General features: G+C 48.4%; 1 protein-coding gene across 1 annotated transcript; it reads left to right on the top strand.

Annotated features, from left to right (window-relative positions):
* Positions 1-8273: 8273 nt before the first annotated feature.
* Positions 8274-27151, top strand: LOC310636644 (uncharacterized protein). Its single transcript, XM_083356620.1, has 8 exons — positions 8274-8442; positions 11590-11653; positions 12907-13084; positions 13916-13996; positions 14477-14560; positions 25009-25068; positions 25918-25999; positions 27073-27151. The coding sequence occupies exons 2-8, from the start codon at positions 11604-11606 to the stop codon at positions 27102-27104; spliced, it is 567 nt and encodes a 188-aa protein (XP_083212746.1). The 5' UTR covers positions 8274-8442; positions 11590-11603; the 3' UTR covers positions 27105-27151.
* Positions 27152-64968: the final 37817 nt, after the last annotated feature.

The following is a 64968-nucleotide window of genomic DNA, read 5'->3' as shown; positions in this document are numbered from 1 at the left end:
GAGAGAGAGAGAGAGATTCCGTCGAAAAGTCGCCCCTACACCTTTAGTTCTACGCGGGGGAAAACCCGAATAACCAAAGATCCATATATATATATATATATATATATATATATATATATATATATATATATATATATATATATGTATGTATGTATGTATGTATGTATGTATGTATGTATGTATGTATGTATGTATATATATATACACACACACACACACACACACACACACACACACATATACGTGTGTGTGTGTGTGTGTGTGTGTGTGTGTGTGTGTGTGTGTGTGTGTCTTGAGTGTTTTGAGCACCTTGTCAACCCAAATATATATATGGACTGCAAGGCGATCAAACCGGTCGGTCCTAGAGGAGATCAACCCTGATTGCTCTTTAGAAGGCCAGATCCTGAAACTAAAACTCAAATACTTTGGCCACCTAATGAGAAGGAAGGACTCACTGGAGAAGAGCCTGATGCTGGGAAAGATTGAGGGCAAGAGAAGAAGGGGACGACAGAGAATGAGGTGGCTGGATGGAGTCACTGAAGCAGTAGGCGTGAGCTTAAATGGACTCCAGAAGATGGTAGAGGACAGGAAGGCCTGGAGGAACGTTGTCCATAGGGTCGCGATGGGTCGGACACGATTTCGCAACTAACAACAACATCCAGCTCGCTTTCATGCCCAAGGCGGGACTAGAACTCACCATCTCCTGGTGATTGGCCCAAAGTCACCCAGCCGGCTTTCATGCTTAAAGAGGAACTAGAACTCACAGTCTCCCATTTTCTAGAGTGGTGCCTTAACCATTAATTGCATGGTGTCACTTCTGAAATTTATGATCCTTGGACTTTGACTTTCCTCATATCCCAAAGGTGACTTCTCACGAGGCAACTGGACTTTGTTTTTCTTTGGAAATGTTTCGCTTCTCATCCCAGAAGCTTCTTCAGCTCTGACTGGAATGGTGGGGGAATGGAAAGGATTTGTACTTGTAGACAGCTGGTCATTTGCATTCTTTTAGAGAGTCATTGAGACCACTTGGAGGTTTATCTGTGTCCTCAGGGTGACCTGAGTGGCGCAAATGGGTGTGGAGCCTTCTTGGAACTGCTGAAAGGACTGTGTTGTAGAATGGAGATAGATGATGCCGTATCCCTCACCCTCTTATTGAGAGAGGGCTGTTCAGTTTTGAGATAGATGGCCTCTTGGACCCCTCTTTCAAACCAGTGGTCCTCTCTGTCCAAACCTATGACTTTCCTCATAGTTTTCCTCTGCTAATTATGGCCAAGGGCACCCAAGGAATGTTTGCTGGGGTTATCCAAATGAATGGGTCACGGAAGCAGCCACTGTCCATTGTGAAACGATGGTACCACACATCAGGTTGAAGAGCAGATTCCTGGATTAGCCAGCCTGGTGCAATGAGTTGGAAGAGAGAAAAGGAAGTGCAGGAGAACAAGGAAGGAGAGTGGAAATAACAGTCCTTGTTTCGGTAACGGCCAGACCTGGCATCAGGCTGATTTGACCCTTTGAGAAATGGCTGCCTCTTATTCTAGTATAGGTATAGATCAGGGGTAGGCAACCTTGGCTCTTTTATGACTCGTGGACTTCAACTCCCAGAATTCCTGAGCCAGCTATGCTGAGAGAAAAGGGAGAGGTTTCCAAGCTGAGCCATGCTGGCTCAGGAATTCTGGGAGTTGAAGTCCACGAGTCATAAAAGAGCCGAAGTTGCCTACCCCTGGTATAGATAATACAGGTAGTCCTCAACTTCCAGCATTTCATTGAGTGACCGTTCAAAGTAACAACAGCCACAAAAAAAACCTGACATGATCATTTTTCACACTTATGATCTTTACACAATCCATATGTTCATGTGATCAAATTCTGGACCCTTGGCAACCGGCTCGTATTTATGACGGTCGCAGTGTCCCAGGATCACTTGGTCCCCTTTTGCGACCTTCTGACAAGCAAAGTCAGTGGAAAAGCCAGATTCACTAACTTAACAATTGCAGTGATTCACTTAACAACTGTGGCAAGAAAGGTCGTAAAATGGGGCAAAAAACATTTAGCAACAGGCATTTTGGGCTGAACGGTGGTTGTAAGCTATGGACTACCTGTGCAGATCATAAAGAAACTGACTTGAAACAAGCTGGCATCCATGAAGCATTTGCTAGAAGAGAGCATGGATTGAGCAGGAACAAGCCTCGTCTTGTACCATGTTTTGATCTGAGTAGATTAAGGAAATACCCTAAATACTTCTTCATTTTCAGGTAAACATTTGACCAACCAACTCTCCCATAACATGTTGACTTCAAAGCTGGTTAAGTGTCAGCCAGATGTTCAGGCAATTAAGTGGCAGCCTAGCTAGCATGAAGATTGTAATTTAAGAACACTCAAGGATGGTTCATCATCAGACTGGAGAGAGGTATCGAGCAGGGGGGCCACGAGGAACAGCCTCTACTCTTTCTTAAGGAATAATTTTGAAAAAAGGGCCTTATCAGTGGTGATAAGGATAAGATGATAAGGTAAGATATAAGATATAAAATATAGGATAGAAGATAGAAGATAGGATAGAAGATCGAAGGTCGAAGATCGAAGATAGAAGATGAGGTGAGGTGTGATTAAAAAATGGCACATAGTAAAAAATGAAATTCTGATGTCCTCTCAGAATATACATATACATATACATATACATATACATATACATATACATATACATATACATATACATATACATATACATATACATATACATACTGTATACATATACATATACATATACATATACATATACATATACATATACATATACATATACATATACATATACATATACACAGTGTTTTGTAAAAGAAAAAGCTGCCGGAACTCACACGTCATACAACCCACCCATAAAACCTACAAGGTTCCATCCAAAAAAGGTGCCGGAACTCCGTTCTGGGCGTTCTATGACAAAAAAAGCCCAGCATAGACATAGACATAGACATAGACATAGACATAGACATAGACATAGACATAGACATAGACATAGACATAGACATAGACATAGACATAGACAAATACGAATATTAATCACTGTCCATTTTCAATACATAGTGCAAAAAAGATTCTTGAGAGTTCACAAGGTTGACACTGTATGGAACGAAGCTATTATAGAATGCAGTTGTTCTGCTTCGAATACCACGAAGCCCCCTCCTCCCAGAAGGTAACAAGGACAACTGGTCCTGGGGAGGATGTGAGGCATCCCAGATGATCCTGTGGACCCTGCTCAAGCATCGCTTACATGCCACATCCTGGATAGAAGGGAAGGAACTCCCCTTAGTCTTTTCTGCTGTCCTCACCACTCTCTTCACCACCTTCCTGTCTGAAGCAGTGATGCCACTGTTTACTGATAAGAATAGTTTGAGGGGGAGCCAATGACCCAAAGACATGGTGGTCATTTATCATTTATTAGACTTAATTACATTATTAGTAACTCAAGAACATAGATAATACAGGTAGCCCTCGACTTACAGCCGTTCATTTAGTGACCATTCAAAGTTACAACAGCACCGGAAAAAAATGAGTCATCACCATTTTCCACACGTATGACCATTGCCGCATCCCCATGGTCACGTGATCAAAATTCAGACAGTTGGCATTAAGACGGTTGCAGTATCCCAGGGTCATGTGACCACTTTTTGCAAAATTCACACAAGCAGAGTCATTGGGGAAGTGAGATTAACTTTACAACCGGGTTACTAAGTTAACAACTGCAGTGATTCACTCTGGCAACAAAGGTTGTAAAATGGGGGGAAAATTCACTTGACAAATATCTCGCTTAGCAACATAAGATTCTGGGCTCAAATTGTGGTCGTACGTTGAGGACTTCCTCCTCCTCTTTTCTCCTCTGGGGGCATTCAAGCGAGGAAGGAGACCAGACTGTTGAGGGGGATTCAATCAAAGGTCTTGGACAAGTAGCAGGTTGAGCTTGCTGGTCTCCTTCCTTGCTTTCTCTTAAGGTTTAACTCTTAAGATTCTGCGCCCCAGTTTAACCTGCTTCTCCACTCCGGACTTTATGGGAAAACTTTCTGTTCCCTGCAGTCCGCGACTGACCTGTTTATTTTCTACTCTGAAATCCGGAACCTGGGAGAGTATCTGGGGAAACCACCTGGCAGGAGGCCACTAAAGTCATGGGTGAGTAAACACTTTGGGGATTTGAGGTGGGATCAGAGGAGGTGGAGATGATGGAACAAGGGAGGAGACTTCCTGGCCGCTGGTTTTCAGCTGGTCCTCCTGGAGCCTCTTTTGTGAAGGCGAACGGAGCGGGCTACCACTGAAGGAGGCTATTTGTAGCTCGGGGTTGAAACAAACGAGGGGTCCCTGGTGCTCTCTGAGCTTGGTGGTTTTCTTGCAGACGTTTTCATTACCCAACTAGGTAACATCATCAGTGCTGATAAGGAGTGCTGTTTGCTGTCGGGTTTAAATTTCTAGAAGCCTGGCACTCTGACAAACTAGCCATCAGCAGACACATAGACATTAACAACATCTACAGACTCTGCAAAAGAGGCAATCAACCAGCCCCAAAGAGGAAACGACTCCAGCACCTCCCCACCAGGAATCAGCACTCAGATCAGCATAGATTAGCTCCAAGGTCAACTTCAGACCAGCAATCAAGTAATCAATACCCCAATCAAGAAACTGCCCAAGAGCCAACAGTAAACAGCCAAACCAAAGAATCCCTAAGACCGCCCCCACCCACACAGACAGGAAAGCCGCCAGAATATAAACCGACAGCAAACAGCACTTCTTACTAGCATTGATGATGTTACCTAGTCGGGTAATAAAATGTCTGCGAGAAAACAAGCAAGCTCAGAGAGCACCAAGGTTTCCTCGGAGAGGGCTACCTCTGAGTGCCCCATTCATGACTGTCCCTCAGCTGGCTTCTTTGAGTCAACTCAAGGCTTGGCCCCCTCAAGGCTTTCCCTTGGAACCCAGCCAGGAGTGTCCATGGGGGCTATCCAAAGAGTCAAGAGGGTGGCCAGGATGGTAGGGTCAAAGATGTTGGCCTTCATGCCCATCTGAGAGGGTAGCGCAAGTGGCCTTGAGGAGCAAAACGAAGAGCCGCTACCAAGGCAACAGTCAGATAAAAGACACCTGAGTCCGGGCAGGAATGTAATGTGAGAAAATGTCTCAGCCAAGCCCCTCGCTAGTTCTCCAGAAGATAAAGGGAAGGAGGAGCGAAGCACATTCAGACTTGCAAGATTCTGCTCTGATAGCTTTACAATAAAAGTGGCACCAACCTTTCAATGTGCCATTGAATTCCTAGCATGGTCTACCTTGAAAGGCTGACAGCACCACACCACAATGACTTTTTGGACCACACCCTGCAGATGCTTGCTTGCTCTCTGGCCTGGCCAAAGGAGAAAGACTTGCTCTGTGGATTAGTGGGCTTGTCTCGCAGCAGAAAAGAGGGAAAGAGAGAGAGACTGTCCATCTCTGGTGTCCAGGATGTAGATTTTCTGACCTCACCTATCTTAAGGGTTCTCACAGGGAAGAGGGCATTGATTTATTCCCCATAGTACCTGAGGGCAGGAACAAGAAGCGATGGGTGGAAGCTTCTCTTAGGGAGATCCAATATGGAAATAAGGAGGAATTTCCTGACAGGGAGAATGGTTAATCAGTGTTGTGGATGCTCCATCACTGGAAACTTTCAAGAAAAGATTGGACATCCATTTGTCCATGACTCCAGCCTTCGAGAGGGGATTGGATTAGAAGATCTCAAAGGTCCCTGTCAGCCCTATGATTTCTTCCTTCCTTCCTTCCTTCCTTCCTTCCTTCCTTCCTTCCTTCCTTCCTTCCTTCCTTCCTTCCTTCTTTCCTTCCTTCCTTCCTTCCTTCCTTCCTTCCCCCCTTTCCTTTCAATACTTGAGGGGACTCTCATGTGGAAGAGGAGGGTAAATTTATTCTCCAAAACACCGGAGGGTAGGACAACTAATGAGTGGAACATCATTAGATCTCCAACCTAGAATTAAGAAGAAATTTCCCCACAGTGAAAACAATCCATCAGTGGAACGCCTTGCCTCCAGACATTGTGGATGCTCCATCACTGGAGGTTCTGAAGAAGAGATTGGACAGTCATTTGTCTGGGATGGTATAAGAACTCCTGCCTTGGGCAGAGGGTTGGACTAGAAGACCTCTGAGGTCCCTTCGAGCCCTAGGATTCTGTCACTTGCATTTACACCACATCTTGGGAACGAAGCTCACTCGTTTTCTGAGTTCAGATAAATCACTGAAATGTAAAACAAAAAACAACCAGGTGAGATGTGCAAAAAACCCAAAACAACATAATAACCCCAAATCCCCTTTAATATTTCTTTGGGGTCAACTGCATGCTGGGTAATTCTTGAATGACACCTGCATGTCTCTCCTTCACTACTGTAGATCTTTCAACCCTTGATCTCAAGAGATGTTGATTGGATTCACATCTCCACTTAACTGTTCATCCATTTTTGTGGCTTTGCCCAAGCACGGATGACTAAACCTAGCAAGCCCGACATCGTTAAGTCACAAAACACTAACCAAGATTAACACCAACCAAGGTCAACGTGTCGAGGGAATGTCTCCAGTACATTTTTTTTTTACTTATTTGATGAGATCCATCAGGCACGTGCAATCACAGAGTTGTCCTATAAGTTTCCATGTATCACATTTCCAAAGCCTTTAATTCAGTGTTTCTCAATTTTGGCATGCTGGCTGGGGGATTCTGGGAGTTGAAGTCCACCCATCTTCAAGTTGCCAAGGTTGAGAAAACACCGCTACCTCCTGTCACCTTCCTTCTTTCTTCTACCTGGCTCTCCAACTCCTTGCTCAAAAGTGGAAGTGGAACAAATCCAGGAATCGCTGATGGCACCTTTGATTACCACCCAGGCCAGGAAGCAGCTGTGGACTTACTCCCAACCACAAATCAAAGCTGGAAGGCACTTTGTGAGCTGTCGTGCTCTTAAGGCAGAGTTTTAAATTGCGCAGTGCTCACAGCTGCTTGGGACGCAGCCACAAGACCATTAAAGCACCTGCTGGAGCCCACGGAGGCCTAATGGAGAAAGTCACCCACCACAGAGGCCCAGTTGAGACGGGGAGGGAAATCACGTCTTTCCTTGTAAACATCCTGAGGGTTTTATTTGAAATCGGGGCGGTGTTGAAAGCAAACCAGCTTCTCCCAGCTTCCGTTCTCGAAGTCAGCAGGAAGCCAAGGCCAAGTGCCGCAGGCTTGTAGCCCCGAGGGGCTGCATGCCACCACTTCTCCCCACTTCTATTGACTCTGGCGAGGGTGGCTAGTTTGCGCCAGTGGCAAATATCTGTAGCTCGGGTGGAGGACGAGGGTGGAGGTTTGTTCTCCAAGCTTGTGGGCTGGGTTCTGAATGTTTTGTACACCAGGTTAGGTGACGTCTTCAGCAGAGCTTAGGGGATGTCCTTGTCGGTGTTCTTCTGCTTGTAAGGACTTCAGATGGTCAGTGGGTCTTGTGAGGGGGAGGTCACGTCAGGTGAGGGTCACATCAGGTGAGGTCTTGTGGTGGGATGGATCTTCTGAGGGGTCTTCTGATGGGTCACGTGTGGGTCATCTCAGGTGAGGGTTTCGTGTTGGGTCTAGTGATGGGTCTTCTGATGGGTCAGGTGAGGGTCACACCAGGTGAGGGTCTTGGCTAGGCTAACCCAGTCCTAGCACTAACCTAACTTGGCTCAGCTGTGCCTTGGAAGCTTCCTGGGCTTTCTAGGGAAGAGGAACCACCAGGAGACTTTTTGTCCATGGCTCAAGCAATCACCACAGGATGGGCCTCACCACAACTTGAAGGGTTCCTGGTGCTGTACAGAGCCAGCTCCCCTGGTTTAATCCAGTCAAACTTTATGGGCCTTTGTGCCACCTTGGGAGCATTGGCAGAAGAGGTCATAATGGGGTCACAGCCACCACAGGAGATGCTATGGACTGAGCGAGCACCATCACCAACCTCTACTGTGATCCTGTCTGACCATAATCAAAGCAGTTGATTCCTTTCTCCCTCAAACGTCTGGTTTTCCCTCTTGGGTGGATGAAGCTGTTGTGTCTTTCTCCCCAAATATTCATGGTAGCCCTGCCTACCAAAAGGAGTGGTGGAGGGAGGATGGCATTGATGTCCCAACCTATCTGAAGATCAAGAGATGCCTTCAAGATGCCGTCCTAAGCACTGTCTTCCAGTCTCCTCTAAGTGATCCAGAAACATCTGCCAGCAACACACCTGCAAGAGCCAGGTGTCCTTTGCTTCACACCTGCCAGGTCCATGAACTCCTCCCTCCCTTGTGACCTCATTACTCAGCCTTGACATCACTGCCTAGCAACCAGGAAGTAACAGCTACTCCAAGGAAGAAGTAGCAAGCAGGACACAGGCTCAGGTGCAGCTCAGCCAGATATAGCAGTGGGCTGTCACAGGAATCAGGGTCCTTGAGGTGGGTCTGGGGGACTCCTGGGGAAGAGGCTGCTGGAGGCCTCCTGCTCATCGGGGAGGAGTTGCATTACTTCATCCATCCAGGTTTGGCCACCATATGGGTTATCTATAATGTTCACAAGCTACCTAACCCAGGTTGGAGTTCTGGTTTGGCGGTGGGGGTAGAAAGGGGAGGGGCTGAAGGCAGGATCAGAAATGGGCCATGGTTGCCCTGAGAGGTACCCTGGATGCTGGTTGGCTGATGCTGGCAACCCAAAATAAATGGAACTTCACAAATCAATAGGAAGGTGAAGGACAGCAAAGGGAAGGGGCTCTGATGAGAGGATCCTTTAATGTGAATGCCACCCACCCCCATTCCAATGCTGGTGACCACTATGGCCAAGGTTCTGGAGAAGAAGAAGAAGGAAGAAGAAGAAAGAAGGAAGGAAGGAAGGAAGGAAGGAAGGAAGGAAGGAAGGAAGGAAGGAAGGAAGGGAGGGAGGGAGGGAGGGAGGGAGGGAGGAGGAAGCTGCTTGTGGAGAAGTTGGAAAATGGCTGGTGTGGCTAAGTGGAGTTCACCCAACTTTCACAGAAGGGTGGAAGGAGGTGCCCCAATGCTTCCCAAAAGGAAAGGGGCACAACGCAGCGTCCCTCGGCCTGCTAGTCCTTGGTCCTCCTCTGAGGCCCCCCCAGATGCTTCTGGGATGTCTGTGTGGTCCAGGCCTGAGAAAAACTCTCCTGCACTGCCCCCTGCTGGTACCAGGCCAGAGGTGGTTCTTGTTCAGCTCACTCTCCCCCTCTCCGGCCTCCGCATCTTTGGAAAAGGGAATCAAAATCGTTTAGGTTTAGAGAGAGTTGAACATGCAAATCCCACGAAGTCCTCCGGGGCTGGATGACAAGCCAAGAACTCACAATTAGCAGCTGACATCACAATGCTGTCGGGAAGATTAAGGAGACACAATGTTGGCTACGGGAAGAAACGGAAAAGTGACAGGCTGCAGGTTTTTCAGAGTTAGGAGGGAAAATGATGGACGCCCTCCAAGTTGCCTCTGAATTAATAGCTTTGACCTGCCTTTAATCTCCTGCTTTTTTTTTTCTAATTGTTTGCTCTGGGGATGATTATGTTTTACTCAGGTTTTTAATTACTGTCGTTTAGTAAGCCGTCTTCAGAAGGATGGGAATAAATCACCCCCTCTAGCGGTTAGCAGAACTGGAGCCAAAACAGAAAAAAGAGGGAAGGATTCCCAAATAAAAGCATTTTTTTTACAAAAATAAAATGCTGTGCATAACACAGATATGCACGCACAGCCAGAGTGTCCAGTGGAGGTGTGTGCAGGAGCCCTGCAGTACTGACTATCAGTTGAAAATGACAAGGATCGGAGGGAGGGAGGGAGGAAGGAAGGAAGGAAGGAAGGAAGGAAGGAAGGAAGGAAGGAAGGAAGGAAGGAAGGCCAGAGGAAATAAAAGCCAAAAGGAAATTTGCCCCAGGATAAAACCTGGGTTGGTAGTCTCCCAGATTACGAGAGCCTTCAACATTAGGGATTGTAGAGAAGGGCTTATGGACACACACACCCCTTGAAGGAGCTACAGGAGCCCACCCTCCTAATGCAGGGGCAAGGGTGCAGGCCCTTCTTGAGCTCCTGAGAACCAGACGCAAACTTTCCCTTCCCCCTTCAGCCGCAGGTTCGTCCGGCTTCTTCTCCGCCCCTTCCCAGCCTTTCAGCCACCGAGGCCATGGACAGCAGAGGCTCTGGCTCCCCGAGTTTCCAAGGTAAGGGCTCCACCCTACGCTGGTACCCAGGAGGAAGGGTGGAGGGGTCCCTGGGAGCAGAAGGCAGGTGGTCTGGAGCCCAGGCACGACCGTGCAGGAGGAGACAGCTTGGCCTCCTTCAGGGCACCCGCCAAGGGATGATGGGTAAACGTGGGGGCTCAGCCTGACCTGGTCCTGGTGGAGAATAACAGGAAACAAGAGCTGTTGTGATTCAGGGTCAGCCTGTGGGTTCGGCAGTTGGGTCGGACGACTCAGAGGAGGAGGAGGGGGTGTTGAAGACCTTGCTGAGGGGGTTGAAGATCTTGCTGATGAGAGCCCTCATCCAGGCCCCTCCCACTTGGTCACCACGGAGACCCAGCTGTGTGAGCCTGACAGCGTGGATGAAGATGACCCACAGCTGGCCCTGTTCAAGGATGCCCGACGCAGGACGCAGTCAATTAGGAGTAAACAGAGGAAGGCAATGGGGCTCCTCGGAAGGAGGCAGAGAGAAGCCACGTCCTGAACTCTATATAAGGGGAATGTGTGGGAGGGCTGGTTTGCTGAAGGCAACCGCTTGGATAGCTCCTGTTTCTTGGTTTGTCTTGTTCCGTTTGTTTTTGTAGTAATAAATTTGGCAGGCGTAATTCCAGCCTCTTGCCTTCTTGTAAAAGGGGTTGTCCCTGCCTTTTCTGCAGGGCCGGTAGCAGGCTGGTACAGAACAAGAGCAGGGAGGGTTCAACTAGCCCCTTGCAAGGTGGGCAGCCATCCAAGAGAGAGAGTAGATGGCTTGTTCATCCGGAGTTTTTCTTCTGGACTCATGTTATCTGGTTCGTGAGGGATCAGGCAGCATCTACGTCTGAATTAATTACAGGTGGTCCTCAACTTACAACAGTTTATTTAGTGACCCTTCGAACGGCACCCGAGAAAGTGACCTACGCCCTGCTCTCACACTTAATGACCACTGCAGAGGATCCCCAGGGTCACATGTTCAAAATTCAGCTGCTTGCCAACTGACTCGTCTTTGCGACCATTGCTCTTTCCCGGGGTCACGCGATCTGCTTTTACGAACTTCTGGCCGGTAAAGTCAATGGGGACGCCAGAGTGTTACTAACCCAATAGGCTGCAGCGATTCACTTAACAGCTGTGGCTGGAAAGGTCATACAATGGGGCAAAATGCACTTTACACCTGTCTCGCTTGGCAACAGAAATTTTGGATTCAGTTGTGCTGGTAAGTCGAGGGCCACCTGTAATGAATCAATCAATCAGTCAAACGGGGAATCTCTTCTAATGTCAATCTCCTTCAACAGGGTAGGTGGTCTGCTCTTGGGGAGCTTCATCCCCGGCCCCCAACTCTTATCCCCCTCCCCGGCCCTCAGAGCTGCCAGTCTTCCTCTCTCCACTTCTGTTTCCCCACAACAGAGCCTCGATCTTCCATGAGTGACAACCTAAACTATGGCGAAGAGGAACTGGATGAGGAGACCATGTAAGTGTCTCCCCTCGCACGAGAGGCTCTCGACTGCCACGGACTCTCCGAGAGGGGTGATGGCAAGACCATCCCAGGGCTCAGCTAAGGTGGGATGGGCGCCCCAAGGCCAGCCAGCTGTGGGTGGATCTCAAGGCCACTGCAAAGGTGGATTCCCCATGAGATGGCCTGGAGGCAACGTCAACCTCATCTGCCCCATCTTCCTTGGGACAGCAATCATTGTCAGCAAAGTGTTTCTTCCAGGTCTCATCTATGGAGATGCTCAATCATCCAGGTCATGGTTGTCCCAGGGATGCTTTTCCAAAAGGCAACTGCTCTTTTTTAGTTGTTGCTGTTGTTTTTCGTGAAAATGTTTTGCTTCTCTTCAGAAGCTTCTTGGATGAGAAGCAATAAATTTGCAAGAAGAAAACCAAAACAGCTGTCTTTGGAAAAGCACTTGGGGGGGTCTCCTGGGTCTTCCTTCAGTTATCCTCCTCCCAACCTTGTGAGGTAGGTTAGACTGAGCCAGAGTGACTGGGCCAAGCTCCCCTGGTGAGAGTTGTGGCCAGCAAGGACCCCACCCCAACTGCCATAGAGGGCTGGCACTGCCCCGTGGGACTGGGCGTGCGTCAGGGCAGCTGGCTAGCTGGTTTGTCTTAAGTGTTCCTTTAAGGAACCACACCATCCTGCCTACTCAGAGCATATCATCTCTCTTTCTCCCACCTTAACCCCCTCCTGTAGTGCAGGTAGCATCTCGTTGGGCTTCCCTAGCCTGGAATAAAAACCGTTTCACCCAACTGTTCAGACAATACAGAATCTTATTAAGCATAATTCTAGTGGAACGCTTTGGGGAAGAAACATTAGCAATCTTTCACGTGGAGTCTAAAGTCAGAGAGCCAGTTGGTGCGGGACAAGCGGAGAGGGGCCCAGAGGGGCTTCCCCGGTCCAGCATTTTGGATCCCTCAGTGGCAAACCAGATGCATCTGGGAAGTTCACCAAGGTGGACAGGAGGGCCCTCTTCTTCTCCTGCTCAGTACGGTCGCAATCAGAAGGACTGCCATAAGTGTGCTGCCTCCATGTGACCCAGCGTAGGGGGTCTGCCCTGCAAGTGCTCAGAGCAGGCCCACTTTGTGTGAAGGGTCAGTGATGGGGACAGAAGGAGAGCTGTGCCCCAATGGCTCTGGACCTTCCCTGGGCTGCCTTCGGCACTGGCAGGAGCTGCTACTGAGTTAGGACACCCGCTACAGAACCTTCTCCTGATGTTTCGTTTGCAGGAACTTCATTTCTGCCTTGTACACCGCCTTGGGACCCCTCTTGCCCGAAGTCACCAAGCTCCAAGGCCACCAGGACCCTCCGGCCCACCTGATGGTTGACATGAAGACCAAACTGAGGGAGCTGGGCTCCAGTGTCTCTGATGCCCGGAAGCGGCTGTTGAAGTACAACATTTACCTGGTGGGTGGTGCCCTTGGGTGCAGCCCTGCAGCTCCCCCACCTCAACCGAGAGCCAGGATGGCATAGGCCAGGGGTAGGCAACCTCGGCTCTTTTAGGACTCATGGACTTCAACTCCCAGAAGTCCATGAGTCCTAAAAGAGCCGAGGCTGCCTACTCCTGGCATAGGCCAGGCCGGAAGGCTGAGGCGGCTGCGAGAATAAGGTTGGCAGGACACAGCGACTAAGAGAAGACACTGGGACAAGGACGTCGCATCCCTAGGTCTGTCCCATTTTCCAATATGGGTAGTCCTTGACTTATGGCCACAGTTAAGGCCCCAAATTTCTGTTGCTAAGTGAGACATTTGTTAAGTGAGGGTTCTTTTGCCCCGTTTTACAACCTTTCGTAAAGTGAATCACTGGCAGTTAACTTAGTCACACGGTTCTTAAGTGAATCACTGCGGTTGACTAGCTAATAACCCAGCTGTTAAGTAAATCTGGCTTCCCCGTTGACTTTGCTCTTCAGACGGTCGCAAAAGGGGACCCCGTGACACACACCCCACCCCACCCCCGGGACACTGTGACAGTCATAAATATGAGCCAGTTGCCAAGCCTCTGAATTTTGATCACGTGACTGTGGGGATGCCACGGTTGTGTGATAAAATGGTCATAAGTTACTTTTTCCAGTACTGAAAATGTCGTAAGTCAAGGACTACATGTGGTTGCTCCTCCATTACTGCCACTGGCCCAGCTTGGTTCTGAAAGGGGAGCAGGGGTCTCTTTAGTCAAGAGGGCACCCCACCACCACCACCACCACCACCGAGGTTGCTAAGCCCCTTTCTTTTCCCTCCACAGAAGAAGAGGCTGGCCAGAGCCATGCAGGAGAGGAAGGCCCTTCGTGAACAACATCTGAGGCAACAAGGAATTAGTGAGCAGGTAGAAGCCCCTGGGGGACGCGGTGGCTCAGTGGGTTAGGACGCTGAGCTTGTCAATCAGAAGGTCGGCAGTTTGGCGGGTCGAATCCCGAGTGCCGCGTAGCAGAGTGAGCGCCTGTTACGCGTCCCAGCTTCTGCCAACCTAGCAGTTCGAAAGCACGTAAAAATGCAAGTAGAAAAATAGGGACCACTGCGGTGGGAAGATAACAGCGTTCCGTGTGCCTTTGGCGTCTAGTCATGCCAGCCACATGACCATGGAGACGTCCTCGGACAAGCGCTGGCTCTTCGGCTTTGAAACGGAGATGAGCACCGGCCCCTAGAGTCGGAAACGGCTAGTACGCATTTGCGGGGAAACCTTTCCCTTTTTAGAAGCCCCTTGAGGTTGCCCCCCTCCAGGGAAGAGACCAGATCCCCCCCTCCTGCAAGGGTGGACTCCCCCCTGCCCGTTGGCCGCCCCCTCATGTCCTCCTTCCTTCTCCAGCTCAGCACATCGCACGTGCCAAGTGTACCCAGGGCTGAGGTGGCTCCGGGGAAGTCCAGGCTGGGCACTGAGAAGAACATTCTGGTAAGTGGAGGAAGCCCACGAGAGGATAGCTTGGCCTCCTTCGCCTCCCTAGGGAGAACTTCCATTTCATTTTGGTTTCTTTTCTTATTCCTCCTTGAGAGGCTCAGAGGGGGATGCCCTAAAGAGGGCAACGATTGTCAGGCACAGGAAATCAGGAGCCAAGGCTGTTCAGATGAGTACAACTTGATTCCCTGCTAATTTTAGACAAGAATCTGGACTACCGACCGTCAAGGCAAATTGGCAGTAGATAAGCGTCAATGGAATTCAAGGAGGGCTGGACTTAGATCTCTTGTGGGCATGAAGGGATGCCAAACTGATGACGTGCTTGACCCTTCCCTCCCTCCCTCCCTCGGTCTCAGCCTGGTCATCTACAACAATGTTCCATTTTGCTAAAAGAAGGGAGTTAGCTGCCATGCAGTTGGGGTCTGGATGGACAGCTGCCCTCCAAAGCAATAAGGGGGAAAGGAAACAAAGAGAATCGGCATCTCAATCAATCAGAATAGAGCTGGAAGGGACCTTGGAAGTCTTCTAGTTCAGCCCCCCGCTAGACCATGAGACCATTTCAGACAAGTGACCGTCCAATCTCTTCTTAAACCCACACCCCCACACCCACCCCAGTGATGGAGCACCCACAACTTCTGAAGGCAAGCTGTTCCTCTCGTTAAATGTCCTCACTGATAGGAAGGATCTCCTTAATTCCAGGTTGCTTCTCTCCTTGATTAGTTTCCATCCGTTGTTTCTTGTTTTGCCTTCTGGTGCTTTGGAAAATAAGTGGAAACTCCTCCTCTTTGTGGCAGCCCCTCAAATACTGGAACTATGCTATCACGTCACCCCTAGTCCTTCTTTTCTCTAGACTAGCCAAACTCAAATCCTGCCCAGGTTGCATTTAAATGGGGTGCATTAGGGGAGGGGGGCTCTTGCAGGCAGCAAGTGAGTGGGACTATCCACCCTTTGTGAACTGCAGCATCCTGAGACACAGGAATCCAAATTCCAGCATTCCAGAGAGGTGGCTGTTTAGCTGCCTCCAATAAAGAAGGGGAACATAGGCACACAGACACACACATACACACACACAGAGCGACACACAGAGAGATACACAAACCAAGTGATCGGTTCCTCTCTCCTGGGGCTCCAATTCTGGGAAAATTCAGGTGGAGTCTGACTTCTCTCATTCTGCATTCTTTTACATCCTGCCCTCTGGAAAACAAGGCAAAGCCGGTCCTGACTTTATTCCATGCAACCTCACTCTGAACAGGGTTATTGTCAGGCCTGCCCCAGTCTGATCCCTTAGGAAAAGGAAGACGCTCAACGCCATTTGGTTGAAGCCGTCGGGGGTCTTTTTGCTAAAAGATGTTGATTGCAGCAAAGTCAGGCTAGAACTAAATTTCCCATCAAAAGATACAGAAAGTTTCCCCGCATCCCAGCCCTCCCCACCATGACCAGCCCGTCTGCAGCCAATCAGAGTCCACCTAGGTGTTTTGAGAATGCTGAGATGTTTAGTGTAACCCACTGTTCTTTCTCAAGGTGCCTGGCCTTGGGTGCTGGCACAAACTGTGTTCTGTACCAGCCTGCTACCAGCCCTGCAGAAAAGGCAACCCCTTTACAAACGGCAAGAGGCTAGAATAAAGTCTGCCAAATTTATTACTACAAAAACAAACAAGACACGAACCAAGATACAGGAGCTTTGAAACACTATCCGAACGGTTGCTTTCAGCAAACCAGCCCTCCCCACACATTCCCTTTATAAAGAGTTCAGGACGTGGCCTCTCTCTGCCTCCTTCCGAGAAGCCCCACTTCCTTCCTCTGTTTACTCCTACTTGACTGCCTCCTGCGTCGGGCGTCCTTGAACAGGGCCAGCTGTGGGTCATCTTCATCCACACTGTCAGGCTCACACAGCTGGGTCTCCATGGTGACCAAGTGGGAGGGGCCTGGCTGAGGACTCTCATCAGCAAGATCTTCAACCCCCTCAGCAAAGTCTTCAACACCCCCCTCCTCCTCTGAGTTGTATGACCCAACTGCCGAACCCACAGGCTGACCCTGAATCACAACAAACTGGTCCCGAGTCTCCTGCTCTGTGTCGAGCTGTCATTCCCCCCCCCTCCCATTTCCCATCACATACACAAGCAGGTTGATTGCCCATTTGTTTCCTCACCTTATCTCCCCCCCTCCTAGCCTTTGATGGTAGGATGCCAGCAAGGCGCCAAGCCAAAGATAGCAGACCTGACAGTTATTGTACTCAGCCCCTTCGCGCGCAGCTTCGTTCCTATTCCTGATTTCCACTTCTGCCTTTCTCCGAACCTGTTCTAATTTCCCTCCTCTCCTTTATGCCCAGAAAAAGACATGGAACTCAAGGTGGGGGTCTGACCAAAGCAGAGATCAGCGGAACGATTCCTTCCCACAATTTAGATATTATATCTTTGTTTGACGCAGCCTAAAACTGCATTTGCCTTCTTTTTGCAGCCACATCACTCTGCTGGCTCTTAATCAGCTCGACAAGCACTCTTTATTGTTCTGAGAACTTTTAAAAGCTACCCAGCCTGACAGTTCCATCCCAAACTATGTATTTCATTTCTTGTGTCCTTAAGTGCCTAATTTGCATTTTGCTTCATACAATTTTATTACATTCAGCCTATTTCGCTATCAATGTGGTTTTGATTCTTTTTAAGTTAATTTCTCTCTTTTTTTTCCGGAGCACTAGTTATCTTGTTCAGTTTCGTATCCTCTGGCAAATTAATATTCATTCTTTGCACTTCATCATTCAAACCATTTAAAAAAAAAATACTGGAGTGAAGCGGCCAATCCCTGTGACACTCCCCACTTGATGGGTCTCTCCAGTTTGATTGAGGACCCGTTAACGAAGCATATATCTGTGGGCCAGCTGTGTTTTTATTTAGCTGTCATGTCATGTCATCCAGCCTAGCTTACCTAGCTTTGGAAACCAGGAGCACTTTATCAAAAACTCTACTTAGGCCAAGATACATCATAAATGCAGCATTTGCAGGACGTATGAAGAAAGTTACCCAATCAAAAACGAGACAAGATAAGCCTGCAAACTTGTTCTGAGGGTTATCCAGCAGTTGCCATATTGTCTTCAGGGGCCTCACTCAGTGACCTTTTTATGTTCTGCTCTCCAGCCTTCCCAGGATTTGATGCCAGAAATCTGTGCTGGATCTTTCTTTTTCCTTCTTTTAGAGAGAGGGGTGGTATTTATCTGGAATTTCTTGAAGTTAATCAGTAATGGTTTGACTAGTCCAGGGGTAGGTGACCTTGGCTCTTTTATGACTCGTGGACTTCAACTCCCAGAATTCCTGAGCCAGCGTGGCTCAGCTTGGAAACCTCTCCCTTTCCCCTCAGCATGGCTGGCTCAGGAATTCTGGGAGTTGAAGTCCATGAGTCATAAAGCGGCCTAGGCCTAGACCAAGGGTAGGCAACCTTGGCTCTTTTATGACTCGTGGACTTCAACTCCCAGAATTCCTGAGCCAGCGTGGCTCAGCTTGGAAACACTGTCTTTCCCCTCAGCATGGCTGGCTCAGGAATTCTGGGAGTTGAAGTCCACGAGTCATAAAAGAGCCAAGGTTGCCTACCCCTGGACTAGACTAACAGTTAGTTCCTTTAGTACTATAAGGTGCTCCATCGCTGGAGGTTTTCGAGAAGAGATTGGACAGCCATTTGTCTGAAATGGTATAAGGTCCCCTACTTGAGCAGAGGGTTCAAACAATAGAACTGGAAGGGACCTTGGAGGTCTTCTAGTCCAACCCCTGCTCAAGCAGAAGACCTATACCCGTGGTGGCGAACCTATGGCACAGGTGCTACTGGTGGCACACAGAGCCCTCTCTGTGGACACGCATGCTGTCGCCCCAGTCCTTGGCCTTCAGCTGGGTTTTATAAAACCTTTTCACTTTAGGCCTCCGCCGCCATGTGCAAAAACAACAAAAAAAGGTTCAATCAATCAATCAATTTCAACTTCTCGCGGGGGGAAAAAAGTTCTCGCAAAGTTGGAATTGATTGATTGAACTTTTTAGTCCCACCCAGTCGGCCGTTACCACTACAACCATGCCCACCCAATTGGCCACACCCATCCAAAGGGCCACACCCACCCGGCACCCGATGATACATAAGTGGGTTTGGGGTTGCAGTTTGGGCACTCGGTCTCTAAAAGGTTTGCCATCCCTGACCTATACCATTTCAGACAAGTAGCTGTCTAGTCTCTTTTTAAAAACCTCCAGTGTTAGAGCACCTACAACTTCTGAAGGCAACTTCTATTCTACTGGTTAATTGTCCTCACTGTTAGGAAGTTTCTCCTTAATTCCAGGTTGCTTCTCTCCTTGATTAGTTTCCATCCATTGTCTTGCATTCTCATGCTGGTCCTGCCAGTTTATTCCCTGTGTTGGCTTCTGTTGCTTGAGGATTCAGGGTGGTTGTCTCTGCCCCTTCCTCCTGGCCTTTGTGACTTCCTAAGGGTCCCACTGCAAAAAGTCTTTTGAATAAAGCAGGTCCTAAACCTGATAAACAATGAATGAAATAAATCAGCAAGAGCTATTTGTCTTGTTGAGGACCGAAGCGCCATTGCAGTTGGATAGCTCTGCTTTTTCTTGGATCCCAGTTAACACCTTGCAGACTTCATTCTCCAGCTCTCATTTCAATGTTCTTTTTTTCCTTTTACTTCAAACATATCTAAAGTTTGGTCTAGTGATGAAAGCATCAAGTTGATCCAGCAGGTTGGGTCATGCTGCAGCTCCTCTCAGCCAAAGAGTGTCGGCTGGCAGGGCCTTTTCTGCGGTGGCCTCCGCTCTTTGGAATATCCACCCCCTCCGAGATCAGAATGCCCCCTTTTGTAAGGCTTTAAAAACATGGTTGTGGACCCAGGCCTGGAGCTCAAAATGTTTTAAGGGTCTTGTTTCCTGGATTTAATCATCACAGCGGCTTTATGAAATTTATTTTCTGGAAGTTTTTACTGTTTTATTGTTTTTAATTGTTTTATAATTTTAGAATTGTAAGCCGCCCAGAGTCACTTGGTTGAGTTGGGTGGCTATATAGAAATTGAATGAATTAATGAATGAATATGAATGGACAAAAATGAATGAATGAATCAATCAATCAATTAATGAATCAATTATGAATCAATGAGGCTAGAAACTGGAACACCCTGAGTTCTAAACCTCCCATGAACACAAAGCCAGTTATATGAACTTGGGCCAGTCACTCTCTCCAGCCCTAGGAAGGAGACAATGGCAAACCACTTTCTGGAAAACTTGCCAAAAAAACTGCAGGCAGTCTCAGAGAATTGGACACAGCTGAAGAGAAGACCCCCCCCCCCAAAAAGAGGCACTTTGTTCTTCAGTCGCCTCAAGCTTTGGCATTTGTATCACTCTCAGAAAGAGTGCTAGCAACCAGATGACTGCAAGGAATATAAACCCTTCCACATTCTCCGCCATTCAGTCAGAACTGAAGAAGCTTCTTGGATGAGAAGTGAAATGCTTTTCAGCTACTGTAAACAAGAAAGTCCCGCTGCCTGCTTGAACACCATGACCACTGGGACAATTTGGGACATGGTTGACTTTTTGCCTTTTGGAAAACCATGACCTCTGGGACAACCATGATCTGGATGATTGAGACTCTCCGTAGACATGCCCGGCCTGAGTTTTGCTGTAAAACAGGGAAGCTTTCTTGTCTTCTCTCAAGCGAAGCCACCAGCTCAAAGGCAACCAGCTGGGTCCTCTGACTGTCTCCTTGCCCTCACCAAGGCTCCCTGTGGGGAGAGGTGGCCAGCCAGGCTGTCCTGAAGGCCCCTGTGTTGTCAGAAGCTGACCTGGACATCTGTGGGCACCAAAGTTCTTTCATCAGATCTGTGAGATACATCAAGAAGGAGAGCAAGCACAATAACAGGAATAAGCCATTATCGGCATGAGTCGGCAAAAGCAATCCTACTGTTTCCCACATATCGCTAAAAGGAAAAACAGATTTTGGTCTGCTGAGTTGCATCTCCTTTTATGACACATCAAGACCAAAAGGCCCTCTGCATCCTTCATCTTTCTTGGGCTACGTGGAGCTTTCAGAGCAGCCTCCAAGTCGAATAATATCATCTCCAGCATCAAAATTAGATTCTGTGGCTGCAGTCACACAACACTCTCCCCCAAGGTAGAGCACACCAACCTTGGTTAGTACTTCATTAACTCCTGGGAAGGTGAAGTGTGCCGTGGGAACCCATCCTAATGAGGGCATTTGCAAACCCAGGAAATAATTTAATTCAATCGACATGTCCTAAAACACAACACAAGGGTAAAGGATAGGAAGAGATGAGTGCCCTGGATCAAGAAGAATTGCTTCCTGCAATGGTCAGATCAGAGGGAAGGAAGGAAGGAAGGAAGGAAGGAAGGAAGGAAGGAAGGAAGGAAGGAAGGAAGGAAGGAAGGAAGGAAGGAAGGAGAGATCTCTTTAAAAAGAAATTGTCCAATGTTCTTTAAGAAGAGATTGGACAAGCATTTGTCTGAAATGGTGCAGAGTTTCCTGCTTGAGCAGGGGGGTGGACTAGAAGACCTCCAAGGTCCCTTCCAAGTCTGTGACTCTGGGAAGGAAGGAAGGAAGAAAGTATTGTGTAGTGGGTCTGACGCAAGGAAGAGACGCCAGCCAGAGTGTGAGTTCAGCTCTTTATTGGAGGGGATGGCCCACTGGGGAATGACATACATAACAGGAAGGAAGGAAGGAAGGAAGGAAGGAAGGAAGGAAGGAAGGAAGGAAGGAAGGAAGGAAGGAAGGAAGGAAGGAAGGAAGGGATTCCAATGTGCCCACCTGAGCCGATGGTTGGTAAAAGCTGGGTTACTTCTCCTTGGGGTGGGGAGAGACAGGAGTGCAGCTTCCAGCCTCACTTGGATTGTCGGTTCAGGGAATCCTTTGGCCCCACAACACATGTCAGATGTCTCTGAATTAAGATCAACAGCCGACCAACCAAGATTATCAACAACAATCAACAGCAGCTGGATGTTGACTCACAACCTGGAGAAGATGGACAGCTGCATTGCAGCCATTTTGGGCAGACAATGGAAGGATTTTCATTTAGTTATGAACGAGCACCAAGTCTGCAGCCTGGTCCTTCGTGTGGCAGGGCATAAAACGTGGCCAAAGCCATGTTTCCAAGCCCAGGAGACCAGGAAGACAAATGCCTTCTTGACTCATCGGCGTTTCAGCAAGGCAGACACTCCCACGAGGAGGCTGGTGCCTACAACCCTCTTCCTCTAATTAGTATTCACCCCCTGTTTTTTAGGAGTCAATTAAGCATGAAGAGCAATTATTCTTTGCAAGGAGCAAATGCAGCCGGTCTCCACATGAAGCTACATCTTCCCGTAGAGAGCAGGAGGAGAAAAAAAGTCAAGAAAATGAGCCAGAATTCACAGGCAGACATTTTGTGTGCATTTCCCTTCAGTTCCCCCACCCCCCTTTGGTTAATTAGCAAAATCCAACTAAGCTCAGCTCTCACTTTAGAGCAGGAATCTCCAACCTTGGCCCCTTGAAGACTGGTGGATTTCAATGCCCAGAATTCCCCAGCCAGCATGGCTGGCTGGGGAATTCTGGGAGTTGAAGTCCACAACTTCAAGGGGCCAAGGTTGGAGACCCCTACTTTAGAGTAGTGTTTTGCAATCTTGGCAAGTTGAAGACTGGTGGACTTCAGCTCCCAGAATTCCCCAGCCAGTAGCCACCGGAGTTCTGGGAGCTGAAGCCCACCCCTCTTAAAATCGCCAACGTCGAGAACCCCTGCCTTAGAGGAACTCATAGCCATGCAGTGAATCCACTCCAATAGTGTAGTAACACACTCACCCCACCCCTGCTAGAAATTGCCAGTCAGGATGACCCTGACCCGGAGAACGTCTCCTTGTCCACCTTGGGTGGAGATCTCAGAGCTTCAGGTCAGGCTGCCTCCTAGTTCTCCAGGTGAAGTTTCACCTGCTGCCCTAGAGCCCAGTCCTCCTTCAGGCCACAACAGCCCTGGCCCACAACAAGCCCACTCCTCTCCTTGCTGGTCTTCTCCCCCAGCATTTGGGATTCAGGGAAGGGAGCATCTGTTGGGGCTCCTGCTGTTTGGGTGCTGGGACCATCTTGGGAGGGATCCAGGTCAGGAGAGTTAATTTAGAAGGGAGTTGCATGAACTGACAGTGAGAACGATGAATCGGAAGAACAGTTTGCCTCCCAGAGTTGAATACTTCTCGCCAGAGGTTTTCAAAAAAAGATTGGACAGCCTTTTGTCCAAGATTGGAGGAGGACTCCTGCTTGGTCAGGGGGTTGGACTAGAAGACCTCCAAGGTCCCTTCCAGCCTAGGATTCTATGAGACAGATAGATAACATGCGTATGATAGACAGACAGACAAGATAGAAGATGGATGGATGGATGGATGGATGGATGGATGGATGGATGGATGGATGATGGATGATGGATGGATGGATGGATGGATGGACGGATGGACGGACGGACAGACGGACAGACAGATAGGATGGATGGACAAACAAATTAATCAATGGAACAGCTTGCCTCATAGAGTTGTCGGTGCTCCATCCCTTCAAGAAAAGATTGGGCAAGCATTTATCTGGGATGAGGACTCCTCCCTTGGGCTGGGGGTTGGACTAGAAGACCTCCAAGGTCCCTTCCAGCCCTGTGATTCTAAGTGTAGCCTTCCCGTCTTGAAATCCCTGAGCTGCATCATCAGTAGCTCTTTCAATCAGCTCTAGCTTATGCATAACCCTGGGAGGCCCACTCATACATGAAAATAACAGGTTGCTAAACAAAACACTTAAGTTGTTCAGATCATGCTTGAAATGCCATTGTTTCCCCACTTGAGCAAGAGAGACCAGGAAAAACATGTCATTATGGAAAGAAGCCACTAGCGGCCAATTTGTTCCCACGTCTTGGGGTTTCCTAATACATTAAGCCCAGCCATCATAAGGCGCCACCCCAGCCAGCAGATGGAGAAGGTCCCCTGCACTGAGGGCTCTTGTCGGTGCCATCCTGCTGAAGTCCAGGGGGTGATGCTCCGGCCTATGGACGATTATGGCCTTGGAGAGCGAGAGAGGACTTGGGGGCATCAGGCAGAGCTACATGCAGCTGCCACGGCGCTCCAGCAGGCAGGTCTGGCACAAGTGTTTCAAGTGTTTCTAGACGTTGTGGGTGGTCCATTACTGGAGGTTTTTAAGAAGATACCCTAATAGAATAGAATAGAATAGAATAGAATAGAATAGAATAGAATAGAATAGAATAGAATAGAATAGAATAGAATAGAATAGAATAGAATAGAATAGAATAGAATAGAATAGAATAGAATAGAATAGAATAGAATATATGGAGTGGAGTGGAATGGAATGGAATGGAATGGAATGGAATAGAATAGAATAGAATAGAATAGAATAGAATAGAGTAGAGTAGAGTAGAGTAGAGTAGAGTAGAGTAGAGTAGAGTAGAGTAGAGTAGAGTAGAGTAGAGTAGAGTAGAGTAGAGTAGAGTAGAATAGAATAGAATAGAATAGAATAGAACAGAACAGAACAGAACAGAACAGAACAGAATAGAATAGAATAGAATAGAATAGAATAGAATAGAATAGAATAGAACAGAACAGAATAGAATAGAATAGAATAATTCATAGGATAGGATAGGATAGGATAGGATAGGATAGGATAGGATAGGATAGGATAGGATAGGATAGGATAGGATAGGATAGGAGTTGGAAGGGACTTTGGACATCTTCTAGTGCAATCCCTGCTCTAGGAGGAGACCCTATATTATTCTGGACAAGTCCAGTCTCCTCTTTAAAAGCCTCCAGTGATGGAGGACAGGCCTTGCCTACAGCCTGTCAGGGGAACTTTGAATTTTATTCTAGAGCAGGGGTCTCCAAACCTGGCAACTTTAAGATTTGTGAACTTCAACTCCCAGAATTCCCCAACCAGCCATGCAATAACAGAGCTGGGAAGGACCTTGGAGGTCTTCTAATCCAACCCCCTGCTCAAGCAGGAGACCCTATACCAGGGTTAGGCCACCTTGGCTCTTTTATGACTCGTGGACTTCAACTCCCAGAATTCCTGAGCCAGCACAGCTCAGGTTGGAAACCTCTCCTTTTCTCCTCAGCACGGCTGGCTCAGGAATTCTGGGAGTTGAAGTCCACGAGTCATAAAAGAGCCAAGGTTGCCTACCTCTGCCCTAGACCATTCTGGACAAATGTTTGTCTCTGTTTACGTATGCGTAAGAGCTATTATTCTACCTTTCCAGCTCAGATTCCGATTTTGGAAAAGGCACACCAGGCTAAAAGCCTTGCCGTGGTTTACAGCTCTCATCTGCTTTCAGCCTTCCGGCTTGAATGTGTTTTAACAACTCAACCTAGTGTTTGGTTTTGAAAAATGAGACTGTAGATTGCAAAAGTTCCTGTCCGAGAGGACGCATGAAGTCTTCCTCCATTTGCTCTTTCTTCTAGGAGATCCCGTCTGCGGAGCTGGCCAAGTTAAAGCAACCAGACAGAATTCATCGACGGGGCGTAAGGCTGCAGCTCCCAGGACGTCCGTCGGATGGGGCTGGGGGGCTGGGGTGGGAAATTATTAAGGTGGTGGCTGAAACCACAAGGGCGTTTTTGCCTAGGTTCATGGACACCCTGGGGGAGAGGGACGGTAGCCGGGGGTCTTTTTTCTGCCTGGGGTTGCCGTGGTGCTGGCAGGGTCTCTGCCCCTGCCTGAGTACGAGAGGTCCTCGGCTTACGACCGCATCTGAGCCCAAAATTTCCACTGTTAAGCAAGACAATTGTTAAGTGAGTCGCGCCCCATTTTATGAGTTATTTGCCACCGTTGTTAGGTGAATCGCTGCAGTTGTTCAATTAGTAACACGGTTGTTAAGGAAATCTGGCTTCCCCGTTGACTTTGCTTATCAGAAGGTCACAAAAGGAGACGCTGACCTTGGGGACGCTGCAACGCCCATGAATACGAGTCAGTTGCCAAGCGCCTGGATTTTGATAGGGAGGCTGCAACTGTCGTAAAACGGTCATAAGTCGCTTTTTTTCAGTGCGGTCGTAACTTGGAACCATCACTAAGCGAGTGGTTATAAGCCGAGGATTAGCTGTAGGGCCTTGCAAGATTCTCATTAGGGATGAAAAGATCCTTTCCTGATTCCGCCTCTCTCCAAGCGGGTCAAGGCCAAAGGAAAGGGCGTTTGGAGCTCCTCAAGGGGGTGCCCAGCAGAAGCGCCCCCATTGTGCCCACCTGGAGGAATACCGTACTTTCAGCCCCCTCCCTCCTCCCTTTAATGCAGAGGGTTGGGAATTTGTTAGAGGTGGTGGGGGTCAACTTGGGGGAACTCTCCCCCCAAACTTCTCAGCCCCTTCTTTATTTTTCAGGACATGGTGGAAGAACGTGCTCGGACATGCATGACCCCCCAAGGCATCCTGCAGAGAAATATCTGCAAAGTGGAAAACGCTGGTGAGTTCTCCCTTTGGGGCCCACGAGGGTTTACACACACACACACAGGGACACTCTGACTCTAATCTACAGCATTGTTTCCCAATCTCAGCAACTTTTAGATGTGTGGACTTCAACTCCCAGAATTCCCCAGCCAGCATAGCATCTTAAAGTTGCTGAGATTGAGAAGCACTACTCTAGATCAGAGGTCCCCAACCTTTTGGGCACCAGGGACCGGTTCCATAGAGAGAGGTTTTTCCACGGAACGGAGGGGGCGTGGTTTGTGTGTTGGCTACATCCCGCAAATGGGGCTTGCTGATCACTAGTGATGTCAAAGGCCAGCCTGCCATGGGTTAGACCAGGGGTCTTCAAACTTGGCAACTTTTAAGACTTGTGGACTTCAACTCCCAGAATTCCCCAGCCTGCAACTTTAAGACTTGTGGTCTTCAACTCCCAGAATTCCTCAGCCAGGCACACTGGCTGAGGAATTCTGGGAGTTGAAGTCCACAAGTCTTAAAGTTGCCAAATTTGAAGATCCCTGGGTTAGACTTTCTGCTTAGAGTGGGATAAGAACAAGAATAAAATGGCAGTCACCACGACAGGTTTAGCATTAGAGGTAAGTTGAGGACTAATTGCATCCAGCATGTTTCTAGCCCTCAAATATAGACTTATCCCCACAACTGAGCCCCAAACCTCTTCTGCTCAGTGAGACATTTGCTAATTGAGCTTTGCCTCATTTTACGGCCTTTCTTGCCCCGGTTGTTAAGTGAATCACTGCAATTGATAAGTCAGTCACACGGTCGTTAAATGAATCTGGCTTCCTCGTTGACTTTGCTTGTCAGAAGGTCGCAAAAGGGGATCACATGACCCCGGGACGCTGCGGCCGTCATAAATATGAACCAGAGGCCAAGCTTCCAAATTTAGATGCCGGAAGTAGTCATAAGTGTGAAAGTTGGCCGTTTTTTTTCAGGGCCGTTGTAACTTCAAGTGGTCACTAAACGAACCGTTGTAAGTCAAGGACCACCTGCCAAGCCGACAAGCTTGGCGCGGTGGCTCTTTCCTTTGGAAGCTGACTGGATCTTTCTTCTCTGCAGCTTCCCGTCCTCTGGACCGGAGCTCCCTGTGATCACCAGAAGGAGAAACACGCTTCCTTCTGCTGCCTCTTCTCCTCTCCCACCCCCAGGACCTCAAGGATGTCTGTGAGACGGCCCCGAGGCTGAGCAGTGACCGCTCCTGCCCAATAAATCCACTGAGATACACCTGCTCGGCCTCTGCTCTCTGGAGTCCTAGGCCTTTGGCGGGGGGGGGGGGGGAGGAGGTATTGGCACTTTTCAGAGATTCACAGCTGAGCAGCCACTAGCCCAGGGCTTAAAAGGGGCTTCAAGAGACCACCAGGACATCCGTCACGATCCAGATGCACCCGGGAGATACAATCACTGGCTGCCGTGGTGTGCAAAGTGCAGCCGGCTGGCCTTTCGGTCAAGGGGCAGAATGAAGCCAAAGGCTGGGCCAGGAGGGCTCATCTGGGGCAGGGTCCTCTCTCTGAGGGGGGAGGGGGCAACCTGGACAAGACCCTTGCGGGTTTTTCGCACCCGGCGGGCTCCTCATGAACTTCAGAGACGTATCCACTCGTGGCAGATCACGTCGGGGTCACCAGTTGCGGGTTTTTCGCACCTGGCGGGCTCCTCATGAACTTGCCAATAAATGAGGACACGTCTCTCTGAGCGTTCTCGGGATGAGGGCCAAGACCGAAGTCCCAAGCTCTCTTTTATTGAGATACAAGCAACGCACAAGCAACAAGCAGTTATCTAATGGTTACATTTCAGCTATGCAACAAGAAGTTATCTAATGGTTACATTTCAGCTATGCAATGGTTACATTTCAGCTATAGCCCTGTATGGAATGTCTTTATTCCTGTAACTTTCTTGTATATGTTACTTTCTTGGGATTGTCCCTCTGCAGTAGCAAGGTCATCTGATTTCTGGTAAACTGCAACTTATGAACAGAAACGAAACTTGTCTCTGCCCTGAGCCAGACCTGCGCCATTTTATGTGAGCCTAAGGTGGAAATATCACAGATTTCCTACAGACCCTCTTCCTGGGCTCCCCCTGCCTCCCCTGGCTGGACAGGACCGTCCCAAGCAAGGCGGTTGCAAGCAAGGGACCCGGGCGGATGTTTTTTTCATTCCAAGTAGTCCTTAACGTGCGACCACAATTGATCTCCAAATTTCCGTTGCTAAGCGAGACAGGTGTTAAGTGAGTTTTGCCCCAGGCTACGACCTTTCTTGCCACTGTTGCTGAGTGGATCACTGCAGTTGTTAAGTTAAACCTGAGGTCTTCCAAACTTGGCCCTTTTGTGACTTGTGGACTTCAACTCCCAGAGTTCCTCAGCCAGCCACACTGGCTGAGGAATTCTGGGAGTTGAAGTCCACAAGTCATAAAAGGGCCAAGTCTGAAGACCCCTGAGTTAGACACACAATTATTAAGTAAACTCGGCTTCCCCATTGGTTTTGCTTGTCAGAAGGTCGCCAAAGGGGACCACATGATCCTCAGACACTGCGACCGTCATAAGTATGAGTCAGTTGCCAGGCATCTGAGTTTCGATCGTGTGACCACGAGGAATGGTCATAAGACTGAAAAATGGCCATAGGTCCCTTTTTTCAGCGCCGTTGTGTAACTTCACATGGTCACGAAATGAATAGCTGTAAGTCAAGGACTCCCTGGATTTGGATCCTTTTTAAAAACGAAGCCTCTTCCTCAACACACAAACACACACACACACACACAGCAAATTCTCCTCTCTCCCCAATGTTGGTCTCTGAATTTAGAAGTGACAAGTCAGGGACCTCATTGTCTCACTTCTGTGGCCAACAAGTGGACAAGCTTGCTTCCTAAGTGGCCTCAGACCCAATGAGCCTTTTTTGGCCACCTTCTCCAGTGGCCGGTGGGGTCTCTCTGGCCGGTGGGTGGGGGGTTGGCCTTTGCCTTGTGCACACAGTTAGGTTTGCAGTTCGTTGCGGGTGGGGGGGGAGTGGAGTGGGTGGTCATGAGATCAAAACTTTAAATTGGGAGGTTCCATCACATCCACCTGGACTTTTTACATAAGAAGAAATGTAAACACGGCATCGTTATTTTTAAACCCCCCTGAAAGCATTTCCTCTGACGCTTCCTCCTCCTTCAAAATGCTTACAGAAGAGCTTCACACCTCCCTCGCGCCTTCGTGGAAAAACTTCCTGCCGAGGCAGTTGTGAGGCCTCCTCCAGGGAAGACATTGTTGCTCTCCAGATCCTCCACAGTGGGGGGGGGGGGGTTCTCAGATTGCCAATCTCAGCTCCAGAAGGGGGAGGATCCTGCCCCCTGCAGGAAGGGGGCACAGCAACTGAGGGATGGGGCCTAGAGGGGCAGCCAGGTGGGGGGGGCAAGGCATTGCCTTAGGGCAGGGGTCTTCAAACGTGGCCCTTTTATGACTTGTGGACTTCAACTCCCAGAATGGCTGAGGAATTCTGGGAGTTGAAGTCCACAAGTCATAAAAGGACCAAGTTTGAAGACCTCTGCCCTAGGGTCTGGAGGCTAAAACATATGAAGAACAGTTGCTGGAATTGGGCAGTTTGGCAGGTCGAATCCCAAGTGCCGCGTAACAGAGTGAGTGCCTGTTACTCGTCCCAGCTTCTGCCAACCTAGCAGTTCGAAAGCACATAAAAATGCAAGTACAAAAATAGGGACCACTACGGTGGGAAGGTAACAGCGTTCCGTGCGCCTTTGGCGTCTAGTCATGCCGGCCACATGACCACGGAGACGTCCTCGGACAAGCGCTGGCTCTTCGGATTTGAAACGGAGATGAGCACCGGCCCCTAGAGTTGGAAACGACTAGCACGCATGTGCGGGGGAACCTTTACCTTTTACCTTTAGTTTAATGAAAAGAAGGACCAGGGGGTGACATGATAGCAGCCTTCCAATATCTCAGGGGTTGCCACAAAGAAGAGGGGGGGTCCACCTCTTCTCCAAAGCACCTGAAGGCAGGACAAGTAGCAACAGATGGAAACTAATCAAGGAGAGAAGCAACCTGGAACTAAGGAGAAATTTCCTGACAGTGAGAACAATGAACCAGTGGAACAACCTGCCACCAGAAGCTGTGAATGCTCCAACACTGGAGGTTTTTAAGAAGAGACCGGACAGCCATTTGTCCGAAATGGTATAGGGTTTCCTGCTCGAGCAGAGGGTTGGACTAGAGGACCTTCAAGATCCCTTCCAATTGTGTTATTTTGTTATTGAGCCATGGTGGTGCAGAGGTCAGAATGCAGCATTACAGGCAAACTCTGCCCACTGCCAGGAGTTCGATCCTGACCGGCTCAAGGTTGACTCAGCCCACCATCCTTCCAAGGTCTGTAAAATGAGGAGCCAGATTGTTGGAGGGGGTAAGATGCTGACTGTAAACTGCTTAGAGAAGGCTGTAAAGCATTATGAAGTGGGATCTAAGTCTGAGTGCTTTTGCTATTGCTGCCACCAATTTCAGGGGCTCCTCCGAAGTGGGGGGGGCGGCTGAACAATGGAAAGGCATGGAGATTCCCAGATATTTGGAGTGCCTGAAGTATGCAGGATGAGGAGAAGTTGGGAGAAGCTTGGAAACTCAGCCGGGGCGGCTGGAAAAGAGATTTCTTCCTCCTCTGAGAGAAGATCAACAGCCAAGGGGAGATGCAAAGGGAAGGAGAGGCGAAGAGACCCCCCCCCAGGGTAAAACCCCGCCTATCAGGAGAAGCCAGCAAGAGGCGAAATGCAACACACACGGCCATCTCAGCCTCCTTTCAAAGTGCTCATTAAGAAGTTTAATGGGTATTTTTCAAATAACACAAACTATTTACAGACCCACATCCCTCAAAAGAAAGGCCTATCCTGGATGCTCATCCTCGCTGTCTGGGGAGCTCCACAGCTCCTTTCGCCTCAACAGGATTCTTTCTTTCAGGTTGCGGAACTGCTCCCCATGGGGAAGGGGGAGTGCTGGCCTGCCTGGGGGGGCTGTGGCCTCAGAAAACCCACAGCCTCCTAGTGAGTCCTCAAGGGGAGACCCCTCCCTCCCTGCAGGTTGACATTCTCGGGGGCTCAGTCTTACAAGGTCTCTTTCCGGGGACCCCTCCCTACTTTGGGGGGACTTCCAAGCGGCGGGCTGCCTAGCTTTGTCTTCCTGGTCCGCTTGAGGGAGGGGCTGGCGGATGGTCCTCTCGGGCCTAGGGGGTTCCTCCCTTCTCCTGCACAGTCCCCCTTCTCTCATTTTGGCTGCTCCTTGAGCCCAAACGGCTGCTTGTCCTTCACTGCCAGAGGCGCCATTGCTGAGTCTCTCTTCTCTGCTGCTTGAGGAGCTCTCCTCACAGCCACTGGTGTCCGTGTCCCTCTTGACAACCGCCATCTTTCTTCTGCTGGGTCCCCACATCTTGCCACCAGCCCCCCTCTCAGCTGCTCTTTCTTGGCTTTGGGTCTTGGCATTCCTCCTCTTTCTGGCCACAGATGCCAAGGATGAGGTCTTGTGCCCAGTCCTATCCCGGGCCAAAGCTCCTTGTGGTCCCCAGTTCCTTTCTTGGATGTAGTCCTCTGAGGAGGACCTGCTCGCTTGACAATGAGTGGAGAACGAGCCCGTGGAAGTGTCGCATCGGTGGTGGAAACCTGGTCGTGCTGTTAGAAATGTCTGTGTTTGAGGAACATGGGTTTCACCTTGCCTGAGAGTTTCTCCTTTACTCGGACGTGCAGGATGGGGAACCATCCACCTCTTTGCAACATCTCCTTCTAGAGCGTGCTCAAGGTCTCCAGAGAAACCAGCCCTTCCTTCTTCAGCTTCACTGGGGACTTCATGCCTCTTCTTCTCTTTCCAGGTGGTCAACCGGCAGCCCTGGCTGTGTTGCCAAACATTCATCCCCTTTTTCAAGAATAGCTTCCTCTCCAGAACTGAGCCAATGATAGAGAAACCATTGCTCTTATCCTTCCTGGAGCTGGATGAAGCACTTCTAGCCTGGGATCTTGAGCTGGCTTCAGCCTTCAGTGAAGACCCTTCTGTGGGTCTCTCCTGAGGATCCAGATGACTGTCCTCCTCGTCCTCCATGGTGAGACTTTCACTATTCATGTCCTCGGTTGCCCAGTCCCCCACTTTGTCCCACTCACGTTCTGTACTGAACTGCGAATGGTCTTCTGAAGACATTGGGTTTTGTTGCATTGACTGCTGGTGTGGTGGGATGACCGAACTATTGCCATCCTCATACTCGCTCCCTGCTCCAGTTTCTGACTGAAGCCAATCTGATGGGGGAGCAGGCAATTCAGTACCTGCTTCCAGAGAAGATACAGCCGAGAACTTCTCGCCTGATAGGTTTGACAGTGCAGGACCCTCAATTGAAGCCTCACCAGTTATCTGGGAACCTTCATGGTCCTGCTGGTCCAGAGCAGTTGTACTCAAGTTAGGTGATGGAGGAGGTGGAGGTGGCTCCCAAAAGTCCCTGTGAGCCAAATCCTTAGGCTCTCCAGTATATACAGCTGCAGACCTCAGCGGTCTTTCACCTCCAACACCTTGTCCTTGTTCCGGTGAGGACTCCCTCTCTTTCTCAAGAACAGGCTTTTCCTCAAGTAATGGGGCACTCAACCGCTGTCGGTGGTCTCTGCCTGCCTGCCGGATGAGTCCCACCTCTACGTCATCACAGGTGGAATATGAGAAGATGACACAAGCAGGACGTATGAAGGAACCCAAGGCTTTCTGGACAACGTGGGACCTGAGCAGAGGGTTGGTTGCCACTTCAGAAGGCTTGAGAAGGTTCTCCTGCTCTGAGAGATGACCCTGCACTATGCTTCCTGCTTGATGGGTCTTCTTCTGGGTCTCGTTGTCCTCCAGAGATGCCACGGACCTGGTTCCTGCATCTCTGGCCATGGGGAAAGCTTCCTCTCGCTCCTCCCACTTCTGACCTACATCTCTTTCACAAACTGTAGTGCCACATTCATAGGGGGCGCAGGTCACTGGCTGCCTTCCTGGTTGTCTCAGTCCTGATGGAGATGCGCTGTCTCTTACCATTCCTTGCATGCTGTGTTCCAGCTGCCGTGAGAAGCTCTCTTTATCCCAAAGCAACTGCTCAATGGAACTGCTTGGCATGCATTCTGCATTGCCCTCCAGAGAGCTCAACTCTGAGGAGTCAGAAGTTTGGCTGTCTCTACGGCTGGCATTATACTTGTCATGGCTGGATTGAGGAGGAAGCGATGATGAGCTTCCATAATCTTCTGGCTCAGAAGAAGTGAGCAAGTCTTGATTTGGTGTTTCCTGCTGCAACAGGACATATGGAAGCTCTGGTTTATCACACGATGAAGATCTTCCTTTAGGGCTGGAGATTCTTGCTTTACCTTCTTCTGGTTGTATCTCACGGCTGCTTCCTCCCTCTGTTGCCTCCATGATAGGAATTGCTTTTGGAAAAGTGGAACAAGAGGGCTTCTCGGTAGACACACAGGAGCCAATTCTTCCTCCAGGCTCCAATTGGAGTTGCACTTCAGACCAGTAGGCTGGTGAGCTCTTCTGTGGGCCTGAGTGAGAGTCCGGTTCTGCCTCTGTAAGAAAATGTACTCTGGTCGATTTATGGTAGCTATGAAATCTGGACTGGGGTAGAAATTTCCTGAATGACTCTTGGGTTTGTTCGCGAGCTTGTCCTCCAAAGGGGGTTTCCATGTGGCCCGTTCCATCTTGCACCCAGGTCTTGCCACCCATCCTCTTTCTCTCTGCAGCTGGGGGGCTCTCAGCCATGGGACTCAGTCTACTTGGGACCTGGCAGCTCACACTTCCATCTTGCATTTCACCTTCTACTGGAGGTCTGTCTGCCGCAGTGACCCACTGCGGATGCAGCTCAGAATGTCCCCAGTCTTCTTCTGCTAAGAGGGGTCCTCTCTGTGTTTTTCCTTCCTCTTTGCCTGACAGACCCTCCAAAGTGGTGGCTTCTTTGGATGCAGCCTCTGAACTTCTGCCTGAGGTACTTGTTTCCTTCTCCTCCTCTGAACTTCTTCCACTGGAGATTTGCCCAAGATTGAAGCTCTTTTCTTCTTTAGCATGTGGACTTTGCACCTTCGTGTTCATGTCCGGGGATCTGCCTGAAACTGGGACCAATGAGCCACCAACCCCTAAGTTTGTTTCATCTTTGGACCAAGCAACTTTATCAGGGGTGTTTGCTTCCCCTATATCTTCTGGGATTTGTGATCCAGAGAGAGTCACCTCCAGTGGAATATATGGACTCGCACCTCCCTCCATGGTTGGAAGTGTCTGATCTGGAACATTTGCCTCCACGTTGACAGCCATGATGTTCTCAGCGGTTGATGGCCTCCTGCCATCAGCAAAGCTCATATCCTTGATGGACTGTGACTTCTCCCCATGTTGCCCCCTGGGAAGGTCACTCTCTTCAGCTGCTGCTGTGACTGCAGCATCGTTTGCACTCCCATCTGCTGTGGTCTCTGCCACGGCTCTCTTTCCTTCCACAGTCAGTGAAATCTCAGAGGCAAGACTCCGTGTGGTCTCTGATTTAGGAGACATCACATTCTCATTGTCTTCTTCACCTTGTGGGAGTTTGTTGGCTCTGACCGTTTCTCCCGTGGCCTGTGGCATCTCAATAACATCTTCTGTGCTCTGTAGCTCAACCAATCCTTCTGTAGCTTGGGAACCTTTACTGGTAATGGATATTTCTTCAGCTGAGTGTGGACTACTGATGTGTAATTCCTCAGTGAATTCATCAGTGGCACAAAGGCTGTCTGAAGCAATATTCTCTGGTCCAACCTGTAGGCCATGGGCAGTGGTGCCTTCCTCTTCTGCAGCCCCATGGTTCCCTTCTACTTCCATCTGTAGAGAACCAGTACCTGGTGAGTATCTTCCATTCTCTGCTGCAGCATCTCCTCTCAAGGTGGTCTCCACTACCCTTCTTTCTTCTGCATCCTGTGGAGTCTCAAATGCCACCCCACCATTCCCTGGGCCTGATGACCCTTTTGCATCTACAGACCATGGAGTCTCTTTCGTCACCAAATCAGCAATCTGCAATCCGGCCTCACTGGCTCCTTCTATAGCTTGCAGACTCTTACTCAGAATAGTTGTTCCTTTCAACATCCCTGGACTCTCATCCTTAATGGCTTCTGGCCTCTCGCTTGTGATGTTGGCTTCTTCTGAGGCTTGTGGACTCTGTGGATTAGTAGTGGACTTTGTTGCAGATTGAGGACTTTCAACATCAGGGCTGGTTTTTGAGGGCTGCTGTGGACACTTTGAAGTAAATTTGTCTTTTTCTGTGTCTTGCAAGTGTCTGAGGCTTTCTTCTTTGTTCTCCTGGGGTTTCTCACCTGTGGAGTTTATTTCTTCTGAAGACTCCAGCATTTCACTAGCGAGGGCCTCACTGGCTCCTTCTGTAGCTTGCAGACTCTTACTCAGAATAGTTGTTCCTTTCAACGTCCCTGGACTCTCATCGTTAATGGCTTCTGGCCTCTCGCTTGTGATGTTGGCTTCTTCTGAGGCTTGTGGACTCTGTGGATTAGTAGTGGACTTTGTTGCAGATTGAGGACTTTCAACATCAGGGCTGGTTTTTGAGGGCTGCTGTGGACACTTTGAAGTAAATTTGTCTTTTTCTGTGTCTTGCAAGTGTCTGAGGCTTTCTTCTTTGTTCTCCTGGGGTTTCTCACCTGTGGAGTTTATTTCTTCTGAAGACTCCAGCATTTCACTAGCGAGGGTCAGTTTTTCCGTCTCTGTGGCCTTGGTGCTAACACTGTCCCTTTTGGAGTCTTGGGGAGTCTTACTCACCTCTTCCTTTGTCACCTGTTGGCTTTCCACCAAGAGTTTCATTTCATCCTCTTGAAAGACATTCTTCCCAGTGGTGGCACCATCTTCCTTCACAATCTCCAGACTCTCTCCAACTGATCCCTGGTCAGTTTGTGGCTTAGGAAGAGGTGGACAGAATGCTGACAGAGATTTCTGCACAATTCGTGGCAAGCCCCACTCGTGACAAATCTTCTTGTGTAGGATGTGGAATTCAAGGAGGTCTTTGGCCTCGGCTTGAGAAGTTCTTTGGTTAGGTCCCTTGCCATTTATGGCTGAGGGTGCCCCTGGTTGCTGAGTGGTGCTTCTGGGGTCCCTCTCACTGCAAAGAGATTCAGGAAGCAAAATGTCAGGGACTGTCCTGGACTGGAAGTTAATTTCTTCTGACTTTCTCCTGAGGTGATTATTGAGGTGGTCTTTCTTTGCAATGTGATTGGGTCCTGCTTTTTTCTGATAGGGCTGTTGCCTTCTGGCTGGGGTGGCAAAGGAGAACGCCTGTAGAGAGTCATGGACTTTCTTTGGAAGTCTCCACTGCTGAAGGATGACCCTCCTCTTCAGGCTCTCCTCCAAATTCTCCTGGGAATGCAGAGGAAGGAAAAGTGGTCTTTGAACCTGGATTTTCACATCTTGACCTGCCTTCTTTGAAGGACGGACTGGTCCAAGGAAAGGGGGTGCAAAAGCTTGCAGAGATCTCTGGATGGCAACAGGCAGCCCCCACTGGTGCTGAAGTCGCTTCTTCTTGATATGATGCTCCAAGACCTCTTTTCCCTTGCCTGGTAGGTACAGCATCTCCCCCATCTGGAAACGGAAAGCCTGCCGCTTGATTGGCCTTGAAGACGGGACAGATGAAGTCACTTTGGAATGCAATTCTGGTGGTTGCTTCCCCTTCTGATTCTTTGATCCCTCTAAAAGTTCCTTAGTGGGGGGAACCGGAGTCCACACTGAGGTTCTCGGGAGGAAGATCTTTAAAGACTTGTGCATCTTTTTTGGAAGCCCCCATTTCTGTAGCAGTTTCCGCCTCTGAACGTGGTGGTCCAAGTGAGTTTGGATGTTGGGGGGTAGAAAATGCACCTCATGTAGCAAAATGCGGGTGTTGGACTCTAACTTATGGGTGCCACGACACAAAGGAGCCCTTGACATGAAGCGTTCCATGGACCTCTGGACAAGCATTGGGCTACTCCACATGTGCTGTATCTTTTTCTTCTTAATGTGATCTTCTAGGACTTCTCTGTCCTCCATATGAAGGAAGAACATCTGCATCTCTGAGAAATCCACCTGTGCCCGCCTGTGCCCGGGGAATGGGTAGGTAAATTTGGGTATCATTCCAGCAAGGGCCTCCCTGTATCTCAGACCCATCCCCCACAAGAAAGCAAAATGGTTTCTCTGGACCATCCACTCCAAGTGATCCCTGTCTTCTGGAGACATAGTAAGGGGGGAGATGTTGCGAGGTTGTAGCAGCCCCTGGCCAGAAAGGATCATCTTAGGAAGGGGCTGTTTTGAATGGAGATCTGCCAGTTGATGGGAGGTTTTGGTAATGATTGGAAGAACCCCGTAGTGGATCTCCATATGTTTTTTAGCCAGATGAAGCTGTAGCCTCCTCAGGTTTTGAGGGTCCAGAGCAGATATGACATCACCTTTTGTCCTGAGGTCCCGTTCTGTGCTCTGTGTTCCTCCACGCCAACCTACTGAAACAGTCTCCAAGCTAGGACCTCTGGGGAAGTTCCTCCAGTTTTGATCAAGATGAAGCATTGGTGGCCTCTGTCCCTCAGCATCCTCATCTGTTGGCCAGGGCCTCCAGAGGGATTTTAATGCCCTCCTGGGTAGCCCCCAATGCCGCTGGAAGTTCATCTTCTGAACGTGGAATTCCAAGCGGCTAGAGACAACATGGGGAAGGAAAGATGGCTCCTGGTGAATAACACGGACATCAATTAGGTTCCTTTGTTGGATGGGTGGAATGAGGAGTTCTTGCATGAAGGCCTTCATCGATTTCTGGACAAGAACTGGGAAGCCCCAAGAGTGATGGACCTTCTTCTTTACAACGTGACGTTCTAGACCTTGTCTTTCCTGCTCCTGGAGGAATGATGTTTGGGCCTCTGAGAATTCAATACTGATCCTTCTCAGTCTGAAAGGCTTAGAGAACGGCCTGAAGGGCAAGGCACTGAGAACATCTACATACTGCATTCCCAAGCTCCACAAGGATAAGAGATGGTTGCAACGAACGGCCATTTCGATCCGCTCTATCTCCCCTGCACTGAAGAAGGGCAAGGAGGTGGATCGGGGCTCCCATATTCTAAGGCCAGGAGGGATCTGCTTGGGGAGGTGTTGCTTTGAAGAACTCCGGGTCCAGGCAAGGCCATAAATATTTGGGATTGCTTCCAACTGGACCTCCATGTTCTTCTTACCCAAGTAGATTTGAAGTTGATTCACATCTTTGGAGTCTATTTTAGACAGAACCTCAGCCCGCTGTGGGGTACCCTCCACTGAGGAAGCTGTTCCCATGTCCTCTCCTGGTTGCAAATACCCAAGATCCAGAATGGGGTGCTCAGAAACCATCCCCTGGCCGCAACAGTAAGGGGGAACATCCCCATCCTCATTGCTCCTCAAGTCAGACGGGCTTAACTCAAGCCGAGGATAGAGAAGCTTAAAGGATTCCAGAGTTTTTGCTGGCAAACGCCATTGTCGCTGTAGATACCTTCTCTGGATGTGGGATTCCAACTGGGTGTAGGTGCTTGAGGGAAGGAATGCCGGAGCCTGGTATAGGATGTGGGCATAGCTGCCCATCTTCTGAAGGCTGGGCTGGACAGGAGCTCTTTCCATGAAGCCTTGCAGGGATTTCTGAATGAGTCTGGGGAAGCCCCATCCATGCTGCAGCCTCTTCTTCCTGACGTGCAGTTCTAAGGCCTCGCTGACTTCTGCCTGGAGGGAGAGGGTCTGCTCCTTGGAGAGCTCTTCTTCTCTAGGTCTTCTGTGGCTGGAGGGCAGTCTGGGCTGCAGGGCAGCTATGCCTCCCACATAGACCCTGCCCAGGCTCCAAAGGGAAGTCAAGCGGTGGCGCAAAATGGCCAGCTCCAATCGGCCAGCATCCTCGGCCTGCACAAAGGGCAGGAAAGGTCTGCGTGGCTGTGGGACCCAGGAGCCTGAGGAAAGTGGCTTGGGAAGGGCAGCCCTGGAAGGAGGGAGGCGTTGCCAGGACTGCATGGCCACACTTGGGAAGACCCCCGTTTGCACTTCCACACACTTTTTAAGGAAGAGGAGCTGGATCTTTTTCTCCGCTTCAACCCTGAAGCACAGAGTCTCGGGTGGGGACCTGTCCCCTGTAGATGGGGGATGAGATGCCTTCTCGCCATTAGTGACCCCTTTTTCAGAGGGCTCCAGGCCCACCTGACTCTGACCTACCACTTGCATTTCCTGAGGCTGAGGACCAGCAATGGACTCGACCCCCAGCCCCTTCATTGCTTCCAGCACCCTCTTGGGTAAACTCCACTGATGCTGGTGCTTCCTTCTATGAATGTGAAGCTCCAGGAATTGGATGGAATATTGGGGGAGGAACGTCAACTTCTTGTGCAGAACCTGCACTTCAGTCACATTTTGTGGGGAGAGTTGTGAGGGAGCTCCTTCCATGAAGCCCCTGAGAGACCTCTGGATCATGTCTGGCAGCCCCCACTCGTGCTGCAGCCTCTTCCTATGGATGTGTCCTTCAAAGGCTTCTCTGATGTCCTCCTGAAGGAAGAGGACCTTCACCTCCGAGAACACCGAGCGATCTGCCAATCTAGTTTGGAGAGGCCGCCCAGGTGGCTTTGGCATCATTCCCCCAAGGGCTTCCAGGTATTGGATGCTCAGGCCCCAGAGGAACATCAACCATTTGTGCTTCAGGGTCTGCTCAATCTGGGCCACGTCTTCTGGGCGTTCAAAGGGCAAGAAACGGCAACGTGGCTGGAGGAAGCTATGGCCAGGAGGGATCAGCTTGGGCAGCGGCTGCCTCGGTGTGAAGGTTGCATGCTGCCAAGAGAACCTGACCACAGAAGGCATCACCCCCAACAATATTTCCAGATGCTTCTTCTCCAGGCGGGTCCCCATCTCCTTCAGGGTTTTCCCCCGTGGCGGCAGGTGGAACACCTCAGGCTGACGTGGGGAAGAAACAGTTGCCCTTCTTGGTTTCTTCACCTCTTGACTTGGTCCTGAGACCACTGCCAACCGTGAGCCAAGCATTTTCATTGGCTCCAGGAGCCTCCTGGGTAGAAGCCATCTCTGCAGCACGACTCTTTTCTGCACATTCCTCTCTAGCTCATAAATGCTGCCGTCCCCAAGGAACGTGATTTCAGCTGGGAGGGTAGTCACCTCAGTGTGCCCTGCGGCGTGCCAGTGGGGGGCAGGTGGCAAAAATAACTTCAGAGATTTCTGGACGAGACTTGCCAGCCCCCACATGTGCTGCATTCTCTTCCTTCTCACATGCCATTCAAGATCTTCCTGGGCTCCTTGGCTGATGAAGGCTATATCTGATGAGCTGAATTCCAACCCAAGGGCTCTTCTGGATAAGGGAGGAGGGGGGACCTGAAATTCAACACCTGTGAACAGGTGAGAGAGGGACTTTTGGTACAAAGTGGTCAGCCCCCACTTGTGAGCCAAGTCTTTGTGTCTGACACTAAGTTCAACATGCTCCAGGGCTGTCTGCTCCATGAAGAGAAGGTCCTTGGATCGCAGCTGCAAAGTCCTTGACCCGGGAGAGATAAGTCTGGGGAGGGCATCTTCTCTGTCCCGGAGAGCAGCTGTCTGACGCAGCATGGAAAATGGACCATTCCCTCCCAGATGTATCTCAAGAGCTTTTTGGGCCACATGCTTCTGAAGAACTTGGGGGAGCTTGCAGGGACCTGGATCCTTCGCAGAAGGTGACCTCTTTGCAACCTTCTCCTTCTCGCTCTCTCTAGCTATGTTTGCCACACTGGGGGGCATCGGCATGAACATCTGGAGAGACTTCATCACCCTTTGGGGAACACCCCACTGTCTCTCAATGATCTTCCTCTTGATGTGGCCATCCAGCTTCCTGTTAGTTTCCAAGGGGACAAAAGGCAACGTGCTTCTTGGGGCCACCATTATGTCTACTTGAGGACCCTTTGGGATGGCAGGGCTAACAGGGGCCACTGGTGGTGCACCGGAGAGGAACTGCCTGAGGGATTGCTGCACAAGCTTGGGCTGTCCCCATTGGTGCTGGACCTTCTTCCGGAGCACGTGCAAGTCCAGGAGCTGCCACTGAGAGGTGGGCAGAAAAGGTGTCGCCGCATGGCTAAACTCAGAGGGGTGAAACACCTGAGGTGGAGTCACCGGCAGATTAAAGGTCATTGGAGCCATCTTGGACAAGGACTGGGAGTAAAAAGTAGGGAGATGCCATAAGTATTGGATGTGCTTGCGCTTAATGTTCATCTCCACGCTGTCCGCCTTCCTCCGAAGACCAAGGCTTGGGCCTCCACGTGCCTGGGGGCTCCTCCAATGTAAACTGATCAGCTTTGGAAGGACTATTTTCTTCTCCTCTGAGGCACTGATTTTCTGGGACATCTCCACTCGTTTAGGAAAGGTTTCATGGGCAATTTGAAATAACTTCTTCCCAATGTGTACCCGGAATCCGGGTTTGGAATGGAGAGGATAGTCCAAGGTTGCATCTCTACTTGTGGAGGCTAAATGTGGAGGTTTTATTGAGCTTGGAGACTTTTCTCCACCAGACCCTTCCTCCCTAGGAACAGTGTGGTGAACATCAGTCTTCATGTGCCTGAGGACCTCTTGGATCTTCCTTGGCAGCGCCCAGTGCTTGAGGTGAGCTCTCTTCTTCACATGCTGCTCCAGTCTTCTTCTGGTGGCCACACTCTTAAATGGGAGGACCTGGGGCCTGGTCACCACCACAACTTCTCTCTTCAGGGACCACCGAATAATGGGACTTGGAGCAAATGGAAAAAAGGCCTTGAGGGACCTGAGGAGGATCACGGGCAGCCCGATTGCATTCTGCATCCTCTTCACCACCAAATGTTGTTCCAGCTTCTCCAGAACAGTTTCAGATACAAATGGAAGGTCAATAGCCACAAATATCATCTTCCTGGAGCTGCTAGATCCAGCTGAGGTCAGAGAGGCAGTCAGAAAATCCTGTTCCTCTTCAGAAAGAAGGGGTGTGCCTACCTCGTCTTCTGCTTCGCTGTGAGAAGAGGTGTCCTTTTCACTTGAGGACCCATCATCTTCATGATGATGGAAAGTTTTCTGATGTCCCCAAAGTGTATGGTCCTTCTGGCTGTAAACAGTGGAAACATCAGGAAAGGGACCGGATTCTGCTCTTTTAGTGCAAGGAGGCTCAGACATGCTAGAAGAACTACTGGGCTCAACTTCCTCATCCTTCTGCTCATCAATGGTGTTAAAATTATTCTTCCTTTTACTGGGTACCTGGCGGTGAGGACGACTGAGGTGTCTGACATGTTTTGGGAAGGTAACTGTTTCTGGTAAATTGGAAGGGAGAGGTTTCGTCCTCTGGATTACATCTCTGGGAGGATGTTGCCTCTTTCTGAGTGAGGGGGACGCTCCTGGGCTGTGTCTGAGATGCCCAACTCTAGGTGGGGGTTCACTCCTGCTCTGGGAGAAGACGGGATTGTCCTGCAAACCAGAAATGGCTGGGAGGCTGGAACGCTCCACATAAGAAGTGGTGGGGAGTGATGGTTTACGTAATACAAGATTCTCAGGATTCAGTCTTTGGATATGCACCAAATTCTCCGCCTCCCTGGCTGCACGTGCACATAAGACACAGCTGCCATTGTCACACAGAAGTTTGCGGATGGTGGTGGCACTGGGGCCACCCTCTTTCCAAGGTGACCGGCAAAGCTGCGGTTCTTCTTCCCAGATAGAGGTACCTGCCAAAGGAAAGAAGAGGATTAAGAGGTCCATTAGGGAAATCTGCCAACAAGAAATGTCGGAGAGACATTGTAACTGCTGCCTGATGTTGTGCCAGAACAACCTGCTGAACCTCACTGCTGCAGTGTCATAAATTATGAGTACATGCAAAGATAATGCCATTGAGGACTTTTTGGTGCTCTCTGAGCTTGGTTATTTTCTTGCAGGTGTTTCATCATGGGAACTAGGTAAATACCAATGGAATGACTTTTCTTCAGAAGTTGTGGGTGCTCCATCATTGAAGGCTTTCAAAAAGAGAGTGGACAACCATTTGTCTGAAATGATATAGGGTCTCCTGCTTGAGCAGGGGGTTGGACTAGAAGACCTCTGAGGTCACTTCCAACTCTATTATTCCATATTTATGTTTTGGTTCTTCAGGAATGTCACCTCCTAGGGGGAGGCTCAACCCCCCCCCCAACTCAGCTATGAAAATCTGAACCTTTCTGGAGAACCTCCAGCCTGGTGCAAGAAGCATGTTCATGTTCAGCAATGGGAATGGCCTTAGGAGCTTCCATCAGCTCCATCATGCAGATGATGATATGTTTGGAGTCTGGGCAGGTGTGGTGAGTTTCTAATATAAATGCCAGAATAGAATGTCCATGCCAGGTAGGACAATTTGGGCACCTTTAAGGTTCACTGACTTGGGTTGACTTGGCTTACCTTCCTCTTGATCCAGAACTGCATCATGGGGTTGGCCTCCGCTTTCCTGATCATGATCCTACCAGGAAGACAGGAGAGAAGGCAGTTAATGGGAAGAGGGTGACTCTGAATGTTCTCCCTTCCCTGGCTGGGTTTCTGTGGAACACCTTCTCAATCCCAGTCAATAAAAGGAGGATGATCCACTACGTTGGGGTTGACTTTGGGTGACCACCTAGATGGATTTTTTTCCAGGAACAGTGGGCAAGCAAGATAATTACTCCTGTGAAGACTCTCCCAGTCCATGAAGAAAATGGACTTCTTACAGGGTCAAAGTATATTGGAGAACAAAACTTGGTGAAAGACGAGGGGAGGGGTAGGCAACCTTGGCTCTTTTATGACTCGTGGACTTCAACTCCCAGAATTCCTGAGCCAACATGGCTGGGCTAGGGTTTGCTAAACTGGTAGTCTAAGTAAAAGGCAATCAGGACACAAACAAGGGTGTCTGTCTGTCTGTCTGTCTGTCTGTCTGTCTGTCTGTCTGTCTGTCTCTCTCTCTCTCTGTCTGTCTGTGTGTGTGTGTGTGTGTGTGTGTGTGTGTGTGTGTGTGTGTAGTGCAGGCTGTTTTTCTGCAGTGTTAAACTGTAACGTGGAAGGGGCTTTAAGCCTTCAATTCCAATCCCCTGCTCTGAATTCAAGCAAAATGAGGACTCCATACCTGAAATTAGCCACTAATAACCTTTACAGCAAAGTCTGCTGATTGGCCCTTTCTAAATCCCAGTGGTGGGTACCATTCCTTGAAATTGGGAAGACCGCATACTGCAGCATCTCCTTCACATAGCCAGGCCATCGTAACAGTGACCAATGCTGGAATGCCCCCTCCCAGTCCCTGCTCAGTGGGGCAAAGGACTCACCAGCTGTGTCCAGGAGGGAAGACCCCTAGTGGCTTCCAGTTCCGTGGTCAAAAGCAAATTTCTTTTCCACGCCTGGGGAAGAGCCTTGTCCCAAGCCGAGAGCCTTCTTGGTCTCCGCTTACTGAGGAAGAGCAGCAGGGCCAGGGTGAGGGTGCTGCACAAGGCAAAGCAGCCATCCAGGGGGAGGAGGACACAGCTGGGGGGAAGCGGAGCCATCTTTGCAACCCAGAGCTGAAGGCCCCTTGAGCGTTGGGGGCCATCCTTCTCCACAATGCCTCTCTTTCTGCATTGGCCAAGAACCGCATTCCACGCTGCATCACAAAGGATTTGTTTTCCTTATCTTTCTAGAACCAACAATCCGAAGGAACCTTTGGAATCAGCTGGGTTCTCTGGAGCAGAAGACACAGTTTGGAAAGGACACCAGTCCTGGGAGAAGAGAAGGGACTCCAAGCATGTGGCAAAGAGAATGGAAAGGTGTCCAAAGAAAGGCAGGATTGATCCTTAGCCAGCCATAATCAGTGGACTCACGCTTCTTTTACTGTGCTGGTCAAATGGCACCTCCTGACTAGCCAAGACTGGCCCAGGGTGCTTGCTGTTGTAGTATGCAGAGCGTGGTATAACCTCTGGGTGAGTCTCACATTGGCTTCCTCTCACTTACCTTCATCTCAACTTCAAAGTTTGCAGCTGGAGAACTAGCTAAAGACAGTAAGAAAGCTGATGGGTGAACTACGCCTGACTCACAGGATTAAGTCAGGGGTCCCCAACCTTGGCAACATTAAGACTTGTGGACTTCAACTCCCAGAATCCCCTAGACAACCATAGCTGGGATTTTGGGAATTGGAAGTCCACAAGTCTTAATTTGCCAAGGTTGGACACCCCTGAACTAGAGGATGAAAGCCTTACAGAGGGAGATCCAAACTCAACGTAAGGGTGAATTTTCTGATTCGAGGTCTATTATCCAGGTCTATCAAGCTGTTTCCTGGACTAATGGAAGGTTCAGCATGGCTAGCTAGGGAATTCCGGGAGGTGAAGTCCACGGGTCTTTAAAAATGCCATAGTTGGACACCCCTGTTTACGTCACTTAAGGCCAACTCAGGTGAGAAGGAGAACAAACACGTCTTCTACTCATCTACAGGCCACACCTGAAACTTGGAAGCAGCAACAACAGACTAGACAAGATAAAAGCACATTGCCCAGAATTTGAGTGCCGTATTGGTCCCCATGTACACAAAATCCCCCAAAAAGTAGAAAAGCAACTTCCTGCCATTAATAGGCCTTGCAGAACTGGCTTCATAGACTCCTTGGGTTGGAAAGGACGTGGAAGCGGTGGTGGACCAGGAAGCAGGATGTTCCATGATGATGGCTCTTGTGGACTGGAGATTCCTCCTTAAGGTAAGGCCAAGGAGAGGAGACATCTGGTTTTCAGCCCCAGCTCTGAGAAGGCAGCCAAATTGTCCCCTGCCACACCAAGTTCCGGCATTGTCCCATCTAAATAAAGGAGAATATTTGTAACTCAGGGTTGAAATGAATGGTGCTCTCTGAGCTTGGTGGTTTTCTTGCAGATGTTTCATGACTTAACTAGGTAACATCATCAGTGCTAGAAGGGAGGTAGGTTTATGGAGAGGAGGAGGAGGAGGAGGAGGAGGAGGAGGAGGAGGAGGAGGAGGAGGAGGAGGAGGAGGAGGAGGAGGAGGAGGATTGTGAGGTCCTTGGTGCTCTCTGAGCTTGGTGGTTTTCTTGCAGACATTTCATTACCCAACTAGGTAACATCATCCTTCCTACTCTGTACAAATGCCTGCATTTGCACAGAGGAGCAAGAACACGTCTCTTCTTCAGGGGAGGGACCAAACAGGTTCAAGTGAGGAAGAGCTACATTAAAAGCAAAGGGGTTTGTGCATGTTGACAGGCATAGCAGTTTCTTGTCTCAGTGATTCTAACATGATTGTGTTATTCCTGAATAATTTTAGTTTTAAAATGCTATAAGCTGTGTGAGACTCCCCGTGAGTTTTGCATATGTTTCTGAGCAACCATCTGGAAGTTGTTTGTCAATGCCTCCTTTGGGGACATTTTTATGAGTTCCCATCGTGCAGATCTAGGCTCTGAGAGGCAGTTTGGCATAGCAGTGAAGGCATCAGGCTAGAAACGGGAAAGCTGTGAGTTTGAATCCTGCCTTGGGCATGAAGCCAGCTGTGGGATCCTGGGCCAGACTGAGGGGGGGGGAGGAGAAGGAGGAAGAGTAGGAGGAGGTGGTCCTTGGTGCTGTCTGAGCTTGGTTTTCTTGCAGACATTTCATTATTATGTATCCAGGTGCAGGCCACCTGCATAGCAGCGGCCACTAGGGGGTGTTGGCCTGGACGGTTTGGCGGGAAAACCTACTTTCGGCGGGAAACTTAGGGCCAACCCCATTGGCTAGCCACCTACCTGGCTAGGTATATAAGGAGGCCAGGTAGCCCTTGTTCTCCAGTACGGAACCCCCGTCAATAAAGAGCTGAACCTGTACTCCGGCTGGCGTCTCTTCCTTGCGTCGGACCCACTACATTACATCATGACTCACCTAGGTAGCACCATCAGTGCTAGAAGAGAGTAGAATGTGCAGAGGAGGAGGAGGAGGAGGAGGAGGGGAGAGGGAGGAGGGGGAGGGAGGGGGAGGAGACCAGGATAAACCACTTCCAAAATCTTGCAAAGATAAATGCAGGGATTTATCCAGGGCGTGGCCAGGAGTAAAGATTGACTCAAATGCACCAAAAAAATAAAAATAAATCTAAGCTTTCATTCAACCTGTTCCAATTGTTAATTCTTTTTCCTAATTGGTGGAAAGCCCTTTAATGTACTGCGTGCACCAGGGGTGTGCATCGTAGGCTGGTGGATACACAATGGAAGGGAACGGCCTCCTTCAAACTGGAAACACTGGGGCGAGAGCTGGGTCTGCAGTAGAGGCCTCGCTTGCCCTTTCTGGAGGGCCCAGATTCCTCAGCTGGTGGTCTTTGGGGATTGCAGAGCTAACTATTGGCCCTGACTTGGGGAGGCTGCCCCAAAACGAGTTTCCCCCTTATTGCACCTATTTTTCTGCCCGATTCCCTGTGTTCTTCCTCTTCTGCTTAATTGTACAAATGCCCACATAGGTTTGTGGAAGACGTGAAACACTTTTCTCACTTTAAAGCACACTTTTTGAACAAGGTGTTGATTTGGGGGCAGCAGGCACCCCAACAAGAGCCCCCCCCCAGCAAGCTCATCTTGCTGATGCTGCGCCCTGCAGGCACTACAACCACCACTAGAGGGCAGCAGGGTCTCGGTCTCTCTCTCTCTCTCTCTCTCTCTCTCTCTCTCTCTCTCTCTCTCTCTGTGTGTGTGTGTGTGTGTGTCTGTGTGTCTGTGTGTCCATAGTTAGAGTGAGCTGAAATAGTGTTGTGCAGCCTAGTCATCCTCTTTGCCCTTTGCACACCATTTTAACAAGCAAGATCGTCCTTTCCCAGATGTAGCTGCTTTTCTTCTCAGGAGGGGTGAGGAAAAATGAAATAGGTATAGATGAAACAGTCTGGAATGGTATAGGGTCTCCTCCTCAAGACCTCCAAGGACCCTTGCAACTCTGTTGTTCTGTTATTCTGATGTATTTCAGCCTCATTGGGACAACCAGATGAACTTCCACCCTACCCTAAGGAGAAACTTCCTGACAGTTAGAACAATTAACCAGTGGAACAACCTGCCTCCAGAGGTGGTGAATGCTCCAACACTGGAGGTTTTTAAGAAGAGACTGGACAGTCATTTGCCTGAAATGGTATAAGATTTCCTGCCTGAGCAGGGGGTTGGACTAGATGACCTCCAAGGTCCCTTCCAACTTTTTTATTATTATTATTATTATTATTATTATTATTATTATTATTATTATTATTATTATTATTATTATTATTATTATTATTATTATTATTATTCCATGGCTGACTGGGGAATTCTGGGAGTTGAGGTCCACAGTGCTAACAGTTACTAAGGTTGGACACCCCTGAATTAAGCTTTTCCACCCATCACTGTGTCTCCCACTAGGAAATTGGCAAATATCTGCAACGTAATTAAAACTAAAGAAAATGTCACTAGGAGGGCCATGATAGCAGTCTTCCGATATTTGAGGGCTGCCACAAAGAAGAGGGGTTCAATCTATTTTCCAAAGCAGGACAAGAAACCATGCATGGAAACTAATCAAGGAGAGAAGCAACCTAGAACTAAGGTTAAATTTTCTAACAGTGAGGACAATTAACCAATGGAACAGCTTGCCTCCAGAAGTTGTGGGTGCTTCATCCCTGGAGGCTTTTAAGAAGAGACTGGACAGTCACTTGTCTAATGGAGAAAAGGACTAGAGATGACACGATGGCAGTGTTCTAATGTTTGAGGGGCTGCCCCAAAGAAGAGGGCATCCATCTATTCTCCAAAGCATCAGAAGGCAAGACGAGAAGCAATGGATGGGAACTACTCAAGGAGAGAAGCAACCTGAAATTGAGGAGAATCTTCTTGACAGTTAGAATAGTTAACAAGTGGAACAGCTTCCCTCCAGAGGTTGTGGGTGCTCCATATTTGGAAGTTTTTAAGAAGAGATTGCAGAACGATTAGTTTGTCTGAAATGGTATAAAGTCTTCTGCTTGAGCAGGGGGCTGGACTAGAAGACCTCCAAGGTACCTCGCATCTCCGTTATTCTGTTCTCTTCTCTTCTCTTCTGACCCCACAAAGAGACCTTTTCCTAAGCAGATTTTCCCCAACGGGTTATTGTTTTCATTAACTCTTTGGTCTCTTAATCGCCTTTTATGGATTCTCTTGTCTCATTCCTGCCCTTGTGTTCAGAGTGATTTTTCTCTGGGATGAATAGGATTTAGAACATTTTTATGAGTTAATTCTGAATCTTCTGCTATTCTCATCCCCTGGAGGTTACATGCAGCCTTTGCCAACCTATGGATTCCTATTTTTCACAGACACCTACAACCACCTGGGTGACTAAATGCTGGGGTTTTTTGGCAGATGTTTCAGCCCTTTCTTTCAAACCTTCACCTTCGCTTCTTGCATGATCCCATGAATTAGACCATCTTCGCCCAGGCCTTTCTCTGAAGTTCACAAAGACTTAATTATTTCAACTCATTTCATAATTCAACCTCTTTGTGGCTTACTCATTTTCCCTTCCAGTTGCAATTCTCCAAATGCCATCACCAATGGGCCCACAGATATTTGCTCCACTACCTTCCATGGCTTTGATGAGTCAAGATGCTCTTATTTTTAATAAGATCTCAGTCTAAGTTACAGTCTTAATCACACCCGTGTGTCCTGCAATGTTTCCTGCTAAGAGTGACAATTCTATTGTTTAGATTGGTTACATCTGCACCGAAATGTCTTTATTTACGTACATCCAAAGCCCAGTTCAGGGGTATTCCCCAAGGTATGGTCAAAACAGGAAAGATCAGGGGTCCCCAACCTTGGCAACTCTAAGACTTGTGGACTTCAACTCCCAGAATATCCCAGCCAGCTCTAAGACTTGTGGACTTCAATTCCCATAATTCCCCAGACAGCACAGCTTAGACTCACCAAGGTTGGAAATCCCTGGTCAAGATGACAGTCACCATAATGTGATCAAAACTCCACCCCCTTTTTTACTATATCTTACATGTGCAACACATATATACAAGGTTTGATTGCCCAGTTGCTGCTGTGTTGTTGCTTCTTCTGATCACGCAGGTAGTCCTCGACTTATGACTGCAATGGAGCCCAGAATTTTTGTTGCTAAGCGAGACAGGTGTGAAGTGAATTTTGCCCCATTTCACGACCTTTCCTGACACAGTTGTTAAGTGAATCATGACCGGTGTTCAGTTAGTAACACGGTTGTTAAGTAAATCTGGCTTTCCCATTAACCTTACTGGTCAGGAGATTGCAAAAGGGGCCCTGGGACACTGCAACCGTCATAAATATGAGTCAGTTGCCAAGCATCTCTATTTTGATCACATGACCCTGGGGATGCTGCAATAGTCATAAGTGTCAAGAATGGTCATAAATCACAGAAGAAGTAGAAGAAGTAGAAGGAGGAGGAGGAGGAGGAGGAGGAGGAGGAGGAGGAGGAGGAGGAGGAGGAGGAGGAGGAGGAGGAGGAAGAAAGAAAGAAAGAAAGAAAGAAAGAAAGAAAGAAAGAGAGAGAGAGAGAGAGAGAAAGAAGAAAGAAAGAAAGAAAGAAAGAAAGAAAGAAAGAAAGAAAGAAAGAAAGAAAGAAAGAAAGAAAGAAAGAAAGAAAGAAAGAAAAAAGAAATAAAGAGAAAGGAAGGAAGGAAGGAAGGAAGGAAGGAAGGAAGGAAGGAAGGAAGGAAGAAGACTGTGGCAAAGGCAAGCAAGGGCAGTACCAATAGTAAGAGGCGCCTTGGGTGCCATCCCAAAACAACTGGAGCACCACTTGAACATCACTGGCATTGACAAATTCGCCATTAGTCAATTGCAAAAGGCGGCCTTACTAGGAACTGCTTCCATCCTCCGACGATATCTGTAATACCATCAAACATCCACATTGGCCTATCCCAGGTCCTTGGTAAGGACTCGATAGGTAGACAAAAATGCCAAATCCAGTCTGAACATCTGGCTGACTGTGCAATGATCAATAACAAATGTTTGTCCAATCTCTTCTTAAAAACCTCCAGTGATGAAGCACCCTCCATGTCCGAAGGCAAGTTCTTCCACTGGCTAATTGTTCTCACTGTTGGAAAATTTATAATTTCTAGGTTGCTTCTCTCTTTTTCAGTGCTGTTGTAACTTCACATGGTCATGAAATGAACTGCTGTAAGATGGTGTTTACTAAAGATCTAATTTTACCTCCAGCTTGCTAATGGTATTCTATGCAAGCTCTTTTCTATACGCCGCTTTGCACACCAACAAGTTATCCTGGGCATCCCTCTAACCCGGAGGAATATGCAGAATAACATAGGTGCCTGCCGAAAATGAGAAAAGTAGCATTGCCCTGCTGATACTACAAGACCCATCCCTTTGGGATGCACAAGCCTTCAAAAGGGGATGCACTTGTGTTGTGTTGCTGCCCCACAATTTTCAACCCACGGACCCATTGGGCTGGTCCCTGCCCTGAAGATTCTGCTGCAGGCTATTGAAACAGACTCCTGGATATCTTCAGAATAACAGAACAACAGAGTTGAAAGGGACCTTGGATGTCTTCTAGTCCAATCCCTGCTTAAGAAGGAGACCTTATATTATTCTGTCCAGTCTCTTCTTAAAAGCCTCCAGTGATGAAGCACCCACAACTTCTGGAGGGAAGGCGTTTCACTGTTGAATTGTTCTCACTGTCAGGAAATTTCTCCTTCATTCCAGGTTGCCTCTCTCCTTGATTAGTTTCCATCCATTGTTTCTTGTCCTGCCTTCAGGTACTTTGGAGAATAGGTTGAGCCCCTCTTTTTTGTGGCAGCCCCTTAAATATTGGAAGAGTGCTATCACGACATCCCTAGACCTTCTTTTCACTAGACTAGACATATCCAATTCAAATTTATCCTTCTCTGGACTTCTGGTAAGGACCACTTCCTAAAGCTGGAGAGTGTTTTTCCAGTCCCTGCTTGAGCTAAAATGAAGCGATGGTGCAGATCTTCCTGACTGCCTTCTCACATTCCAACATGCAGGCTGACAGGAGTGGAAAGCACATGCTACTAGTCTTCTGATTTGTTCTGGGGAACCACATGAAAAGAGTTCAGAGAAGCATCTCAGATCTCCTGAAAGGATGGCACACAAGGCAAATTCACACAAGGTTTGTTGAGTATTGTTCCAGATCAGTGGCCTTCAGTTAAGGGATGGTAGATTCCATCTGCGTATTGGGCAATTTCCTGCTTGAGCAGGGGACGGACTAGAAGACCTCCTAGGTCTCTTTCAAAACTGTTACTCTGTGTTTTGTCAATATCTCCTAAAGGTAAAAGCCATGTCAGAGTAGACCTTCTTCCCTAGACAGGCAGTGGATTCAAGGGACAGCTATTGCAGTGATCTCTTGGGATATGTCAGGCACAAGAAATCAGGAACCAAGGCTGTTCAGATGAGTACAAGTTTATTCCATGCTAGCTGTCTACAAGAATCTGAACTACTAACAGTCAAGACAAATTGGCGGTAGATAACAGTCAACAGAATTCTAGGAGGGCTGGACTTGCGGGAGGGAAGGGACTCCAGACTGATGACATGGTTGACCCCTCTCTCCCTTGGGCTCAGCCTGACTATCTCTGACCTACATCATGCTTGCAGCTGGCTTTTTGAAGGAATATAGTCTGGATTCCCAGGAGGAAGGGACTGCATTTCAATGAGGCAAGAGACAACTCAGTTCAGATAGTTTGTGTGAGAGAAAGAGGATGAGGACAGCTGCTCCTTAATAGTTCACAGAGTATATCTTTAATGATGTAAGTAAATTGTTTTAGTTTGGCAAGATTTTCTCTATAGGAATGGAATAAGAAAGGAATCTGCTTAAAACAACCTCAAGATCCTTTCTTGATTTTGAGAGCCTGACAGGGATGGAGAAATTTGTATGGGAGAAAGAGAGTTCTTAACAGGCTCCTCCTTAACAATTCCCAGAATACATTAATTATGAAAATACTTTGCTTTAGTTTGGCAAAATTGATGTCAGATTCCAAAAACCAAGAAAGATATATTGTGATTCTCCCAAGCAGATTTCTAAATTGATCTTCAGCTATAAACAGAATCTTGCCAAACTAAAGCATGCTAACATCCCGATAAGGCATATACTCTGGGAACTGTTAGGGAAGAGCCATCTTCACCTTCTTTCTCTCACACAAACTATCTGGATCAAGTTGTCTCTTACTAACAGAATAACAGAGTTGGAAGGGATCTTGGAGATCTTAGATAGCATCACCATCAGATGGATTCGTAGCTGGCTGACAGGCCGTACTCAGCGTGTGGTCCTCAATGGAACTGCATCTACATGGAAGGAAGTGTGTAGTGGGGTGCCCCAGGGCTCTGTTCTGGGCCCAGTGCTCTTCAACATCTTCAACAATGATTTGGATGAGGGGATAGATGGGGAACTCATCAAATTTGCAGATGACACCAAGCTGGCAGGAATAGCCAATATTCCAGAAGATAGGCTTAAGATACAGGAGGATCTGGACAGACTCGAACACTGGGCACTATCTAACAAATGAAATTCAATTGTGAAAAAAGTAAGGTTCTACATTTAGGCAGGAAAAATCAAATGCACAGGTATCGTATAGGTGGTACCTTGCTCGATAGTAGTAACTGTGAGAGAGATCTCGGAGTCCTAGTGGACAATCACTTAAATATGAGCCAGCAGTGTGCTGCAGCTGCCAAAAAAGCCAACACAGTGCTAGGCTGCATTAACAGAGAGATAGAATCAAGATCACATGAAGTACTAATACCACTTTACAATGCGTTGGTAAGGCCACACCTGGAATACTGCATCCAGTTTTGGTCACCAAGATGTAAAAAAGACGTCGAGACTCTAGAAAGAGTACAGAGAAAAGCAACAAAGATGATTGGGGGACTGGAGGCTAAAACATATAGGGAACGGTTGCTGGAATTGGGTATGTGTAGTTTAATGAAGAGAAGGGTGAGGGGTGACATGATAGCAGTGTTCCAATATCTCAGGGGCCGCCACAAAGAAGAGGGAGCCAAGCTATTCTCCAAAGTGCCTGAAGGCAGGACAAGAAGCAACGGATGGAAACTAGTCAAGGAGAGAAGCAACCTAGAACTAAGGAAAAATTCCCTGATAGTTAGAACAATTAACCAGTGGAACAACCTGCCTCCAGAAGTGGTGAATGCTCCAACACTGGAAGTTTTTAAGAAGAGACTGGACAGCCATTTGTCTGAAATGGTATAGGGTTTCCTGCCTTAGCAGGTGGTTGGACTAGATGACCTCCAAGGTCCCTTCCAACTTATTATTATTATTATTATTATTATTATTATTATTATTATTATTATTATTATTATTATTATTATTACCCCCTGATCAAGCAGCAGACCCAAACCATTTTATACAAGTGGCTGTCCAGTCTCTTCTTAAAAGCCTCCAGTGTTGGAGCACCTACAACTTCTGGAGAGAAGCCACTCCACTGGATAATTGTTTTTTTCTGTCAAGAAATTTCTCTTATTTCTAGGTTGCTTCTCTCCTGGATTAATTGATTACTCCTGGATTACTCCTTTGAAATGCAGCCCCTCCCTCTGGGAATCCAGACCACATTCCATCACAGCCCTCCTGGGGGTGGCAGGGGGCTTGTTAAGATCTTGAACTGAGTTTCTTCAGTTGTAGCTGTATCTGAAGGGTTCCCTCAAGGTTCAGGGAGCATGCTGGTGCTGCCAAATAAAATGAGATTTCTGAGATCTATTCATGTCATCCCTGGGGCAGGGGTCCTTTTTAATTGGATTGTGCTGGAGATGAACAGAGCTTGGGAGCTGGGTAGGAAGTGGGATTAATGCCTGTGCTCAGTTGCCAGCAAATAACCCTTCAGTCATGAAGGCTGCGACAGTCTGCATGAGTCATAACCAGCAAGAAGTGATTTAATGAAATTCTGCACTAATGTGAAGGAAATGGGCGAATGAGAAAATATAAAGAAAGGGATGCTCACATTCAAAACATTCTTAAGTGTAACATCTATGATTTTTTTTTCCTGTTAGACATTTTAGAGTGTGGCATAAAAGGCAGGAAGGAGATGTTTTCAAGCCAACGCGGTTCTGACGCCTGCAAAGGAAAAACCTGAGACAGGGATTATTTCTGCCTGACCTATCCAGAAGAGCAGGGCCAGGTGGACAATTGTCTCACAATGTTTGTGATGCCAGATGTGAGTCAGCCCTTCTTCGGAAGCTCCCGCCTCACTTTGTGCGTGGCCAGAGGAAAAAAGCTTTGCTCGGAGGAACTTAACAGAATAATAGATTCGGAAGGGACCTTGGAGGTCTTCTAGTCCAACCAAAACTAGAACCCAGATTAACATTGGAACAGAGTCAAGATCAAGTGAAGTGTCAATACCACTTTATAACACCTTGGTAAGGCCACACTTGGAATATTGCATCCAGTAACCACAATATTAAAAAAGATGTTGAGACTCTGGAAAGAGTGCAGAGAAGAGCAACAAAGATGATTAGGGGGCTGGAGGCTAAAGCATATGAAGAACAGTTGCTGGAATTGGGTATGTCTAGTCTAATGAAAAGAAGAACTAGGGGTGACATAATAGCAGTGTTCTTATGTCTCAGGGGCTGCCACAAAGAAGATGGGGGTCAAGCTATTCTCCAAAGCACCTGAAGGCGGGACATGAAGCAACGGATGGGAACTAATCAAGGAGAGAAGCAACCTGGAACGAAGGAGGAATTTCCTGGCGGTGAGAACAATTCAACAGTGAAACACCATCCCTCCAGAAGTTGTGGGTGCTTCATCACTGGAGGCTCTTAAGAAGAAATTTCGTGACAGCTAGCACAATTAATCAGTGGAATGGCTTCCCTCCAGAAGTGGGTGCTCCATCACTGGAGGTTTTCAAGAAGGGATTGGACAACCATTTGTCTGAAATGGTATGGATTCTCCTGCTTGAGTAGGGGGTTGGACTAGAAGACCTCCAAGGTCCCTCCCAACTCTGGTGTTCTGTTCTGTTCTGTTATTCATATCTGAGCGTGACCAAAGAAAGCACCCATCCCTATTTCAGGGCCACAGAGAAAGCCCCCCCCCCTCCATCCCCAGAGAGTCATCTGCTTGGTCTGCTTATTTTATTTCTCCAGCATTTTGCATTTTTATAGTTCTGCTATAAGCCACCTGGGGAGACTTTTGTTTAAGCTGAAGGGTGGCAATCTGAGCGCTTTCCAAGCAAGGAAAGGAACACATGTTTTGCTAGCATCAAGAGGGGTTTGACGGTTGCGCCGGCTCCCTCAGGAAGCGCCATCTTCCCTCAGCAGCCAGCTGTCTCAGAGGCCAGCACTGAGCAGAGACCAGAGGAGGAAGAAGGAAGGGCCTGCTGGGTCAGGACAAACTCCCACAGCCTGACCTTTGCCCCCTGTGTCGGCCAGCCCCCCCTGCCTCTGGTGACACCCCCCCACACACACATCCTAGAACAGTGATGGTGAACCTTTTAGAGACCAAGTGCCCAAACTGCAACCCAAAACCCACTTATTTATCGCAAAATGCCAGGGCTACATCAGCACTGTGGTGCCCTCAGGGGTGGCGGGGGGCGTGGCCCACTGGGTGGGTGTGGCTGCAGTGGTCACGGCAGACTGGGTAAGCATGGCCGGGGCCAGTCCCTCACCATCTCCGGGGCATCCCTGGGGGGGCCAATGCCACTTGCTCGCTCACTTCCTGCCCTGTCGCATCCAAACGCCACGTGCTCGCTACTCTGGCGAACTCTGCTGGGGCAACGGCGCGTGTGCCCACAGAAAGGGCTCTGAGTGCCACCCCTGGCACGCGTGCCATAGGTTCGCCACCACTGTCCTAGAAGTTAGTCATCTGGAGCTATGCTGCCCCCAATCCGGGGGAGAGGACCAGCCCTCAACTATCTTGGCCTCCCCCACTTTTATTTTTTCATGTACCGGTATTTATTCCATTTCTTATACCCGCCCATCTCAGTCAGGGTGCCCTACCATTCCAAAACCATAAAAACAATTAAAATGATAAAAAGCATTCTAAAAGCAATGAAAATATCCCAAATTATTACAGGTGATCCTCAACTTACAACCATTTGTTTAGTGGCTCTTCAAAGTTACAACAGCACTGAAAAAAGTGAGATATGACTGTTTTTCACATACGACCGTTGCAGCATCCCCAGCATCATGTGATCAAAGTTCAGACGCTTGGCAGCTGACCCATATTGATGATGGTTGCAGTGTCCCGGGGTCATGTGATCTTGTTTTGCAAAGCCAATGGTGAAGTCAGATTCACTTAACAGCCGTGTAACTAGCTGAACAATTGCAGTGATTCCCTTAACAACTGTGGCAAGAAAGGTTGTAAAATGGGACAAAACTCAATAACTGTCTTGCTTAGCAATGGAAATGTTGGACTCAGTTGTGGTCTTAAGGACTAGCTGTATATACACAGCAACCAATATACTTGGCTAGTTAATAGGAAAGATAGGAAATGGGGCTCTCACACAGTCTGAACCCCAAGGCTTGGGAACGCAGCCATGTTTTTAGGGCCCTATGAAAGCCAGAAAGGTTGGGGGCCTTTCTGATCTCCAATGAGAGCAGGGACCACTACAGGAAAGGCCCTGCCAACCAACTGTCAACATCCAGCTTGAGGGTCCAAATAAATAACCAGGGTCATTCCATTCCTGAAAATCTTACTGTTTATTGCATACATGGCATGGCACTGTCAAAGCAAACTGTCAAACCTTAGAGTGAAGGTTCCAGGACACTAGATCATAGAATTAAACAATAGTCTCTTCGCCCAAACCCCCACCCTCTTGCGCAGTCCCTGTAAACAGTTTCATTTTGTTATTTGAACCGTCTGCTTCTCTTCCACACCTGCTGCATTGGTTCAGGCTCTCACGATCTTCAACTGAATCCAAAGGGTTTCATTTCTCCATATAAACATTTCTAAAGCAACGCCTCCCCCCCACCCCACCACCCCCACCCCTTAACTCTAATGACAAGTCGAAATGAAGAGGCACGTAGCTGTCAAAGTTTCATTCTTGAGACTGACACCCTTTGGCTGATGGAAGCTGCTGCGTGCCGCAACCTGCTGGATCGAATTGAACGTTATCCTTTGCATTCAACAGGGATGTTGGTCAAGCCTGAGAGGCCTTGCAGAAGCTTCCACTTTGTCAGGTAGAATCCCGGGTGGAATCCAGCCTGGTCCTGAGCAATAGAGCCACACCTATCTAGTTCTCCTTCATTCCCACTGTGGAAAGCACCACCTGGCAAAGCTTCCCCTTCAGCCTGTGATTATTTGTGGAAACCGTTGCCAAGGATGCGGATTTTCCTTAGGGGCAGAGTCTGCCACTGGAAAAGGCAGGTGGGAAGCAGCCTCGCTCTTGGGTCCACAGATCTACGAAGACCTGGGCACTGCCATTCGGTGCCTTCCCTCAAGTCTGGCGGCAGGGAGACTAATTACCGATGCAATTAGAAATGGCACTTTCAGCTCATTACAGGAATTCCTCAGTCAACAACGCAATTATTCCAGCAATCTTTCAAGGAGAGAAAACACCACTTGCTGGTAGGGAGGAGAGGAAGGCAGCCATCAGAGTGGGAATCGTCGGCATGGAGGAAAAAGACAGAGCTCAGTTGACTGTTGGGCAACCTGGGACCCATCAAGCCGCCCTGAATTGGCTTCCTATTTGCTTCTGAGTACAGGCAAAGTGGGACGCGGTGGCTCAGTGGGTTAGGACGCTGAGCTTGTCGATCAGAAGGTCGGCAGTTTGGCGGGTCGAATCCCGAGTGCCGCGTAACAGAGTGAGTGCCTGTTACGCGTCCCAGCTTCTGCCAACCTAGCAGTTCGAAAGCACATAAAAAGGCAAGTAGAAAAATAGGGACCACTACGGTGGGAAGGTAACAGCGTTCCGTGCGCCTTTGGTGTCTAGTCATGTCGGCCACATGACCACGGAGACGTCCTCAGACAAGCACTGGCTCTTCGGCTTTGAAACGGAGATGAGCACCGGCCCCAAAGTTGGAAACGACTAGCACGCATGTGCGGGGGAACCTTTACCTTTACCTTTTAGAGGCAAAGTGCTGCTTTTAACCCTCAAGGCTCTTTATGGCTTGATGCCCCATTATCTGTAGGATGGCATCCCCTCCATCAAGTCAGCCCATCCAAGGAAAAACAGAAATGTTCGTGGAGGGAAGTGGAAGTGCAGTTTTGGGGAGATGGGACCAGCCCTCCTCATGGCCTCCTGTTAGAGATTCATCTGTTTCTCATTGATAACTTGGGCAAAGAATTTTGGACATGACATAGGACTAGAAAACTGGCAAAGCCTTTGGGAAAGAAATTCTAAAATAACAAAAGAGGTAGCGTACAAAGAAAATTTATATAAAATGTTTTATAGATGGCATTTAACACCTGTGTGGTTAGCAGAAATGTTTAAAAACATATCAAGCAATTGTTGGAAATGTAAACAAAAAACAGGCACTTATTATTACCATCTTTGCTGGACATGCTCTAAAGCCAAAAGATTCTGGTTAAGAATACTTGCATGGTTAGAGAAAATGGTTAAAAAAACACATAGATTTTAAGCCAGAATTATTTTTGTTAGGCATAATTGTAGGAAATTATGAGAAAAGAGTGTATATATTTAATTTTACATATATTAACTGCAGCAAGAATTGTATTCGCTCAACATTGGAAAAATGAAGATTTACCAACGGAGGAAGAGTTAATCAAAAAAAAAATCTTAAGAGTGTGCAGAAATGGATAGATTGACATTGAAAAGGAAAGAGAAAGAAGATTCAGTTTATTTTAGAACGTGGGATTCCTTTTATCATTGGTTAGAAAAACGAGGTAAAGGGAAAGGAACTTAATATGTATCAGTAAGTGTGGAAAGTCAGCCCCCCCCCAGAGAAAGAAATATTTTTGGAAATATTTAAAAGACAGAATATATTTCCCTAAAGGATTTAAAGGCAGAAACCAACACCAACACCATCCAGGTCTCTCTGTCCCAAACTGAAACCAAGTCTGCAGAAATGCAGATGTGATAATCTTGTCAGAAAGACTGGAGTCAGGAAACTGGGATTAGGAAGAAAGATCCCTAGAATCAACACCAAAAATCTAAGAGTCATCAGCCCCAGCCCCTGAGAAGCAGGATACGACCTTTGGGACATAATAGGATTAACGTCAGAATACCAGAAAGGCACACTCAGACTCAGGTCAAAGTTCATGCCACAGGGAACAACTCCAAACAAAAGGCTCCAGAGGGTATAAAAACCCACTCCCTACATGTGCTCACTCTCTTTTCTGCCAGAGCCATCTTTCTGTCTGGCTCTTCTCTTCAATAAACTGCAACCTTCTTTCTAAAGCAGTCGCCATGTTGTTTATTCCCAGCTTGGACCGAACCATGATGAAGACTTTTCCTTCAACATAAGTTAAATGTTGGAACCCAGACAATATGCTGCTGTTAAAATATTAAACACTTGTGATTATAAAAATTAATAAAAATATATATATAAAAGAAGATTCAGCTGTTTCTGATATCACCTGCTTTCTAGAGGCAAATAGAGCTCACATTGACTGTTCAAAGTTAAAACGTCACTGAAAAAGGTGATCTGTGACCGTTTTTATTTTTTTATTTTTTTTAATCTCATTTATATCCCGCCCTTCTCCGAAGACTCAGGGCGGCTTACAATTTAAGCACAAACCAATATGCTTAGCAGTAGCCTTCATTCTATGTATATGCCTGCTTGTTAGGGCTTTCACACACACACCCCAAGTGGCATTATTACAAAGTCAGCTTAATTGCCCCCAACAATCTGGGTCCTCATTTTACCTACCTCGGAAGGATGGAAGGCTGAGTCAACCTTGAGCCTGGTGGGATGCGAACCTGCACTAATTGCAGGCAGATGGTGTTACTTAAGGAGGCGTTAGCCCACTGCTCCACCAAGGCTCACCTTTTTCACCTTTATAAGCCTCGCAGCATCCCCAGGGTCACGTGATCAAAAGTCAGATGCTTGACTCCTATTTATGACGGTTTGCAGTGTAGACGAATGACATGGTCCCTTTTACAAACTTCTCACAAGCAAAGTCAATGGGGCAGGCAGATTCACTTAACAACCCTGATCCTAACATCCTAATGATCACAGTGATTCAGTTAACAACTGTGGCAAGAAAGGTCATAAATGGGGCAAAACTCACAACTGTCTCACTTAGCAACGTAAATTCTGCGCTCCGTTGTAGTCATAAATTGAGGACGACCTGTATTCTTTATTTGTGAGCCGCCAAGATTTCTGTGTCTGGGGCAGGATATAAGTTTGAGTAATAAATAAAAACGGGCAGAGAAGACCCACCAGCCTAGCATCCTTAAATTCTAAAGTTTAAATCAGTTCTTCCCAGCTTGATCTCCAAATTTATTGGATGTGGGTCTTTTGGGTGGCAACTCCTTTCTAACTGTTTATCTTTTTGCCAGGATGTCAGTCAATACTTTCTTACTTGAGCTCCTAATTTCGACATCAGACTCGGATATCTCTCTGCCTTGTCTAGAAGGACCAGGAATGAAAGGAGAGCAGCCTTCCAGTATTTGAGGGGCTGCCACAAAGAAGAGGGGGTCAGCCTACTCCTCAAAGCATCTGAAGGCAAGACAAAGAAGAGAGGGCCAATCTATTCTCCAAAGCACCTGAAGGCAGGACAAAAAGCAATGGATGGAAACTAATCAAGGAGAAAAGCAATCCAGAATTAAGGAGAAACTTCCGTACAGTGAGAACTGCTTCCAGAAGTCGTGGGTGCTCTATCACTGGAGATTCTTAAGAATGGTATAGGGCTGTGGTGGCGAACCTATGGCATGGGTGCCACAAGTGGCATGCAGAGCCCTCTCTATGGGCACGCGTGCCGTCGCCCCAGTCCTAGGCCTTCAGCTGGGTTTTATAAAACCTTTTCGCTTTAGGCCTTCATCGCCGTGTGCAAAAAAAGGTTCAATCAATCAATCGATTTCAACTTCTCGTGGGGAAAAAGAGATCTTGCAAAGCTGGAATTGATTGATTGAACTTTTTAGTCCCACCCAGTCTGCCATTACCACCGCAGCCACGCCCACCCAATGGGCTACACCCACCCAATGAGCCACACCCACCCGGCACCTGATGATACATAAGTGGGTTTTGGGTTACAGTTTGGGCACTCGGTCTCTAAAAGGTTCACCATCACTGGTATAGGGTTTCTTGCTTGAGCAGGGGGTTGGACTAGAAGGCCTCCAAGGCCCCTTCCAACTCTGTTATTCTGTTATTCTGTCTTCTGCGGGTCTCTTTGTCCATTCTTCCGAGCGTCAGCATCTTCTCCCTTCCAACAACTCATCCATTTGCATTGTGTGTCCACAGTAGCCGAGTCTGCACTTCATGAACGGTGCTTCCAGGAGGCAGTCTGGATTCAATTCATCAATTATGGAACGATTGATTCTTCTTGGAGTCCAAAGTAGTCTCAGCCATGTCCTCCAGCCTCACAATTGAAAGGCATCCATTTCTCTTTGTTAAACCTTTCTGACAATCCCATTTTTTTGCAGCCATGTTACAAGACAGAGAATTATAGCCATGGCAATGGACGTGCTGGAGACCTGCCAGCAGGCAGAAATCATGGGATTTCCTGTCAATGTTGGCCTTTCCTTGGGGACAGCTAGATTAAACTGGCAGGGTTTCCATTAGGAGGGAGAAGCTTCTCAGATATTCCATTGTGCAATTCCAATTCCACAAACTGCTTGCGATCTTTGCTATGGTGGTTGTTCTCTTTGGCTTCCTTTAAGGGCTCATGGCTGAGAGGAGGATTGTGATCCACAGAGCAGGAAAAAAAACAAAAACCCAGAAGCAACAGTGTTGTTGAAGCTCCTTTGTGACACAGGTCAGATGTGCAACAAGGGACAGAGAGAAGGAGCCCCTTACTTTGGGAGACAGAACCATAGATTAGTAGCTCTGGAAGGAACCTTGTGTGCTGTCCTATTCACTCACACACAAACACAACTGGGGTTTAGTCGGTTTATTAATACAGGGCTTTTCAACCAGTGGTACGGGTACCACCTGTGGGACATTGGCACCTGGCAGGTGGTACACGACCATCCTAGAAAAGTGGTAGCAGGGGAGGGGAATGAGCTGAAGCGGTGGCAGCACCGCACAAGCCTAAGCGAGAGAGGGCTGAAGCTGCAGGGCTGTTAGGGCTCAGCGGAAGCACCACGATCAGTGCCAGGATCCAGATGGAGCTCAGCGCTGATCCTGGTACTTCTGCTGAGCCCAGAAGAAGCACCGATCAGCTGGAATGTTGCAGCATCTCCAGGGTCTTGTGATTTGCATTCAGATGCTTGGCAACTGATTCATATTTATGACAGTCACAGTGTCCCAGGGTCATGTGAAGTGACCAAAACCTGCTGCAACCACTCAGCAGATGGGGGAGGGGGGAATAAAACCCAAACACCTCCCCCACCCCACCTCCACTGCCAATCCTCAACAGAAATGCTCACAACAATGAAAACCACGGACAGGAGGAAGAGTGCCGTCGGGCGGGCAGGCAGGTGTCTTGCTCGGCTGTGGCTTGGGGGGGCACTTTTTTCAGTGCCACTGTAACTTCAAACAGTCACTAAGCTAGCTGTTGTAAGTCAAGGACTACCTGTACTTCATCACTTTTTCCTTTTTATTTTTTTGGTCATCAAGTTTTTGCTAGGCGACTGGTGGTACTCGGATGTTGCCATATCCTAAAAGTGGTACAATGGGTGAAAAGGTTGAAAAGCCCTGTATTAATATTCCCCCTCAACTCCCTTCACCAAAAACCCAGAACTGTCCCAATTAAGTCCAGCCACAAGCTAGTCCACAGAGCAATGGTCAAAGAATCCACAAGGCACTTGAAAGTTTCTCAATCCAAATAAATCCACCAGGCAAACTTAAATCCACAACACAAGAGAGTTCACGAGGCACGAAAAGCCCAGAGTTTCCAAGGCATGATCCAAGTGAAGACACGGTATCAATCCAAAGCAAGGCAGGAATCACAACAACCAGAAAACACACAGTTAGGAAATAAATACATTGATCCCAGCAACACCTCCATCCATCCGCTGTGCTCAATAGCCAGCTTCCGGTGCAGCCCATCAAGAAGGGCAAGGCTTTCTCCTCATAGGTAGTTTGGCTGACCTTCTCTGCCCTACGTGTTCTTAGATTTAGGTGCAGAAGGCAGCACCTCTTCCTTATCCCTGACTGGCTGCAGCTGCATGCCTTCCCCACCTGAAGCCTCAGGACAATCCTGCTACAGCTGTGCTTCAACTAAATCCCTCACGGAGGGCTGCTCAGAGCCATCAATCAACTCCCCTCCTGATGTGCCAGGAACTGGTTCATCCTCCCCTGAGCTGACATCTAGAGAGGTATCTGGGGAAGCATCCGTGGGAGTCTTCACATCTTGGAGGTCTTAGTCCAGCCCCCGGGAGCCTAGTCATTTTTTTAAAAAACTTCCCTTGATGTTTCTGTCTTGATGCTTAGTGCCAGTAGGTGATCTTATTTATTTATTTATTTATTCATTCATTCATTCATTCATTCATTCATTTATTTATTTATTTATTTATTTATTTATTTATTTATTATTGGGACTTATATGCCGCCCGATCTCCCGAAGGACTCAGGGCGGCTAACAACAATAACATACAATAAATACAGAAGTTAAGATAAAATTAAAATTAAAGGCCCCTGTACAATAAATTAAAATTAAAATTAAAATTAATTAAAAATTAGAGTTAAAAATTAAAAAAATATAATTAAAATCCCTGTCAGTCCAGGTCAGCCAGGTGGAAAAGGAGTGTTTTGAGGCCACGGTGAAAGGACTGGAGATCTGGGGCCATCCGAAGCTCATGGGGGAGCTGATTCCATAGGGCTGGCGTTCCCACAGAGAAGGCCCTCCCCCTGGGGGTCGCCAGCCGACATTGTCTAGCCGACGGTACCCTGAGAAGACCCTCTCTGTGTGAGCGTACTGGGCGATGGGAATTCGTTCCCGGCAGCAGATGGTCCTGCAAGTATCCCGGGCCTAAGCCATGTAGGGCTTTAAAGGTAAGTACCAGCACCTTAAATCTCACCCGGAGGGCAACCGGTAACCAATGCAGCTCATGCAGGAGGGGTGTAATATGGGAGATC

This window comes from Vipera ursinii, assembly GCF_947247035.1.
Source record: "Vipera ursinii genome assembly, chromosome: 2".
NCBI classification, from domain to species: domain Eukaryota; kingdom Metazoa; phylum Chordata; class Lepidosauria; order Squamata; family Viperidae; genus Vipera; species Vipera ursinii.
This window is presented reverse-complemented; position numbering and strand designations above follow the sequence as displayed.

What these genes read in the sequence shown, in the direction of transcription:
- LOC310636644 (XM_083356620.1), top strand. Translation starts at nt 11,604, where the DNA reads ATGAGTGACAACCTAAACTATGGCGAAGAGGAACTGGATGAGGAGACC. An exon ending in GAACTGGATGAGGAGACCAT is followed by an intron (nt 11,654 to 12,906) that starts GTAAGTGTCTCC and finishes TTTCGTTTGCAG; the next exon opens with GAACTTCATTTCTGCCTTGT. An exon ending in GCACTGAGAAGAACATTCTG is followed by an intron (nt 14,561 to 25,008) that starts GTAAGTGGAGGA and finishes TCTTTCTTCTAG; the next exon opens with GAGATCCCGTCTGCGGAGCT.